Source organism: Eurosta solidaginis, chromosome 1 (genome assembly GCF_040869045.1).
Source record: "Eurosta solidaginis isolate ZX-2024a chromosome 1, ASM4086904v1, whole genome shotgun sequence".
In the NCBI taxonomy this organism is placed as follows: domain Eukaryota; kingdom Metazoa; phylum Arthropoda; class Insecta; order Diptera; family Tephritidae; genus Eurosta; species Eurosta solidaginis.
Window position 1 is genome coordinate 299835333 of NC_090319.1, and position 72089 is coordinate 299907421.

General features: G+C 37.5%; 1 protein-coding gene across 1 annotated transcript; it reads right to left on the bottom strand.

Annotated features, from left to right (window-relative positions):
* Positions 1-12674: 12674 nt before the first annotated feature.
* Positions 12675-55582, bottom strand: LOC137237514 (NFX1-type zinc finger-containing protein 1-like). Its single transcript, XM_067761222.1, has 8 exons — positions 55366-55582; positions 53721-54295; positions 45028-45489; positions 44794-44961; positions 38860-39538; positions 38433-38788; positions 13144-13287; positions 12675-13071 (listed from the first exon to the last, which is right to left on the bottom strand). Exons 1-8 carry the CDS (start codon positions 55508-55510, stop codon positions 12772-12774), a joined length of 2829 nt encoding a protein of 942 aa, XP_067617323.1. The 5' UTR covers positions 55511-55582; the 3' UTR covers positions 12675-12771.
* Between the last annotated feature and the right edge of the window lie 16507 nt (positions 55583-72089).

The following is a 72089-nucleotide window of genomic DNA, read 5'->3' on the forward strand; positions in this document are numbered from 1 at the left end:
AGTTACATTGAAACATACAGGTAGAGCTAATAAAAGCGTGCTAATAAAAACAATTGAAGGAGGGCGGATGGCGGGAGTAGAAGGAGAGGACCACTGATCGTTCCCCCAAAATTGTCTAGATCTCGATCTTTATGTGCCAGATACCAAAAACTATTGATTTAGGAGAAAATTTATATTGATTTATAACAATTTATAGATTTTACACCAGAGGGGTGATAAAGGGGGGTGTCAGAGGGTGTCATTGCTTACTTTGTAAGCCCTCGACTTATTTGACCCCTTGAGTCTGTGATATTGGTGAAGGCCAGTATACGTAAAGTTATAATGTGTAAAAATTATTAAAAAGTAATTGCTCGTGGGTCGTGGGACCCCACCCCTCTTTCCATGTTCGGAAAAAATTTCGCTAGTAGGCTATTGTCTGTGTCGCAAATTTATCAAAATCCGTGTAGCCATTCTGGCGTGATTCAGTCGCAAAGACGAAAAAATATAATAATTAAATTATAACTGTTCCTAGGGGGCGGGGACCACGCCCCTTTTGAAAAATATATAGCTAGTAGATCCTTCTAGACTATTGGCTATATGTGTGCAAAATTTCATCCAAATCGGTCCAGCCGTTCTTGCGTGATTGAGTCACAAAGACAAACGTCTGGACAAACATCCAAACATCCAAACATCCAAACATCCAAACATCTTCACATCCAAACTTTGCCATTTATAATATATATTAGATTAGATTAGATATTAGAAATTAGATGCATATGCATTTTTTTTTTGTCTACCGTCCTTTACCTACCAATCCATTTTTTCACTAATGGAGTCTCATGCGTATATGCCAAAGGAGTTGTCAATAATGATTTTGTTAAAAAAAATAAATAATAATTTTGTTATTTCTACTGAAGCCAAGGCGAATTCAGTATCAGGTGATGTTACCCATGAGCTGATTGCTTCTTCTTGATAATTTCCGCCTTGGTACAACAATCTGTCAGTTAATCGAAATCAAGGCGAATTCAATACCAGGTGTTGTTATCCCAACAGCTGACTGCTTCTTCTTGATAATTTTCCATACAACGCCTTGTACTACAACATGTTAGTTAATCGGAATCAATGAAAATTTTCTTTTGACTTGACATTCTTCTGCACGGCGAATTGGTTGGATTCGCTTTGCCACCACCTGGTATGAATTCGCCTTGCTCAAAAGCAATTAAAATTTAATTATGATTTAACATTGTTCTGCACTTTGACTTGGGTTTAATTCGCTTTGCCATCACCTTGTATATATTCGCCTGGAGTCAATTGACATATTGTTGTGAGGAAAACAATCAAAAAGAAGCAATCAGCTATTGGGATGACAGCACCTGGTACTGAATTCGCTTTGACCTTGACTGAAGCGCACATTTTACTTGAAGCCAATTTCAACTCCAAAAGTATAAAACAAGTAAAAGTAAGGGCATTCGCCAAATTGAAATGTTTACGCTACACGGTTATAGAAATATCTACATACATAACAGTTGCACATCCATTTTTCGCTTCGTATTAGAACAAACCATATTTTATTTAAAGAGACTGAGCCTAAAGCCAAGGGAAACCGACCAAGTATTTTTTTTTTTCCTTTTTTTCTTTTAAATTTCAATTATAGCGATAACCCAGCCAGCATTTTTTGAAAATTTTGATCAAACAATATTTAAATATCATACCCCAAGATGATTAAAAACGTTCAAATTTAAAAGCATTTTCTGTTCGAAAATTAACGTATCATCGGGAGAAAAATGTACCATAAATGTGATTATTCTTGAATAATCATTTATGATTCCTATTTCGAAACGCTTTTTATTCATATTTGATATCATTGTAAAATTGGGCTTTAATAGATTTAGAGCAATATTTGACTGCTTTTCACAGTCATTTTCTGATCATATTCGTGAATATATTTCAACCATTTTGGTTGAGATTTTTGAATCATTTTTGAATGCCATTATAATGCATTTATTCTTCATATCTCATTCAAAATAGGATACTACATAATAATCTTCTTTCATCAGGGGAAGAAAGCATGCGAAAGTGAGCTATTTGAAGCACAGCTAACTCGCAAACAAACTTGACCGATATACACCTGCGACTACAACATCCATCATCAGCATTATCGTCTGAATCTTAAAATACGGATACGATAAGGGATGTTGAAGCCGTATCCATGTATGTCAAGATAGTTTCACTTACCTGGGGTTCAAATAGCTCACAACCTATGTATTGACCAATCATTATGTATTTTCTGGGAAGCTGAAGGGGAGAAATGGTTGGGGAAATCTTCGTTCACGAGCCGCATTACATTTTTTTTGTCTTGAAGAATATCTTTTGCATAAATAATAAAATTTTTATATATTTTTTCTTAGCTTCATGATTGAAAAAATATGTATATGTGAAAAAAATAAAATTTTTAATAAAAAGTAAAATTTCAACAAGTATAAAATTCATTATTCAGTCAACAAATATATTCATAAAAGATTCAGAAAGCTGAATGAAAAATGATTATACATTTTTGATCACCTAAAGTAAACACATTTGATTCAAATATGATTCCAAAATGTGATTGAAAACTATATTCAGTTTTTGCTCATCAAAGGTAAGCATATTTGATTATTGTTTTTGTTGGTTTTTATGAAATATTAAAATTTAGTCATTAAAGGACTTCAAAAATGATTCCAAAAAGTGAATGAAAAATGCTTTTTAGTTTTTCATCAACAAAAGTATTCATATTTGATTATTTCTTTTGTTCAATTGTATGATAACTCATTACTTAGTCAGAAAGAGTAATCAAATTGTACTGATATGTAGGGAAATTCAAAATTGAATCACCTATAAATGCTGAGTGGGAAGCTGTTGTCAATTTTGACGACCCAGTCAAAGACACCCTACTGCTGGTAATGTGGGTAGAAGCGATATACGGTGTATACGTGTGATGGAATAAAACTAATGGAACCAGAATGGTCTATGGTATACTTTGTCGATCTGGCAGTGTCTTTAAGACAGAAGTGGAAGCCGCGACCAAGGTCGTTGCGGTTCGGTTCAACCTAACTTCAGGAAATCCGGACTCGTTACTTTTTATTTACATAAAAGTGATACTAAGTAGTGAGCTTTTTATACCTGAAATATCACAAGCTCTTCTTAAACTTTAGTACATATTTGTCTAACCCAAAACTGATTCATTCATAGGGACCCCCTATTTTTAATTTGGCATTCATATGTACGCAACCAATAATATGTTCTTCAAACATATACATAAATTGATATACATTAGGGTGGGTCGATATGTATGGACGAAAGTTAACCGATATCGCGCCATCGATTTTTCGATAGGATTTGGGCTCATGAAAAAAAGTTCCACTACGCATACCCAAAAAAATAATTTTCGAGCCTGCGAAATTTCATTTTTATTGGCTTTTTTTCGACTTTGATTTTTAAGTTTTTTTCATGACCTACTAAAAAAATTTTCATATGTATACCCTGTCCGACCCAAAAATATCCGCTAAAAACATTGGCGATACTAGTTTTTTGAAAATAAAAATATTTTTTTTATTAAAAATATATATGTATATATATATGTATATATATTTTTTTTTTTTCAAAAAACTGTTATCGACAACGTTTTTAGCGGACATTTTTGGGTCGGACCGGGTATACATGAAAATTTTACAATCAAATGAAAATTTTTTTAGTGAAATGAAAAAACCTTAAAAATCAAAGTCGAAAAAAGTGAAAAAAATTAAATTTCGCAGGCTCGAAAATTATTTTTTTTGGGTATGTGTAGTGGAGCTTTTTTCCTGAGCCCAAATCCTATCGAAAAATCGATGGCGTGATATCTGTTAATAAATCGGCCCAGTCGAATATACATATATGCTCATACTTTGGAGGAGTTCGCGTCAGTCCAAGCGGAGTTCTTGATTGTTTTGTTATGAAAACAAATAACTGTCCGCATCCGGCCTAACGGAAGGCAATTTGTTCTAAAAATTGTCACTAAAACTTGGTACATAAAAAACTTCTTGGCCAAGGGAGGCGTCCGTTATCGAAGTTAGCCTTCGTAACAAACGTATGGGTTTTCGAAGTTGAACGATTCGTAACATTATTTTTTTAAGGATATTTTGTGTACGAAATGAAGTATGTATAATGGAGTAAAACAGTAAAAAAAAAATTTTGGACATTTTGTAATGGGTCCTCGATTCGAAAGCTGTCAAAACACATACATTTTTTTTTTTTCAAATCCGAATGAAATTTTTTTGTAATGGAAATACATAATAAGGCCCCTGAAATTACTAACGAATTGCGACAGCATTATTTTTAATTATTTCAATTAAAAACGAAAAATGTTAATATGTGGGCGTAGTCGGCTTTATTTGCTTATTTGAATGGCATAATTTTTTTCCTTGTTAAGCTGTTAAATAAACAGATATTGGACTATGTTTTTTAATATCAGGCTTTTAATTTTTTCGAAGACCTGCTTTTTGACTCTCTATAACCTCTGTTGGGAAAAAAAGAAGGCCGACCACGCCTACATACTTACTTTTGTATTTCTTTTATATATACAATAATTAAAACATGTATATCACGAAAGTTCCATTTTCGAACTTCGAAAGCGAATACCCATGTTTTGCAGGCTATCTTCAAAAACGAAGATGGTACTTGTTTGCCGAATTCAGTACCAGGTGTTGTTATCTCAACAGCTGATGCTTCTTCTTGAATATTTTCCATACAGCGCCTTGTACTTTAATATTTCAGTTAATCGAAATCAATTAAAATTTTCTTTTGATAGACCAATGCGGATTCAGTACCGGGTGTTGTTATCCCAACAGCTGATTGCTTCTTCTTGATTATTTTCCATACAACGCCTTGTACTTTAATATGTCAATTAATCGAAATCAATTAAAATTTCCTTTTGACTTGACATTCTTCTGTACGGCGAATTGGTTAATTCGCTTTGCCACTACCTGGTATGGATTCGCCATGGATCGGTTCGTCACAAAACAATTTAGAGTTAAAAAATTATAAATAAATAAAAAAAAAATCTATTCAATTTTTTTTTATTATTTTAGTTCTCAAATATGCATGTAAATTAACGAAAAATTATCAATTTTTCTTTTTTCTTATTTTAAAGCTCGTGTTCGCAACTATTTTGTCGCGAATACGCTCGCACAACCCTCCAAAAGCATGCGGCGAATACAGTAATAGGTATATATACCTCACACTACGTTGACCAAGACTTCCGTATTAAGGGCCAATTAATGGTGACTTATCCATAACCAGATAAAACAGCTGATCGAAATATGGAAATCAATGTAATCGATTAATGGTGCCATACCATAACGCTAAAGCCCAATGGGTTTTTGGTTTCTCGCCATATCCATAACCTCAAAATATTTGAGTTGGTGAATTTAATAACTTTTTGTAGATTTTATTCATTGTTTTGGATACGTTATGACTAAGAGACTTATTTTTTGTGGAATATATTTGTAATTTTTTGAATTTTCTTGATTTTTATGAAATTGTCACGATTTTTAGGTTAAGACACCATTAATCGATCACATTGGAGATGGGTATGTATATGGATATGGTTACGACTATGGCGTTATGGTTAAGGAAGTTTAATTGGCCCTTTAATACGGATATGTCCGTATTTTAAGCTACGTGCCCGTATGTCCGTATTTTTTGTAGAAACTCCATTTTTTCAGTGCTTTTGTTGAATAAAAGGTTCTAAAAAATTACTTTCAAGATGTCGATGCTTAAAGGCGCTCGCGCGGACAGCTGGTCACGCGCGCACATAAGGACGCACCACATACCATACATGCAAACACGCGTTAAGTCCAGCTCGCATCAGCTGAGGCAGATTTATGCGGATGCGTTAAGGACTGAACACAATGAGTATTTTTCACATCGGTCATCTGGTCACCCTACCTTACACTATATTAACATTTGCGTAATTTCGGCCTCAGTTGCAGTTTGTCCGTAGGATTAATGCTGAAATTAAAATGCAATATTTAGAATTTTCGAACATAGGTTTTCAAAAAGCATTCGAATTCTAAAGATACACTCTCACAAAGCGAGCGGAAGTACCTCTGGCTTTCAATTAAAATTATTTCTCAAAAAAAAAAAAAAAATCACTTTCTAAAAAAACTTTAGTACTAACTGTTCACATAGAAAATTGCAATTCTTCGTTAAAAAAATAAGTATGAAAAGTGCTATGAACTGCTAAGTGCGACCAAACCCTCACATAATAAGAATTATGCCTAAATGTGGGCAACATTATTTTTCATTTTCTGCACACAAAATATGTACATAATTCTTTTAGAATATTTTAGAGTTTGATTTAAGCCTATGCGTTGACGCATTTTTTGTTGGGATTGACACCATGACGGCAACGCCTAGGCCGTTGTGAAGTCAGTCAGCAAAAGGCCCGTCACATAAGCATATATAGATGCGTTCAACTCAATCTTATGCATTATGAGTAGATGGCACGTATTTTTATGGAGAACGGCAAGTTGAGCGACACTGGCGCCATCTGACATAAAATAGTAGCCAACTTCCAACTTTTGTTGCAAGCAAAGCATAAGAAGAATTTAACATTTGCTTTGGCTAAGGGTGCTTTCACACTTCACAAGTTAAACTGTTTTTCTCACTCGCTGGTAACTTTTCTAACATTTATAGAGAGCATGTTTATAACAGTGTTTCGCGAAATTTTGTATGTGGATGGGCAAGGCGAAATAAACTTCAATTGCGTGATTGTGGGGCGTGTGTGTGTGATTGTGGTGATGCTACTGGCATGCATGTGTATCAGATTCGAGTTTGACGTAACTGGCACTGACACTTAGTTGATGGTGTTAAAGCCCCGTAACATAAGCAGTTTTTCATATAGACCCGTTAAGCACAATCCTCTGCATGATGAGTAGATTGTACGTTCTCCATAACAACTGGCGCCATCTGACATGAAAAAGTAGCCAACTTGCAACTTTTGTTGCAAGCAAAGTATAAGAAGGGGAATTCGACATTTTCTTTGGCTAAGGGGGCTTTCACACGTTGCAAGTGAAATAATTTTTCCTACTCGTTGGTACTTTTCTTACATTTTTAACAGTTAAAAACTGCAATTTAACAAATAAATACGACACAAAATATGTTAGCAAGTACTTTTCCTGTAAAGTGGGAATGATGGTAATAGTGCTTTGCGAAATTTTGTATATGAATGGGCAAGGCGAAATAAACGCATGAAAGTAGAAAAAATGCAACAATGATGCGATCGCACGCGTTTTCGGACTTAACTCGAATTTTCATGCGTAGCGTGCATACAAGTACGTGCGTGCCTATAGAGTCCATCCCGTAGGAATATATGTACATTAGGGTGGGCCAAATTTATTGTTGAAAAGGCACATCCAGTTTCTGAATCTATGGGTGATACCGAGTAATATTGTCCATGGGACCATAGGTCTGAAATGAATTTTGAGCCTCCCTAATTTTGTTAGAAAATTTTATATCCCACTCCGAATAGCGGCTATCACAAATAAAATACATGCAAATAAATGTAAAATTTGGATTCGGATTGGGATATAAAATTTTCTAACAAAATTAGGGAGGCTCAAAATTCATTTCAGACCTATAGTCCCATGGACAATATTACTCAGTATGACCCATAGATTCAGAAACTGGATGTGCACCTGACGTTTTTTCCCCGTACAATTTGACCCGCCCTAGTGTACATATATTATATAACTGTCAAACGCAAGCATACGTCTTGCTATGGAGTTTCACTTTTATTGGTGAATGAGTACAAAACGTACAAGGCGAATTCAGTAGAGGTGGTGTTATCCCAACAGCTGATTGCTTCTTCTTGATAATTTTCCATACAAATCCTTGTACAACAAAATGTCAGTTAATCGAAAACAATGAAAATTTTCTTTTGACTTGACATTATTCTGAACGGCGAATTGGTTGAATTCGCTTTGCCACCACCTGGTATGGACTCGCCTTGAAAACGTAGTATATGCTGTCAACGAGCAAAGAGTCAGCGCATTTGTGTCTTGGTAACGACGTTACCGTTGGCAGCCATAATTTCGAAATAGTACAGGACTTCGTTTATTTGAGAACCAGCATCAACACAATCAAACAACGTTCATCCAGAAATGTAGCGTTGAATAACTCTTGTCAACAAATGGTACTATGAACTGAGTAGGCAATTGAAAAGTAAAGTTTTCCCGCGACAAACGAAAATCGCGCTATACAAGTCACTTGTAACAAACGGCCTGCTTTATGATGCAGAAGCATTCACGCTGATGACATCAGATGAGGCAGCTCAGGGAGTGTTCGGTTCGTTTTTTTTTATTACAGCCCTCATAAGAAAGCACAGAAATAGGGCGGCGCAAACTTCGCTGAAAGTATGAGATGGAAAAAGTTTTTCGGATTGAAAAAAAATTTCCTTGGTTTACTAATTGGCCCCAGTTAGCACTGCGAAGAAGCGACTCACAATTTGTTGAACGGCCAAAACCATTGTAACCGTAAAGTGCCAATTGAGTAAGATTTTGTAATGCTTTGATGCAAAATTACGAAAGCTCCAATTTCGTATCTGTCAGGGCAAGCTAATTCGAAAAGCGCAGAAATGCATTTTTAGCTTATGTGTGCTAAGTTAAGAAAAAAAAATTGTTCGGCTCAATTATTTTGCCGTATAAAGGTATTATTTAGAAATATGCTGCTTAGCCTCTACCGAAGTTGACTTAAGTTTGGTTAGGTCCGGTTAAGCCTCAAACATCGTTACTCGCTCGTTCTCTTCTATGCTTACATACTATGTACATTAACCTAGGTCGATTTGTATGGATGAAAGTTAACCGATATCGCGCCATCGATTTTTCGATAGGATTTGGGGTCAGGAAAAAAAGTTCCACTACGCATACCCAAAAAAATAATTTTCGAGCCTGCGAAAAAAAAATCGCGAAAGAGTCAATTTTTCGACCAAAACACTCCCCTAAACCCAAAAAATATTTTGTTTTTCAAACTGTTATCGCCAACGTTTTTACAAAAGTTTTTCTGAGCCCATCGAAAAATCGATAGCACGATATCGGTTAATAAATCGATCCAGTCAAGTAACAGTTTTTGAAAAAAAAAATTTTTTATCGCCAACGTTTTGAGCGGACATTCTTGGGTCGGACAGGGTATACATATGAGCATTTTTTTAGTAGGTCATGAGAAAAACCTTAAAAATCGAAGTCGAAAAAAAGGCTAAGAAATGAAATTTCGCAGGTTCGAAATTTATTTTTTTGAGTATGCGTAGTGAACTTTTTGTCCTGAGCCCAAATCCTATCGAAAAATCGATGGCGCGATATGGTTAACTTTCGTCCATACAAATCGACCCACGCTAATGTACATACATGCATATTACAAATTCAGTTCTTTTTTACACGTAATGCAAGCGAACACACAAAACAACAAACAAAAAATACGTATAAATGCTAAACAAGAATTGTTATACAAAAAAACTTAACGAAAAAACGAATAATAACATTAATTAAAAAAAAGAAAATAAATAACTAATATAAATAAATGAACATTGCAAAAGTGTGTCGCAAATAAACAAGTATACATACATACATACATACAAAATGTATTTTTATATAGCAGCACATAAGAATAAAATATGTAACAAAAAGTCGTAATGAAACATGAAAGTAAATATGTTTAGATGAGTGACAAAAAAAACGAAAAAAGGCAAAACATTAAATAAAAACCAAAATTGTTATATAATAGCGTGGCTTTTAATAATTTTAGTTTAACTAAATTTAATGCATGTAATAACAAAATTAAATGATCATTAAAATACAGAGTACATCTGAACATTTTCAAAAATCTATTAAATTTGTAGAAAACTATTATTTATGCATGAATCAGCTTAATAATTCTAAAATATGTTGTCTCATATTGTTTGTTCAAATGTTTTCTCAACATCAAATATTAAAGCGTTCGTTTAAACAAAAAAAAAAATGTTGTTTTATCGCGTGAAAATAGATGCAATTTGATGTGGCAAAATGATATCGAACTTTCGGATCAACTCTCCTTGCTTATCTGTTCTTCAAAAGTGTTAACAGTGCCATCGAAAAGTGAGAGAAGTATTACAACACCCAAACAACATCAGTTCTGAAATCGAGCGAAGAATAACTCTTGCCAATAAATGCTACTTTGGACTAGGTAGGCAATTGAAAAGTAAAGTCCTGTCTCGGCAAACGAAAATCATGCTCTACAAGTCATTTATAGTTCCCGTACTTCTATATGATACATAAGCATGGACCATGACAACATTAGATGAAGCGGCTCTGAGTGCTCGAGAGAAAAGTTCTTTGAAAGATTTACGGCCTTCCACGCGTTGGCGACGGCGAGCACCAATGAAGATAAAATGATCAGCTGTACCAGCGCTAGACAGACATCAGCATAGTCCAGCGAATTAAAAAGTAGCAGCTGCGCTGGCTAGGCTAGGTTATTGCAGATCAAAGATTATGCTTCGGCGAAAAAAGTATTTTTTATCGGAACTTGCATATGGAAGCAGAGGAAGGGAGCCACCCCCACAGGATCCTCCTCGCGTAGATAAGGTTGCCAATTGTGTTGCGGAAGCTTTGAAGCTATAAAGCTTTGTATTGCGTTTATCAACTCCTGGTGCGGCTTGTTGGACTGCCATAATCGCTTAAACGGTTAGCGCCAATTAAGTTAGTACTACCACACCGTTGTTGTTGTTGTATCTATAAAAAAAATCTTCCGTGCATATAAGAAATAAAATAATTTTAAAAAAATTTTATGTTAACCGGTTTTATTGAAAACAATACTTACATGAAGTAATGATAATGTTAAAAGCTAAAAAATAATTATGTAGGGACTAGTACTTGTCATCACACTCATCATCAATCTAGGGTGTTGATCAGACTATAAAATAAAAGCTTTGGGCGCGTGAAATTTCTAAAAATATGAAGCGTAGCATAACCTGATTAACGTTCAGTTGGTCTTAGACATGACTATCAATAGAAATTTGACGCGTCCAACGCTTTTGTTTAATTGTCTGATTAACGCCATCGATTGATGAGGAGTGATGACTAGTACCTAGAACCTACCTAATTATTTTCTAGCTTTTAGTATTATTAATACGTCATGTAAGTATTGTTTTCAATAAAACCGTTTAACTTAAAATTTTTTTTAAATTATTTTATTTTCAAGTTTTTAGTCTTTATTTAATTGCCTATTATTTCTCATTCTATTTAGTTCATTTAGTGATTCATTAGTACAAGGACTCTTTCCTGACAATTTTTTACAATCTAATACTAAGTTCACACAGACGGCTTATTAAATAATAAAGGCAGTTTTCTACATTAAGACGCTTATTGAGCTCAATCTTCCCTACAAAATTCGAATCTATAATTATTTCATTAGTAGCTAATCGAATGCCTAATGAAGTCAAAAGCACAATGCAACTCTGTTGGCCGCGTTCCGCTTCTTAGTTTTTGGTGTGTTCAGTGCTTAGTAAATGTCAAAGTAAATGTCATTGTCTGCATGGCGGAACTATACAAGGTGGCCGCATCGAACAGCTGATTATAACCTTTTTTATTTGATTTGATACATCAACTACCGGCGCAGTACGATTTTGACATTTGTCCATCGAATTTACAAGTACATGGAATTTTTTTTGTTTGTAGGTATGTCACCATGCTGCCACCTTGTATCGTTCCGCCATGATTGTCTGTCATATAGCATTGTCATTTTATTCGCTTGACATTTCATCCTTCATACTAATCGAGCAGTTACTTCTGTGTGAAAGCAAAAAAATTACGATTTCATTAGAAGGTGAAATGAGATCATTAAGTTTCTGTGTGAAAACAGTATAAGTCCCCAAATACATAATTCTTCCAAAGACTTTACTCGACTCTGTGCCACGTATGCTTGTCCCTCCTCCAACTCCAAAATATTTTGATGTCACTTCTACCGGACTGTATGTAATATTTGTTCCAAATATGAGCCAATCGGACATCATAGGTCGCTTTCTATTCATGTACATATTATGTGTTCCAAATATGGACCAAATCGGACCACAAATACTATTTTTTTGAATATCTCGATCTTTGCGCCACCTAGCGGCGATTTTTTTTTTGTAGGTCGCTTTCTATTCTTGTATGTATTGTGTTTGAAGTATGAGTCAAATCGGGCCACAAATACGAGTTTTGTGAATATCTCGATCCGTGCGCCACCTAGCGGCGATTTTTTCCATAGGTCACTTTTTATTATGTATGTATTCTGTGTTCCAAATATGAGCCAATTCGGACCACAAATACGATTTTTGTGAATATCTCGATCCTTGCGCCACCTAGCGGCGATTTTTTCATAGGTCGCTTTCTATTATTGTATGTATTATGTGTTCCAAATATGAGCCAAATCGGACCACAAATACGATTTTTGTGAATATCTCGATCCTTGCGCCACCTAGCAGCGATTTTTTCTTATTATTGCATTGTCATCGGGTTCTGAACTATATTCCAAGTTTCAAGCTTGTAGCTTATCGGGAAGTTACTTAAGTTTCAATTACAAAATTCTTTCACAACGGCCGTGCATGCGGCCGTGCGGCCCGCCTGTCAAGTCAAGCTAAATAAAACCGTTTAAAAAAGTATTCGTTCGCAAATTTTTTACAATAAAATTCTCCGTATAAATAGGAAAATTCATTATTTTATTTAAAAGCTTCGTCTTTTTTTTTAAATCTAAAATCCAAAATTTATTTCATTCTTCATAATTAAACGGAAAATGATTGCCAATAGCACATTGAGCTCTTAATTTCAATTCAATTGTTCGCCATATTTCGCTGCATTTCGTCAAGGTCGACATATCTCCAATAATATACATGCCATGCTTAGCGCGCGAAAGAGCAACACAAATTCGATTTTTGTTCCGTAGAAAACCGATTTGTCCTTCGGTATTACTGCGCACTAAGGACAACAGCACTATGTTGGCCTCTAGGCCCTGAAAACTATCCACCGTCGCAATATTTACGTGTTGAAGTGATTCATGACTGATTCGTGCCTGAAATATGAATGAATTTAAATTATTTTGCATTTAAAATTGAAGATGGAACAAAAATATTTAAAATCATACGCATTGCTTGAGGTGTTCGACTTGCTTTGCATATGGACTTAGAATTACAATATCATCGGAAGTGTATGCAGCTGTCGTAAGTAAATGTGTTGCCAAATGAATAATTTCTTCTGCTTCGAAAATGTTAAATACTGAGCATTCACCCTGAAAATAAGAAAAAAAATTGCATTTTCAGTACAAATTGTCTAGTATTTTTGTGTTCTTTTTTTAATGTATTTTTTTTCATTTCGTATACCCCGTATACGTGAAGTTTTCTATGTGATTATAGAAAAGTCATGTTTTTAAATTAAAAAGGTTTGCAAATTAACGACAATTGTCTCTATCCAATATGCAAACAAGGACACTCAGCCATGTAACAATTTTTGAATTGGAAAATTTTTCGAATTCGATCTAAAAATTGTTCTTATGCCAATTTCACACAGAGGCTTAATGAAATAATTAGCAAAGTTTTCTACATTAAAGCCCTAATTGAACTCAATCTTCCATACAAAATACAATTAAATTAATTATCTCATTAGTGCTTTATTGAATGCCTAATCGAGTGAAAAATCCAGTCGTTTTGGTTGTTGCTTCGAATTTTATTTTCAATGTAACAAATGACAATCAAAAATAAATTATTTTCAATAATTTACAAAAAATAGAAAACACGAAAAAATTGAAAATTTAATTTTCGCTGCATTTGCTGCAAAAGATAATATGGCTTTTTCGAAAATAGGTACATATTTGGTTAGGCGCAACATCTATGGATAGTTGCGCATGTATTTATTATACTCAGCTGAGCAGAGTTCACAGTGTATATTAATTTTGTTCGCATAAGGGTAATCTGCAAGGGCATAAACTAATTGAGATAGATATAGACTTCTATATATCAAAATGATCTGGGCGAAAACAGAAATCATTTAACCATGTCCATCCGTCCGTCTGTCCGTAAACACGATAACTTGAGTAAATTTTAAAGTATCTTAATGAAATTTGGTATGTAAGTTCCTGGGCACTCATCTCAGATCGCTATTTAAAATGGACGAAATCGGACTATAACCACGCCCACTTTTTCGATATCGAAAATTTCGAAAAACCTAAAAAGTACGATAATTCATTACCAAAGACAGATAAAGGGATGAAGTAAAAGAATGTAATTTAAAAGTTTTACAAGCTGTAATTTGGCAGTCGTTGAAGATTTCATGATGAAATTTGGCAGGAACGTTACTTCTATTACTATGTGTGTGCTAAATAAAAATTAGCAAAATCGAATGACGAACACGCCCACTTTTTAAAAAAAATTTAAAAAAAATTTTATATCTTTACAGTATATAAGTAAATTATGTCAACATTCAACTCCAGTAATGATATGGTGCAACAAAATACAAAAATAAAAGAAAATTTCAAAATGGGCGTGGCTCCGCCCTTTTTCATTTAATTTGTCTAGGATACCTTTAATGCCATAAGTCGAACAAAAATTTACCAATCCTTTTGAAATTTGGTAGTGGCATAGATTATATGACGATAGCTGTTTTCTGTCAAAATGGGCGAAGTCGGTTGAAGTCACGCCCAGTTTTTATACACAGTCGACCGTCTGTCCTTTTGCTCGGCCGTTAACACGATAACTTGACCAAAAATCGATATATCTTTACTAAACTTAGTTCACGTACTTATCTGAACTCACTTTACCTTGGTATTAAAAATGGGCGAAATCCGACTATGACCACGCCCACTTTTTCGATATCGAATATTTCGAAAAATGGAAAAAATGCCATAATTCTATACCTAATACGAAAAAAGGGATGAAACATGATGATTGGATTGGTTTTTTGACGCAAAATATAACTAGAAAAAACTTTGTAAAATAGGTGTGACACGTACCATATTAAGTAGAAGAAAATAAAAAGTTCTGCAGGACGAAATCAAAAGCCCTTGGAATCTTGGCAGGAATATTGTTCGTGGTATTACATATATAAATAAATTAGAGGTACCCGACAGATGATGTTCTGGATCACCCTGGTCCACATTTTGGTCGATATCTCGAAAACGCCTTCACATATACAAATAAGGCCCACTCCCTTATAAAACCCTCATTAATAGTTTTAATTTGATACCCATATCGTACAAACACATTCTAGAGTCACCCCTGGTCCACCTTTATAGCGATATCTCGAAAAGGCGTCCACCTATGGAACTTTTAAAATACTCTTTAATACCTTCCATTTTATACCCATGTCATACAAACATATTCCGGGGTTACCCTAGGTTCATTTTCCTCCATGGTGATTTTGCCTTATTTTGTCTCCAAAGCTCTCAGCTGAGTATGTAATGTTCGGTTACACCCGAACTTTGCCTTCCTTACTTGTTTTTATTGTATTTATAGTTAAAAAGGAAACGGCTGCTTTCCATGTTAACTATTTTTTGTAAAACGAAATATGTATTTTTTTGGGGCTGCGAACATATGTCGCTTAATGAAGCAATAGGCCCTGTATGAAAAGGAAAACTTAATTATTTCATTAAATATTACTTTCTAGAACAGATAAAATTTTTCGATAAAAGCAAATGGCAAGTGGAAATTTTTTGTCGAAATTTTAGCACCCACGGCAACCTACATCATTTTCGGCTCCAGTTTCAGTTTCAAAATTTTTAGCTTTTAAATTTTGTTATAAAATAAATGTTTTGCCTTGAAGGGTTAATGATGGAACTTTATATAAAATTGTGGATTAATCTACGAGTAGTTACCTATGTATCATTACCCAGGCAGCATTTTTTGAAAATTTCGATTACAAATGTTCAGCCCTATTCTGCACTTCGAACTGAACTGAAATTTTCTCAGTTTGGTAACTTTGCTATCCTGCGTTCCGTTTTCATTCAGTCCAACTTCGAAAGCCTCGATTTGACGTATTCTACACTTCGAGCGGAGTTCCGTTTTGACGGAGATTGTTTTGATTTTTATTTTAGCGGGCTTTAAAGCGCAATTTTTAAAAAAATACGTAAGTGAAATATACATTAATGTTTACACAAATTATTTTAAAACAAACTTTTTATTTTTTTGTAGTTTTGCAACGCAACAAGTACAACACCAGAGCAATACGCAAAATTGTTGGAAATGCTGTCAACAAAAAGAGACATTGCACAAGATTTCTCAAAAAGGCCTAAAGAAGAAGTACAGGCGTTTTGGATAGAGGTTGCATCGGCATTGAATGTAATTCCTTCCCCATCGAAAGAAGCGAATTTATGGAGAAAGGTAAGTTATCCTGAAAATAACTTATGTTTTCCTAATACTTGTAATGATTATTTCAGGCGTGGGTTGATTGCAAGTGCTATGTAAAGAAGAAGATGTAGTCCAACAAAAAGGAAATGTTGTGCACTGGATAATGCCGTTTGAGGAGAATCAGTCCCATTGAGGAGAGGGTCATTGGGCTGACGGGTTTAGAAACATCCACAAGTTATTTTAACCCATTTGCGCTCTCTGTACTATATAAACGACACCAATACAAGCCATGCCTAAAACTTTGATACGACTTTTATAACAAAACTATTTAGATGTGCAGCCACCTTGTAATATTATCTTCGTTTTGCCTAAGATTACAGATAAATTCGTATAACAGATGACTCCAGATTTTGACATTTGCACATGCAGTTTTCACATCGGAGTTAGTCAGAAGAAAAATTAGCGATTTTTCATTAAAATATTGGTATTACCATTTAAATATTCATAATTTTAAAGTGTAAAAAGACACAGATAATCTTATTTAGTGCCGTGCGTGTAAATTTTTGTGATTTGCAGGATTTAGGAAATCATTTTGTCAACTGTCGCTTTTTTAGTACACATGGGTACGGAGATTTTTGGGTATCCTAATACTATCTGGCTATCATAAACTACCACGTGAGCGCCAATATTAGAGTCACGAAACGAAACTTTCACTTAGTTGATAATAGCCTTGCATATACTTCCAATGATAAGATGTTCAAAATTAGACCCCTGCGTGACCTATTGATTCAAAAGTTTTGTCAGAACGGGATATTTCATGAGAACATTTCGATCGTCGAATCAATGATAAAATATTATGGCCACCATCCCTCTAAGCAATTCATTCGAGGTAAGTCAATTAGATTCGGTTACAAAAACTGGGTAGCAGCCAGTTCTGATGGTTACTCCTATGTTTTTGATGTATATTGCGGAAAAACATCTGTCACCTCAAAAGGTCATAGAGTTGTCAAATCGTTGTTACTAAAAACGCCTTCGATACCTGAGGAACATACAATTTGTTTTGACAATTTTTTTACTAATTGTGATTTACTGCGAGACTTGAAAGAAACTGGATATAAAGCAACTGGAACAATGCGTGAAAATCGCATTGGTATTCGTGGTAAAAATGGTGGTGGGTTATCTTCACATACATGCTTGATATGAGCATATCTAACACTTGGCGTCTACATACTTTATCTAGCGAAAATAGGTTCGACCAATTGGCTTTCAGAAGGCACATTGCTCGGAGCTACCTTAAGAGCCGTAACGTCAACAAAGCTCGTCCATCCGGCTGTATCGTAGCAGGTCCAAACAGGAACAACGGAAATAACCCTGGAACGCTTCCCAAACAGCTACGATATGTTTTGTGTCATACGCGAATAAAATGTCAATGTACAGGATGCCAAAAAACGTTATACATTGACAAAGAATGTTTTAAAATATATCACTCATAAGTGCCCGCTGTACTAAATAAAGTACACCCCCAAAAGTCAACCTTTATCACTTTTTCGTAAATTTGTAATACTAAACTTAATTAATGTGATTTGTAAGATGACAAAACTGCAAATAAATATAAAAAAATACTAACGGTCTTTGTTTGGGCGTACATGGGTTAATATATGCTCCATCTACGCACATTACTACACCTGTAAAGGCAGCCTTAATATAAAACTCTTGGTCCCTTGCAGTTTTTCCTCCTCACTGTTTCGAAATTTTATCCACTCTGGACAAAGCCGTCCCTCAATAACATCCAGAAAATAGGACAGTGACTTGGAAACGGTTGACTGACCCATCGCCACATTGTAGTGTGTACCAACACATGCTGGTAGCTGCCTTCAGCAAAAAACCTCAAAGCAGCCATTACGTGATTATTTGCTGTTAAGGAAGTCAAGTCGGAATTTCTGCATCAAATATATCCAAGACTTAATTAAATGCGTCTTTATTTAACCTAAGCTTCTTTTTTGAATCTAAAAATATTTGACATGTATGAAGGAATATTTAACAATTCATCGCTGATCCTGAATGGATCACTGATGTCCCTCAATCTCCGCCTTTCCACTATCACGTCTACATTGTGGGACGCATTGTCCTCCTCGTCAATTAAAGCTGCAACGGCTAATGTTTCCATAATTTATTTATGTTAAATAAATGTTACATAACGAAATATTCACTAATTTATAAATTTTTCACAAATATTTCTTTATTTGTTGTGTTCTAATTTCATTCTTCCTCTTCTTCTTTCAATTCAAGCGGAACTCAAGATACCTACTTTCAGTTCAAGCGGCGCAGAGAACTGAAACGGACTTGTAATGCAGAATAGGGGCGATTTAAAGATGATTAAAAATGTTGAAATTTAAGAGCATTTTCTGTTCGAAAATTAATGTATCTTCGGGCGAAAAATATACCCTAAATGTGATTATTCTTGAATAATCATTTATGATTATATTTCGAAACGCTTTTTATTCATATTTGATATCATATCTCATTCAAAATAAGATACCACATAATAATCTTATTTCATCAGGGGAAGAAAGCATGCGGAAGTGAGCTATTTGACCCAAAGGTTATTCGCAAACAAACTTGACCGATATACACCTGCGACTACAACATCCAACATCAGCCCTGATCGTCAACATCTTAAAATAGGATACGATACGGTATGTTGAAGTCGTATCCAGGTATGTCAAGAAGGTTTCACTTAACTGGCGTTCAAATAGTTCACAACCTTTGTATTGTCCAACCATTATGTATTTTCTGGGAAGCCGAAGGTGGAGAAATGGTTGGGGAAATTTACATTATTTCTTGTCTTGAAGAATATCTTTTGTATCACTACATGTGATCCGACCTATGAAAAGGTGGCTTATGACTAAAAAAAACAGCTGCTACCAGCTTTTTCTCGCATTTTCTTTTTTGAGTCATAAGCCACCTTTTCATAGGCCGGGTCACACATAGTAAAAAACAAAGTCGCTTTTTCTGTACCTATGCCCCTTTGAATGCTTAAACCTTTAAAACTACTCAATGGATTTTGATGCGGTTTTTTTAATAGATAGAGTAATTGAAGAGGAAGGTTTATGTGTTTAATAACATCCATTGAATAGTGGAGAAATACTGTTATTTTTGAAGTTTGTAATGTGATGTTTATATGTATATAAAAGAAAGTGGTGTTAGTTGCACTATTTATAACTCAAGAACGGATGCACCGATTTGGGTGAAAATTGGTGGAGATGTAGATTAGAATAGGATACTTTTTATCCCGTTCTGGCTAGTGGCTTGAGATCAAAACGGGGGCCTGGGTAATCCTGGGATTGGTTGTACAATATGGGTATGAAATGAAAGCTGTTTATGAGTACTTTAATACGGGGTATTTTTCGTACCCTGGGTGACTAAGAGTCTCGAGATAAAGGCCAAAACGTAGAATGTGTTTATAGAATATGGATAACAAACGAAATTTGTTGATCAGTGCTTTAGTAGAGGGTAATTTTTATACCTCTGGGTGACTAGGGTCTCGAAATATAGGCCAAAACGTGTGCCCGTGTACGCCTAGACAGTGTTTATACAATATGGATATCAAATGAAAGCTGTTAATGAGTGTTTAGTACAGGGTAGTTTTCATACCTATTGGTGACTAGGGTCTCGAGATATAGGCCAAAACGTGGACCCGGGTACCCCTAGAATGTGTTTATACAATATGGATAACAAGTGAAAGCTGTTGATGATTGCCTCAGTACAGGGTGGTTTTCATACCTATTGGTGACTAGGGTCTCGAGATGTAGGCCAAAATGTGGATCAGGGTAACACACTAGGAATATGTTTTTGCATTGCTCAGAGTTTAAAAGTAATTTTCATTGTGATATTCGCATCAACCTGGAAAAACTGATAAATATGCATGCGAAACCGAAATAAAGTCATGAATTAATAATACCCACATACCTATTTACATACGTCCTATTCGATTTGCCTGAAATGTGGTATATAAATTTGCCTATATTAGTATTTGCGATCCTTTTTTCCGGGAAGTAGACCAGAGACGGGCTGGGACTGGGATTAGGACTATGACTGGGACTGGAATAAAATATATACCACCCTCTGGGACTGGCAATAAGGGATGAAGAAGAACTAGAAAGAAGAGAAAAGAGGGAAGGAGACTGAGAAAGATATAGAGACGAAGAGAGAGATAGATGAAGCGAAAATGAGGGAGGGAGTGAATAAAATAAATTAACAAAAATTGAAGAGGAGAGAGGGCAGAGTTAGACGGAAAAAGCTTATTAAAAGGTATGCAGATAGACCAAATTTTAGGGCAGAACAAGGTATGACGGGTCTGCTAGTAAATAATAAAATGTTTATATATTTTTTTCTGAACTTCATGATTGAACAAATGTGTGTATGTCGATTTGTGTAACCGCTCTGCTTAATTCAGAATTTCACCGCCAGTTTTGGCCGTAGTTTCGGTCCTGGTTGCAGTCCGGGGGAGGTTGCGATTTAGATTCCTTACCTTTAGCTTTCGCTGCTCTCCTTTTTTCTTTTTATTTTCTTAGCTTTTATATCCATTTTCATTTCCCTTTACTTTGCCTTATTTTCCTTTTCTTGTTTGTCTTCTTTTCTCTTCTGCCCTTTCCTGCAGCAACCTTAACGTTAACCATAAGCATCATAATCATCATCCACCATCATTACAATTACAGTGCTTTCTGGATGGAGTGACATAAGTTCAATTGATGTTATGACCACTTCAAACAGCTATTAGATTAGATGGCGACTTTTTATTCCAAATTGTCTCTAAACTTTTAGTTAAATCATTTCTTATCTCAGAGAGGACTTCATTGGACCAGTTTTACTAGAATGGGACCAAAACATAGAAAAGGGAGCACCGTATCCAAAAATATTAAAAACAAAATATTCAATCGACTGAACAAAGATATAAGGAAAACCATGATGCAATAAACCAGACAGGTGAAGTCAATATTACAAAATGCAGTCGCATTTGACAAAACTCGCCCTCAATAATTTAAGTGTTGCTTCTTGACCTATCTGCTGCATTGATTTTTTCAGTATAATAAAAAAAATACTACATTCAGGCCTTTCTGAAGCAACGTGCCTTAAAATGACGCCTGCGGTCTATTTTTCCTTTTCCTGAGAGGAATCGGAATAGTTTTAGACAACGGAACGGACCGGCTGGATCTTCAGAGAATCTTATTGTCCACAACTAAGGAATATAGAAACATACTGCTGACATCAATGATCTGGAACAGTATCATGAAGATGCGTATGAGTATCTGGGAGGCTTGTAATACGAAAATCCGGGATTGACGGTATAAGGTCCCAAGACGAAAACATTTATCAATGTAAGCAATGTGTTGAGGAAGGCTCTTTGACCAGAAGAGGTGGCTGGTGTAACAGCAACAATGCTTCAGCAAATCAGAACTTATAGATCTACTTGATAATTAAAAAAAATTACTTCCTATCAGAACTTTATTTTAAGGTTGGGTGCTAGTTTGCCTAAATTGCTACCTAAATTATAATATTTTATTTTTATTTGTATAATAAATTGAGTGGGTAATGGCAGGTGCTAGGCTTGTATGGCGATTCTTTGTAGAATACGGTGGCGATAAACACATATGGTTCCGCTGATGGTAGCAGTACAATTCGCGGTTCCTTGTGAAACACAAGTCTTATTAGCTGAACTAACTAATATGTAGTATCACAATGGACCTTCATGTTGTCCAAGTGAGCTTCCCCTATCATACCACCCAACCTAACCTATTAGCTGAACTGCAACATGTTATATTGTTGCCGAAGGAAGTATCCCTTCGATCGTATGAGGCCCCTTTTGTTATTAAAACATGTGAAAACATCGCAAATTTTGAGATTATGTAATTTTTCCTAAAACCAAATAAATTAGACTGTCAAACAAACTCGCACACTTTCGAGAGATTATTTCCTATCGCATATTACATTAATAACGTAGTAAAAAAATAGAAAAATAGTACCAAAAATTTTCCCTCCCAGTACTTTAAAATTTTTGTTGTTGTACTACTGACTTCCCCTGTCTGGTTTTATTGCGTTATGAAGAAAAACAAAGAAATGTAACTTTAATGCAACAGTTGTTGAAATTTTACTAACTGGGTTAGGTTAGGTTGAGCTACGTGGAGATGCTAGCAAAATAACTGAACTTATGAGAAACAAGTAAGGAAGGCTAAGGTCGGGTGTAACCGAACATTACATACTCAGCTGAGAGCTTTTGAGAGAAAATAAGAGAAGATCACCATGTAGACAAATTAACCTAGGGTAACCCTGGAATGTGTTTGTATGACATTGGTATCAAATGGAAGGAAATAAAGAGTATTTTAAAAGGGAATTCTACAGGTGGACGCCTTTTCGATAAATCGCCATAAAGGTGGACCAGGGGTGACTCTAGAATGTATTTGTACGATATGGGTAACAAACTTGGTATGTAATTATGGCATTTTTTCCATTTTTCGAAATTTTCGATATCGAAAAAGTGGGCGTGGTCATAGTCGGATTTCGCCCATTTTTAATACCAAGATAAAGTGAGTTCAGATAAGTGCGTGAACTAAATTTAGTAAAGATATATAGATTTTTGGTCAAGTTATCGTGTTAACGGTCGAGCGACTGTGTATAAAAACTGGGCGTTGCTTCAACATTTTGAAATTTTCTTTTATTTTTGTGTTCTGTTGCTCCATATCATTGCTGGAGTTGAATGTTGACATAATTTACTTACATATATACTGGCGGCCACCGTGGTGTGATGGTAGCGTGCTCCGCCTACCACACCGTATGCCCTGGGTTCGCACCCCGGGCAAAGCAACATCAAAATTTTAGAAATAAGGTTTTTAAATTAGAAGACAATTTTTCTAAGCGGAGTCGCCCCTCGGCAGTGTTTGGCAAGCGCTCCGGGTGTATTTCTGCCATGAAAAGCTCTCAGTGAAAACTCATCTGCCTTGCAGATGCCGTTCGGAGTCGGCATAAAACATGTAGGTCCCGTCCGGCCAATTTGTAGGGAAAATCAAGGGGAGCACAACGCAAATTGGAAGAGAAGATCGGCCTTAGATCTATACGGAGGTTATCGCGCTTTACATTCATTTTTTTTTTAGTACTGTAAAGATATTAAATTTTTTTTAAAATTTAACTTTAAATTTTTTTTTAAGTGGGCGTGTTCGTCATTTGCTGATTTTTATTTAGCACATATGTATATAGTAATAGGAGCAACGTCCCTGTCAAATTTCATCATGATATCTTCAACGACTGTCAAATTACAGCTTGCAAAACTTGTACATTACTTTCTTTTAAAAGTAGGCGGTGCGACGCCCATTGTCCAAGATTTTACTAATTTTCTATTCTGCGTCATACAGTCAACCCACCTACCAAGTTTCATCACTTTATAAGTCCTTGATAATGAATTATCGCAGTTTTTCGGTTTTTCGAAATTTTCGATATCGAAAAAGTGGGCGTGGTTATAGTCCGATTTCGTTCATTTTAAATAGCGATCTGAGATGAGTGCCCAGGAACTTACATACCAAATTTCATCAAGATACCTCAAAATTTACTTAAGTTATCGTGTTTACTTACGGACGGACGGACGGACGTGGCTAAATGAATTTCTTTTTTCGCCCAGATCATTTTGATATATAGAAGTCTTTATCTATCTCGATTAGTTTATGCCGTTACAGGTGTAAGATGACCATCGTGGTCATCTTTATTCTTGCGTCGTAGTTGACGCAGGTTATCGCCCAAAAAAGCTTTAACGCAACTTGAGTGAAGCACACAATATTAATTGCGTAGACTTCTCGCACATACACTGCTTCTAATACCAAAACAAGAAACTGACGAACTTTACTTTTTAAATATAGTCTTTTTAAAATATTTTATTTGTTGAATATAAAGATGTTCACAAACTTAGAAAATTTAATATATATGTATATATATATATATATGAGCTGCTGAAAACTTTTGCTTCTTGACGAGTTGAATGCGCGAAATTAATTGGCGTCATTCAAAGTGACGTTTATGAAGGTAACCCTCATTGTGAGTGATTGGTGTGGTCAAAAAATTGACGTGGTTAATATTTAATGATTGATGTTATGGTCACTCAACACTTATCATAAGGGTTGCCTTACATCATCCCCCTTTGGAAAAGAAGAATTGGCCAAATTCTTCTGTCCCAAACGTGATGTATTTTATCTTAATAAAAGTTTAAGACTGTTAAACTAAATTTAAATCTACATCTATGTTTAGATCTAAATTAAAAATGAAATTCTAAAGTCTAATTCTAAAGTAGGACTTAAATTTAATTTTTATAATTAAAAACAATTTTTTTTGTGTTTTAATTTTACTGTATGAATTAAGTTCTTAATTTTTAATGATTGTTTAAATTTATTTGATTTCATTGTCTTTTTTTTTCAGGTTTGGAAGAAAAACATTTTATTTCTAATTTAACAATAGAGATTAACTTTAAATAATCTTGAATTTAAAATTTAATTTAATTAGTTTTTCTTATTCTATTTTTATGTACTATTTTTTTCTTTTTCGTTTCGTCATCAATTAACGTGACGTTTACGCCGTCAATACCTATTACGGTATACGGACCAATATAGATACTACTATGCTTGTCGCGGGGTTCTTTTTCAAGCAATACCTTGTCAAATACCTTGACAGATATTGGTTGTGAACTTTTGTTATATCCGGTTTGATTTTTTAATTTGTGTTCTGTAACTGTTTTATTCGCTAATTCGTGAGTTTTTTGAAAACGAAATTTAACTTCTTTCGAATAGTTTTCTATGTTATAAATCGGGTCTATTTTATCGGTTTGCAGTTCTTTTGGTAAATTAGCTGCTTTGCCAAATACTAATTCATATGGTGAGAATTTATTATCGAATACTGTGTTTGTTGTTGTGTTATGAAGAAAAGTGAAATATTTCAAGTAAACATCCCAGTCGGAAAAATTGGGATTTAGAAAAGATCTTAAATATTCATTGAAAACTCTGTGATTTCGCTCTACTGTGCCAAGAGTTTCATGATGGTACGCTGTGGAAAATTTATGTTCTATTTTTAATAGTTTTGTTAACTCTGAAAAAATTTCATTTTTGTATTCGGTACCTAAATCAGTTTTAATCGTCTTCATAATGCCATATATTAGTATGAAATTTTCAAAAATAGCTGATGCGACCGTTTTTGCACTTTTGTCAGGTATCGCAATCGTTACTAAGTATTTGCTGAGATCGCATATAATGGTGACAGCGAACTTGTTACCATTATCGGATTGAGGTAGAGGTCCTATAGTGTCAATGACAACAATGTCGAATGGCTTACATGGTGTTTCGGTTAGGATTAAATTTTCTTTTGTTTTTGGCTTAACCTTATTCAAAAGACATTTTTCGCAGTTTTTAACAAATTTCGCTATATCGCGCGTCATGCCTTTCCAATAATATTTGGTTCTGAGTTTTGCATAAACTTTTTTGCTACCGAAATGTCCTCCTAAAATTGGGTCGGTATGGTAAATTGTTATTAATTGTTGTTTTTTGTCTTCGTCTGTCACAGTTTCTACGGGTTCGGTTAGGACGATTTCTAAATGTTTTAAAATTTTATTCCCAGTGGTTTTCAGATCTGATATCGAAAAATATTTAAAAAGATTATCATTTTTTTGCAATTCAATTATATTAATATTGCGCTTGCCAGCTTCTTTTTGTAGCTTCAAAAGTAATTCATCTAAATGTATTATTTTGTTAGCACACGCAACCTTAATTAACTCAATCTTTTTGTGTTTTAAATGCGCATTTAATTCAAAATTCGTAATTTTACCACTTTTATCATAATTTATTTGGGATTTTACTCTGGGTATTTTCTTTGAAAATTTGTTTGAAAAATTATCATAAACTTGTAATTTTATGTTTTCTTTTACTTTTTCTTCTTTGAGTATTTCTTGTTGCATTAATTGTTCTTGTTTTGTCTGTGATCTTGTCTGTACTGCTAAAATTGATGTTCCTGAATTTTTTATTTCTTCTATTGTGATGCGAGAGAGTGCATCTGCTCCTACGTTCGTTTTACCTTTTATGTATTCAATAGTGAAGTTGTACTCTGCCAGTTCAAGTCTGATACGTGAAAGTTTTGAAGAGGGATCTTTCATATTGAACAAGTAAACTAATGGACGATGATCGGACTTGACTGTAAAGTGTGTGCCATATATGTATGGTCTGAACTGTTTTATTGCAAAAAATATAGCTAAAAGCTCTAACTCAATTATTGATTTCTTTTGTTCTGAATTATTAAATGATTTGGACGCGAAACAAATTGGTAAGTCAATGCCATCTTTATTTTGACTTAAAATGGCACCACAACCAATTTTTGAAGCGTCGACAGTAATTATAAATTCCTTTTTGAAGTCTGGGTATTGGAGAATTTGAGGAGAAATTAAAGATTTTCGAAGTTTTTCAAATGCTATATCACATGATTGATCCCATTTAAATTCCACTCTTTTCCTGCTAAGTTTATTTAAAGGTGCTGCTATGGAAGCAAAATTTGGTATAAACCTTCTGTAATAATTGGCGAATGCCACGAATCGTCTTACTGCATCTTTATCGGAAGGTTTCGGATATTTCTTTATTGCAATTATTTTGGAATCGTCTGGAAGTAGACCTTTTGACGAACATTTGTGTCCTAGGAAAGTGACTTCTGAACGCATGAAGTTGCATTTTTCGGGATTGAGACGCAAATTAAATTTTTTGCATGTTTGAAAGACTTGTTCTAAATTTTTAAGATGGTGAGCTTCGCTGCACCCAATGACTATAAGATCATCGACATATAAAAAGGCTTGGTTTGGAGAAATTCCTGAAAAGGCAATTGACATCATTCTTGAGAATGAATTCGGAGCTACGTTTAAACCAAATGGTAAAACTTTCCATCGAAAAGCACCACGATCAGTGCTGAATGAAGTGATGTCTCTAGAATCTTTATTTAATGGGATTTGGTGGAAACCTGAATACAGATCCAATGTAGAAAAATATTTGGCTCTGCCTAGATTATCAAGAATATCGTCTATTCGTGCAAGTGGGAATTTGTCTGCTATCAATTTTTTGTTTACGGCTCTAAAGTCAACACACATCCTGTAGGATTTCTGTCCATTTGGATTTTTCTTTGGCACAAGTATCAATGGACTATTATAGTTGGAATAGCTGTGTTCTATAAGATCGTTTTGCAATAAATTATCAACTTGTTTATTAATTTCCTCTCTCTGACAATATGGTAAACGGTAGTTTTTTATGTAAACAGGATTTGTATCTGTCAATCGTAATTTCTGTTCATAAAAGTTGTTAAGTGTCATACGATCGGTCTTTAGTGCAAACACGTCATTATATTTTAGACATAAATCGAGAAGTTTTGGTTTGGCATAATTTGGCATTTGTTTTTCTAAAATTGATTTTAATTCCTCTGACCTTTTCGAATCTTTTGAAAGATCATTGATTTTATACACGTTATAGTTGGTGATTTCATCCGTAACTATGTTACAATTTCTTACGTATTTTACCTCGTCAGTGACGTTTAATACCTTTATTATTGGATTGTTAGTGTCAACAATACACTTTGCGGTGAACACACCACTACAAATTTCCTGTGCGTCTATAAAAACTGGATGTTTAGATTTTTTCAGCTTAAATAAGCGATAAACTTCGCATCTAGGAGGAATTATCAATGTATTATCGGTTGTATTATGTAAAATTGAAATTTTATGGATATTTTTGCCAATGCCAATAGTTATGCTCTCGTTTGCATAGTCTATGATGCAATTGTATTTTTTCAAAAAGTCTTTGCCTAAAATACCATCTGACGGTATATTGAATTTGTCATCTACTACATTTAAAGTATGTGGAATTGAAAAATTTGAATAAAAAAGTTCTGTTTTAATGGTACCCAATGTTGAAACTGTATCTGTCGTAACACCCGTTATATTTATAATATTGTTGTTATTTATAGAAACATTTTGTTTTAAACTTGAAAGTTTTATAATTGATATATCAGCCTGTGTATCTACTAAGAAAGTGCATGTTTTAAAAGAGTCAATACAATTCAGTTCGATAAAATCTGAGTAGTTCAGGTTTAAACAATAAATTGATTTATTTTGAAAAACGTTATTTAATTCAGATTCTGGTCCCCCAGTGTTCGCTCCTGAGGGCCGTTGGCGTTTAAAGTGCGTACACTAGCGTTATTTGTAGTATTTGAACGTCGATTGTTGTTGTTACTGTTGTTATTGCTGTTGTTTCTGTTTACGGGCCTGCTATTGTTATTTCGAAAATTACCATTATTTCGCGAGCCATAATTATTGTTGTTATTATGCCTATAATTGCTATTGTTGTTTCTGTTAAAATTGTTGTTGTACCTCGAAAAGTTGTTCCTATTATATTGATTTGACCTGAAGTTACCTCGAAAACTATTATTTTGCCTGTTATAACGTGATCTAAACGCTAGTACCTGCCTTTCACTTGTTTGGTTATTTTGTTCTACGATCATTTTCGCAACTACATCCTTAGAGTCAGTAAACGTAGTTGACGCTAAAATTGATTTTACTAGGTCTGAGCGAGTGTTAAGCCGACAAACGTTGACGGTTTGTTCGACTGCCATTTCGTGCGCTTTTTCCTGAGTCATTCCTTCTATAACTAATGATCGTTCTAAAGCATCGGAGAGTTCCTCAACACGTTTAGCGAATTCAGTATGATTATTATTAAAAACTTTTAACGATGCAATTTTTCCTGCAACAACTTTTGAGTTGTCAGGTTTTATTCTACTTTTTAATGCATCTTTTATTTGTTGAATTGTTGTTACTTCATTTGGAATTGCCTCACGCGCTTTCCCTTCTAACTTGGATTTTATAAACGAAATGAAAGTATTTGTCAAATTTTCTTCCATCAAATCTTCTATCAAAACTATTTTATCTATAAAGGATGCAAGTGAAAGCGGATCGCCGCTGTAGTTTTCTCTAATTATGGATGCACACATAGTAATAAAAGTTTTCTTTTGCTCTGAAGTCGCCATTGTTGGTTGTTCTTCGCTAATTGTGTCTAAATTATTATTGTGGAGTGAATTGGAAAATCCAGGGAAATCCTCAAGAAAAGATACGTGACTTTTTTTAATAATACTAGCTTTGTAAGCTGAAGTTGTCGATGCGTCAGATAATTCTTCCTCAGTGTCAAAATCCGAACTTGATTCGCTTTCTTGTATTAATTCAGAAAGATCTTTGGGTATTTTTATATTGCAGTTAATTCTAGAAAAACATTTAGTGAGTTGTTCTCTGCACTTTGACAAACTTTCGATTATTGAACTAGGCTTATCTCGATTTTCAAAATATGAGTTTACTTGTATTATTATTTGGTTATAGCTTTTAATTAAAGCATCTTCATATTCTATTGATTTTTTCGCTGAGATAGATCGGTTATTTAAAACTCGTTTAGTAACTTTAGTGAAATTAGAGCGTAAATTTTTGAAATTGGAATCAAAATCTGACATTTGACAACTGACATCTGAAAACTTTATTACATTTATTGAAAATGTTTACCTCCGTGGCAGAAAAAAAATGTTTCATAAAAAAAAATTCGGAAAAATGTTAAAACTAACGCTGTAGGCACTGTTTATATAAGAATGAATTTGAAACTATTCATTCGCTCAGTAATTGTGGTTTGTAATTTAAAAAAAATTTTTTTTTTTGTTTAAAAATCAGAGAATATTCGAAATATTCAAAATCGATGAGTTAATTGGTAAATGGTAAAGATTCGCATATTCGAAAGGCACTGTATTTAAGACTTATTTTGTAAATGCAAGTGAATGTTGAAATATTTTAACCGCACTGTATTCGTTTAATAATGCAAAGAGGAAAAAACTGTTGGGATATTTGAAAGACACTGTATATAATACACAGTTTGAAAAGAGTCGCAAATGTAAGATATGTTGAAATATTTGGAATACACTGTATTCGTGTGATGCTTCGAAGGAATTGTTAACTATTTGAATGGCACTGTATTTGTTGCAAAAAAAAATATGTAAATGTTTAGACATCTATGATGCTTAATTTCCGAAGAAATAATTGGAAAAAGAGAAAAGTAAGCTTTCACCGATAAAATAAATTTTCACCATTACTCTGATTGACTGTAACCCGTCTATGTTGATATTTAAAGTCAATGAGAATTTTTCAAAATTGATTAGGTTTGAATAACTATCGCAAAATTTTGGCGAAAAGATTTGATATTTTTGGTATTATACATATAAAATTGATGTATAATTTGCGTTCCAAAAAATGTTTTTAAAAAAAATGTATGAATTTGAAAAAAATATTTTTTTTCGATTGTATTTATTACGAAGCAATGTTCGCATTTAAAATAAAAAAAAATAAAAAATTCCAGTTCCATATTAATGTTCGAAAAAGAAAGAATATAGTAATATATGCGTGATAATATGCATGTGATGGCCGTATATTTGAAATTATATTTAATGTGCATTCGAATTTTTGGCGATATTTAAATGTTTATATGTTTATATTTCAATATAATTGTTTTATGTATGTAAGTAATTTGAAAAATTCAATTTCTTAATTTAATTAGTTTAACATGTTATTGTCTTTAAAGTAGAAAAAGTATGTTGCTACATGCGTAGTAAACAAATGTTTAAGAAAAGTACGTTTATAATCAAAAGTGTCAAATTGTGTTGCTACATGCGTAGTAAACAAATGTTTAAGAAAAGTATGTTTATAATCAAAAGTGTCAAATTGTGTTGCTACATGCGAAGGCTACATGTGTATTACGAAAAATTGTTGCTAAGTTTATAGTATACATGTATTTATACTGAGAAAGCCAAACTACCTACGTATGTACAAAGTTAAAATTTTATATACGTATATTTTAAGGTACTGTACCGCCCTTTTTTCTGCTTTGCTTGCTGCCTTTGCTTGTATACTGCTGAAATTTGTTGTTGTTGTCTTCCTTTGCTGCCGTTACCCACTGATGCTTTTTCTGCTTCTCTGCCTCTCATTCTTGCTTCTGTCTTTTTGCTTCTTTTGCTTTCTCGAATTTTTGTGGATGAGTAAATGGCTTGGGGTTATATTTAACCGCTATTAACGGTGCTCTGTAAAGGCGTCACTGGTGGTTGTGTTTTTAATATCACCGTTATGGCATAGTACAGCCGATTAAAAATTAAATTTTTGTTCATATATACATATGTATATGTATGTATGTTCCAGCCCATCACAACTTTCTAACACTTCTTTATATTTTCAAAAATGTATATATGTATATTTTCTTTTATATGTATTTTAAATGTAAATTTTTGGGTAAAAGTCCACTTTTCGTTGTAGTTTTGGTTTTTTTTTTGAAATTTTATAATTTTTGTAGTTTTTCTTTTGATATATATATTTGTTTGTACTTTTTAGAAATTTTGTAATTTTTGTAGAGTTTGAAATTTTAAGATGATTTTTTTTTTGTAGTCTTTTTGTAATTTATAATGTTTTTGTAGTCTTTTTATGATTCTATGCTACTTCATGTAATTTTTGCAAAGTTTTTCTTTGTCTTTTATATTATTTTACGTATTTTTGCATTAGCACAACCACCACGCACTTTTTTCGTCCATAACCCCACGCACATATATATATATTTTTTTTTTTAAACCTTAAATTGATTTTGTACTGCAGGGAATTTTCTTCTTCCCCGGAGCCATCTTTTGCCGCAGGCATGGCCACGGTCGCCATGTAAGACGACCATCGTCACGGTCGCCATGTAAGATGACCATCGTGGTCATCTTTATTCTTGCGTCGTAGTTGACGCAGGTTATCGCCCAAAAAAGCTTTAACGCAACTTGAGTGAAGCACACAATATTAATTGCGTAGACTTCTCGCACATACACTGCTTCTAATACCAAAACAAGAAACTGACGAACTTTACTTTTTAAATATAGTCTTTTTAAAATATTTTATTTGTTGAATATAAAGATGTTCACAAACTTAGAAAATTTAATATATATGTATATATATATATATATGAGCTGCTGAAAACTTTTGCTTCTTGACGAGTTGAATGCGCGAAATTAATTGGCGTCATTCAAAGTGACGTTTATGAAGGTAACCCTCATTGTGAGTGATTGGTGTGGTCAAAAAATTGACGTGGTTAATATTTAATGATTGATGTTATGGTCACTCAACACTTATCATAAGGGTTGCCTTACACAGGGTACTGTTATGCGAACAAAATTAATATACTCTGTGAGCTCTGCTCAGCTGAGTATAAAGTGTTGACTTCATGACCATTTCGGAAAATCGGAATGATCATTGTGTCAATATACTTGACATATGCTTCCCCTCCGCAGTTTATTCCTTATCTTCCTTTTCATATTTTTACATTTGCTTTTCCCTTCTCTTTTTTCGCTTTCGTTTACATTAACTGAATTCTGCTCATTTTTCAGAAAGTACAATTACAATTACATTCTTTTCATTTCGTTCATTAACAATATACATATATTAGTACAATAAGATCCTGTATGATATTTTATAGTACAATTAAGATTACATAAAAGGATAATAATTAATTTGTTATTGGCCGTTAATGAATAAATATATATATTATTCTGTTTTATGAGCTTTAGGCCTGTTTTAGATAAAACAACTACGTTTGTTGCTTATATGTATTTAATTTCGATATTTCGATCTCATTATTGTTTTTTATTACAGTCCTGATGATGATCTCAGATTGAGATCGAAATATCGAAATTAAATACATATAAGCAACAAACGGAGTTGTTTTATTTAAAACAGGCCTAGAGTTCATAAAACAGAATAATATATATATAAAAGGATAATAATATAATATTCAAAGCGTGAGCGAAGATGTTTAAGCATCCAAACAATTTCTGGATAATATTCCTCTATTCCGGCAAGAAAATTTGGTTGCAGAGTCGCATCTTTGAAAATGTAAGGTGGATTTCGAAAAAAACCTTGAGAGTTTGGCTTGTTGTTGTTGTATTAACGATAAAGACACTCCCAAAGATTTTTGAGAGTATTATCGATGTTGATGCTCCTAGGTACTAGCCCGATCATCTCGGGAACGATTAATATGACCACATTAAACCTTCTACCCCTAACCCCTCCCACCCTCAAACCATCATGGCCAGACGTTCGCCTGCTAAATATGTGTAAGATACATTCATATTTGTAACAGGATTCCCCTCGTATAGGCGAGGTTGACAATTGGGTTTCGGACTCACTCAATGCGCACGACCACTCACAATTTGTCATCAAGATCCTCTAACGGGAGTCCAAGGAAACTGCCTGTTTCAACAGAGGGGGGGGGGGGGGGGGCATAGGGAGATGGGTGTTAGAGGCGTAGGTTCCACATTACAATTGAAAATATGGTTAGCGTCATGTGGGGACACATCGCATGCAGGACATACGTTACGTATGTCGGGGTTAATTCTGGACAAGTAAGAGTTTAACCTGTTACAGTATCCAGAACGAAGTTGGGCCAGGCTGACTCGTGTTTCCCTTGGTAGTGTACTTTCTTCTTCTGCAAGGGTGGGATATTGCATATTAATAACGGGGTTCACCGGGCGCGTCCTGACAAAGGCGTTTACCGATTCTGTGTGGATTTGGCTAAGGGCCTGCTTATGCTTGCCTGGATCAAACGGCAGTGTTGGCAGGGGCCGGATCTCGTCATAGTGCTTTAGGAGATGTTCCTTTAATCCCCGTGGAGGCGGTGCTAAATCAAGCAGTTCTTTGCTAGGATGCCCTGGTTTGTGACAATTAAGCAAGAACTGCTTGTTCAGCATTTCTTTGTGCTCTTTAATATTGAGCTCTTTGCCCTCACTATGTAGATGGTGTTCGGGCGTCATAAGGAGACAGCCGGTGACAGTTCTGATTGCAGCATTTTGGCAGGCCTGTAGCCTTTTGCAGTGTGTATTTTCAAGACCAGGCGACCAGACTGGTGACGCGTAGCTCATGAGCGGCTGGCCAATTGCTTTGTACGTGGTTAGTAACGTTTATTTATCTTTTCCCCATGTGCTGCCGGCAAGCGACTTGAGGATTTTGTTGCGACTTTGTACTTTAGAGACAATCTCGGTGGCATGAGCCTTGAAGGTTAGAGTATTATCGAACGTTACCCCTAAGATCTTTGGGTGACTGACAGTCGGTAGTGTGACACCATCGACGCGTACGTTCAATATTTGCAACATCTGTCCCTTCCACGTCGCAAAGATTGTGGCTGTGGATTTTGTCGGTGATAATGCCAAGTTGCGCGAGGTGAAAAAACCGGAAAGATCGGGGAGATAGCTGCTTATTTTAGAAACTAATTCATCAACGGAAGGGCCAGGTCCTGTAGCTATAATCGTGCAGTCGTCAGCATAGGAAATGATTGTGACTCCTTCTGGTGGGGAAGGGAGTTTTGATATGTAAAAATTAAACAGAAGTGGGGATAGGACACCACCCTGTGGTACCCCCTGTTTAATTTTTCTAGGTTTAGAAATTTCGTTCCTAAATTCAACTGACGCCTGCCGACCACTCAGGTAATTAGCGGTCTATCTTTTTAGACAAGCAGGAAGGTGTCAGCTTTCAATGTCCTGGAGTAGCGTGCCATGGTTGACGGTGTAAAAAACTTTTGACAGGTCAAGTGCCACGAGCACCGTCCTATGATGGCGTTTTTGCTGATTTAACCCGTATTTAATCTGAGTGTAATGGCATTGAACGCGGTGGTGGTGCTGTGCATTTTACGGAAGCCATTTGACGCGTGGCTAGGCGGAGATTTGCCGTGAAATGAGGGAACAAAACGGTTTCCAATGTCTTTGCTACTGGCGAAAGGAGGAAATGTCGATACGACTCGCCTTCATTGGCAGATTTGCCAGGCTTTAGTAGCGGGATTATTCTTCCCATTTTCCATTTTTTGGGAATGACGAAGGATTCCAGTGACAGGTTGAAAACGTGTTAGGTATTTTATTCTCTCATCGCCAGAATGTTTAGGCATTGGCATGGCTATTCCGTCGGGGCCTATCGACTTGGAACGCCTGGCCTTACGGATGGCTCTGAACCTCTGTGGGGTGATGGTAATTGGTGGGACATCGTGTTTATGTTTATGGGCTCGTCTCTTTGCACGACGTCTGGCTTTGTCTACAGAAGAATGTATTTTAAATTTTCGGCAAAAGCCGCTCGCGCATTTCTTCGAATCAGATAAAGTTTTATCACCGAAGGCTATAGAAACTTTATCATTGTTTGGTAGGATTAGACAGGGATTTAACGGTCGACCACAATTTGCCAACACCCGCAGAGAGGTTGCAGTTCCTTATATGCTCCTCCCATTTGGTACGTTTATTTTCATTTACCAGCCGCATGATATCCAAATTAAGACTCCTAATAAGGGGGTCTCTAGGGTTGATGTGTCCCGCAAGGTCACGTTCTCTTGCTAAATTTGCGGCTTCGACCGGGAAATGTGGTATGATGTCAGGTATTCTACGGGCCGGTATGAAGCGTGCAGAAGCTGAAGCGATGACCTTGCGGAACGCAAGTTCGCCCTGCCGGACATCGCTCGGAACGGGAAGAGCAGCAAATGATTGGTTTGTAAAGAATGTGTAATCTTCCCAATTGGCTTTTTTAGAATTAATGAAAGTCAATGAAAGAATGGAATTCGACTTGTCGTTCTTTAGTGTTTTCAACTGACGTGTTTAGTAAGGTGACAGCAAAAATTGCTTTTAAAATAAATCCGATTGTTCTAAATAATTTTATAATTTTTGATTTTGTATGGCCTTGTTTATTAAAAATGTAGGATTTTGTGAGCTCGAGGCCCTGCTTTGAATAAAACACTATGTTAATATTCATACATTTATTTGGTCGATATTTCGACTTTAATCTGAAGTCATTTTCAAGACACAACATGAAAAGATAATAAACAGAAATATATTAATTATATCACATACATACATACATTTATAACACTGTTCGACTTATGTACTTGCATGGAAATGCATGATCGACTAATCAGGTGTTCGACCAAAATAATAGGACGAAGGTGAAAAAAAGGAAAGTAAACCATTAGAGTACCGCAAGTATAAACAAATTTTAAGGAACCGTATAAGTAAACAAAATTACACAACAACAATCATACACAGAGAATTTTTAAGAGTAACAAGACAAAATGTAACAAAGCAAAATGTGCATAATATCATTCCCCTCCTCCCCTTCATTAGTTGTTGTCCCAATCACGTTCGTAGCGGGATATTTGCTGGGCTGTGGCGCTCTCGCTGAACTTTATGTGATTTGCCCTGTGTGTTGTTGCTGCTTTGAAACTAAATTGCGATACGTGTAGGAACATTGGTCTAGGTCTGACTTTTAATTCATTCTATTAGGGGTGTTCATAATATGGAGCATGTCTAAAATATATCGTTTATTGTAATGTTTTTCTTTATCGAAAATTGTAACATTTTCAAAATTGGGGTAATGTCCAGTATGAACACAATGAGATGACAAGGCAGTCTTGTTGTCCGACGAATTGTTTCTTAGCTTGATATTGGACCTGTAACCGGAAACCCTTGTCTTCAGTTTTTGTTTTGTTGTCCCCACATATACCCTCCCGCATACGTGGGACCCGTCGCCATTACATGGAATTTCATATATTAAATTAGATTTCCCTGACTTTGGAATGGGGTCCTTCATATTGTTAAATACTTGTCGGAGTGAATTGTTGTATGTGAACGCTATTGTGTATTTTTCCCTGTCAAACAGATTCGAACTTTTCATTCTTTCTGCCAATCCGGTAATATACGATACTGACTTATATAATTTATTGCCTTTTCACGTCAGCTTTCATTTTTGGCTCCTGCGTAAAAGTTGTGAATAAGTTTATTTATCAATTCTCTGGGGAATTCGTTCTGTTCTAACGTCTTCTTTATTATGGCAATATTCTTTTTGTGAAATATTTTCTCACTTATCGTGACAACTCTACTTATGAAATTCTTCGCGGTATTTCTAATAATTTTTGTTTCATGTTTAGAATTGTAGTTAATTAAGCTACCCGATGAGGTTGGTTTCATATACCAATCAATCCACAATCTGTTGTTTTTATTTATTATCAAAGTGTCAAGATAGGGTAGCTCTCCATCTTTCTCCACCTCTACTGTAAATTTGATAGTGCTGTGGTATCCATTTAGCAATTTCAACATGCTTTCTATTTCTGTAGTTTTTACAACCGCAAAAATATCATCCGCATATTTTGTCAACAATCGGGGTTTGTTCTTTGCGTCTGCTTCAAACTTCATAAGCAACTCTTCCATAACGATGTCAGCTATTACTGGGGAAGCTGGAGAACCCATGGGCATTCCTGTACGTTGCTCGTAAATCTTTTTGTTGTATTTGAAGCAACGGTTATCCTTGATGCAGAATTTAACCATGTTAAGAAATAGTTCCTTTGTCATTGATGTATGTTCTTTTATGTCATTCCATCTTGAAGATATATGTAAGTCAAATGGCCACATCCACAGGGATGCTAGGGAACAAGGAGACCACATCAAACGACACTACACTTTCATCATAATAAATATATGTGCCTTTAATCTTATCTTTGAATGTGGACGAATCTTTGACATTAGATTTGGACGACGTATTTAAATTTTTGAGGATTTGGACTACATATTTACATAAGTTGCAAGACGGAGCGTCAATGGACGAACAAATGGGTCGGAGCTGTATGCCATCTTTATGTATTTTCGGCAGACCATATATTCTAGGAGGGTTTGCGTTTTTGCATGTAAGGAAATTATTTTCTTTCAAATCGATAGAACCAATATTAAACATCTTTTGGACATTTCGTTGTTCCTTTCTTGTAATTTATTCGTTGGATCCCGTTTCAGTACCCTGTACGTTGAAATGTCGTTAACTAACATTTGCATCTTTTGGTCGTATTCTGGTTTGTCCATGACGAAATATTGACCAAATAAATGTATGAATATTAATATTAACATAGTGTTTTATTCAAAGCAAGGCCACGAGCTCACAAAATCCTACATTTTCTAAATAATTTAACTTAGCTTATTTACTTACCAAAGACCTATCTTCATTATTCGTGTGGGTATAGAAGAATAAATTGGCCGTCATATAGCGAACTTTTGGATAACTCTCCACAATCACATCATCCTTCAGTACTTCATAGAACGTAGGATGCATCAAATCAGCAATACAAGGACGCATACGATATTGTATATGAAGTGTAGATCCTTTCAAATTGTTAACAAATAAGCGTTCGAATAATGAAATGTTTAAATCGTAACTGTAGTAGAAGCTTGAGGTATATGGCTGCAACTGCATATGATCGCCGATCATTATTACATGTTCCGTATATGGTGTTAAACAAGCCAAAGCATGTGGTTCCGAAATTTCGGCAGCCTCTTCGAAAATCACTGAAATCATTTTAAAATTTGGTTTAAAAAACATTGTTAATAGCATTTTTGCGGATCTATAGATAACATACCAATTTTACTTTGTAGTAAACGAAACAAAAAATTCGATTTAGCAGCACAAGTTGTGGTCATAGCAATAACATCAGCTTCTCTTGCTGTATAAAATTGAAACATCAAGCGTATACTTTTTAATTTTTCAGCAACATCGCTAACGTCCTTCTGTGCATTTATCAAAAGTTGATATGAATCTTCGCTGCCATCGAAATTGGCATGCATTGATTGTACTGTTTGAAATTTTATTTTAAATTCTTCTTTAATAATATAGTATAAACGTTTAAGATGAGGATTAACAGTTGCTTTATGCGTGGTGTCAAAATTTACATTGAATTTGGAAATTTCCGGTAAGCGAGTTTGGCTACCAAAACGTAGAATATTTCTGGTGTATGCAGAGAGCTTCAATAAAAACTTATCTAATGAATCATTTGTATAAGTGATCAAGACTATTGGCGTCCTAGCATTTTCAATAAGAGTACGCACTAAATGTACGGAAAGATGAGTTTTACCGGTACCAGGTGGTCCTTGTATTAAACAAAATTCTTTTGTCAAGGCTTCTAGATATGCAGCCCATTGCGATTGGTTAAGCAATAATCTTCGCGGCTTGCATTTATAAGAGTTTTTCAACTTGAATGAATCGCCGTCAAAAGTATAAGACATATCTTGCTTTAAGTAGTTGGGTTGACGTACATCTTTCTAAAAATTATATATTTATTAAAAAACGTATTAAGAAATAAAATACTATAAAATAAATATTTATGTTAAAACTTCCGAAGTAACACCACTGTTTTTGTTGTTGTAGCGATAGACACTACCCGAAAGTATTGGGGAATGTTAGCGTTGTTGACGGTCCTTTGCCGGATATACATCGCTCCATCTTTTATCGATTTAATATGATCACATTGATCCCTCTAGGCCACCACATACCTCACTCCCCAATTCCATGAGAAACTTGCGGCCGCCAGAGCCTCACCTGCCAAAGAAGCAGGTTTCGCCACGAGTAGGTGAGGTTAAAAATTGGGTTAGAGAAGCTAATTATTGCGTTGGGTATTTTAGTCGCCTCTTACGACAGCCATACTTGTCGCGGGTATATTCTAAGCCCCTAACCCTCTGGGCTCTTAAATGCTCAAGTTTTTCTCTAAAAATATGATATATGGTTGGCATTCGAAAGCCTGTGCACCGTTTAATTATACGTTTAACAAAATATAGGATATGTTAAGTACGTCTATAATCCCCTTTTTTTAACTGTAATTATTACGTGATTGGCGGTCGCCGTTGTGCGGTGGATACCACACCGACGGTCCTAGGTTAACGTGCTGGGAAACGAAACATCAAATAATTTAGAAAAAGTTTCTCGGCGAAAATTCGTTTACCTTGCGGATGCCGCTCGGAGTCAGCATCCCGGTCCCGCCCCACCAATTCCTCAGAGGTATATCGCGCCAACTGTTTTTATGTAATACTGATAAACACTGCTAGTTAGGGCACAAAACATACTAATTTTTTTTGGTCTTAGTTTGGTCCCAACCTGGAACCGAGCTGGAACTGACTAGACCCATCCGGAAAGGGGATTCGAACACATGTAACGCATCGTCGGATCAGCGTTTTTCAACGTGATCATATCAAAGTTTTCTCGAGATGGTCGTGCTAGAACCGTATTTACCGGAACGTCTCGAATCGATATCCGGCAAAGGATCGATAAAGCTTCGCAAAACCTTTCGGAAGTGCGTTTATGATTAAAGCAACTACAACAACAAAATTGTTTTAAGTATATTAATTGATTCCACTATGCGACAAAATCGACTTTTTTTCTGGGTATTGGACCAAGTCTACTTTTTTGTAGAGATTGAGGCTTAAGTAGACAAATTCCTTCCTTTCATACAGACATAATCTTGTTAAATTTTGACCGAAAAACTTTAACAATAATATATAATAATAGTTTAAGGCAAACCATGTACTTGGGATTAACTAATTGATTATTTAAAATATAAGCACGCGCTCTACCTTTATAATTTTAAATCCCAAAATTATTTTACAAGAGCTATTGTTAAAGTTTTTTAGTCAAAATTCAACAAGATTATGTCTATATTAAAGGAAAAATTGCCTTCTATTTTTTGGTCCATTTATATAAAGGTAGTCCTTAAAATTGTTTTATCATATTTTTATTTTCACTTTAGTGCTGCCTACAAAAAGACATTTGGAATTTTGGGTTCTGACTCACGGCCCAAGTTTCAAGTCTCTAGCTCACCGCGAAGTTACTTCAAAATCGATTGCAAGATTCCCCTCGTTTTTAAAGGATTTGCAGTTATCTTGACTAGCGCACCACTTAGCGGAAATTTGTTTTCTATAAGTTGTATTGTCACTAGGCCTCTAACTAAGTGCCAAGTTTCAAGTCTCTAGGTAACCGGGAAGTTAGTTAAATTGGATTGAAAGATTCCCAAATCAAAACTAATTCTCTTAATATCTCGATCCATGCACCTCCTAGCGAAATTTTTCTTACCAAATAATGCATTGCCACCGGGTTCTGACTCACGGCCCAAGTTTCAGGTCTGTAGCTCACCGTAAAATTACTTAAAAATCGATCGCAAGATTCCTTCCGTTTTTAAAGGATTTGCAGTTATCTTGACTAGCGCGTCACTTAGCGGAAATTTGTTTTCTATAAGTTGTATTGTCACAAGGCTTCTAACTAAGTGCCAAGTTTCAAGTCTGTAGGTAACCGGGAAGTTAGTTAACTATGGATTGAAAGATTCCAAAATTAAAATTTGTTTTCTTAGCATCTCGATACACGTGCGCCACCTAGCAATTTTTATTTATTTTTTTTTTTGATCAAATGTTGCATTGTCACCAGGTTCTGACTCACGGCTCAAGTTTCAAGTCTCTAGCTCACCGGCAAGTTACTCAAAAATCGATCGCAAGATTCTCCTCGTTTTTCAGGGATCTGTAGTTATCTCAATTAGCACGCCAACCAGCGGAACATTGTTTTCTATAAATTGTATTGTCACCGGGGCTCGAACTATGTGCTAAATTTCAAGGTCTCTAGCTCACCGGGAAGTTACTTAAAAATCGATCGCAAAATTCCCTGCGTTTTTTTCAGGGATTTTCGGATTTTCGACTCGCAAACTATATGCTAAGTTACAAGTTTCTAGGTAGCCGGGAAGTTAGTTAAAAATGGATTGAAAGATTCCCAAATCAAAACTAATTTTCTTAATATCTCGATCCATGCGCCACCTAGCGAAATTCTTTCGATCAAATATTGCATTGTCACCGGGTTGTGACTCACGGCCCAAGTTTCAAGTCTCTAGCTCACCGGGAAGTTACTTAAAAATCGATCGCAAGATTCCCTGCGTTTTTTCAGGGATTTTCAGGGATTTTTGTTTATCTCGATTCGTCTGCCCCGAATTGTAATTTTTTTGATAAAATATTGCATTGTCACCGGGTTCTGACCCACGGCTCAAGTTTCATATCTCCAGCTCACCTGGAAGTTACTAAAAAAAATGTTCAAGCTTTTGTAGTCATCTCACTTAGCGCGCCACTTAGCGGAAGTTTGTTTTCTGTAGATTGTATTGTCACCAAGCCTCGAACTGTGTGCCAAGTTTCAAGTCTCTAGGTCACCGGGAAGTTAGTTAAAAATGGATTGAAAGATTCCCAAATCAAAACTCATTTTCTTAGTATATCGATCCATGCGCCACCTAGCGAAATTTTTTTGATCAAATATGGCATTGTCACCGGGTTGTGACTCACGGCCCAAGTTTCAGGTCTCTAGCCCACCGGGAAGTTACTTAAAAATCGATCGCAAGATTCCCTGCATTTTTTCAAGGATTTTCAGGGATTTTCGTTTATCTCGATTCGTCTGCCACGAATTGTAGCGCCATCGACTCGCAAACTATGTGCTCAGTTTCAAGTCTCTGGATCACCGAGAAGTTAGTTAAAAGTCGATCGCAAAATTTCCATTTTAAAATAAATTTTCTGTATATCTCTATCCGTGCGCCACCTAGCGGATTTTTTTTTCACTTGCGTTGTAATGTCTCCCATATCTGAACTATACTCTAAGTATCAAGTGTCTAGCTCAACGGGAAGTTACCGAAAAAGACTTTTCCGTGGGTCAAAAATTCGTATGGAAATGAGGGGACAAACATGAAAGCGACTTAATATAAAGGTATAAATAATATAAAAATGTGGTCGTGGTCCGCTCTTTTCGCTTATTTGAAGGGTTGAATTCTTTTTTTGAGAAATTTAGTATAACAGCTGTTACACGAGGTGAAAATTCAGATAGTCCCATGATAGTGGCTATTACTTTCAAACAAAAAGAATTTAGCCATTCAAATAAAAGAAAAAGTCGCACCACGACCACATTTTTACTTTTTTAATTTGCTAAACGCGTTAACAAAAAAATTAAATTTCGAAATGTAGAATTTCGAACTTTGAAAGCCGATATCTATTTTTGGAGGTTAACTTCGAAAAACGGAGATAGTGCTTTGTCTACACCTTTTCCAGTTTAAGTTCAGAAAATTACAATTCAAGCTCAGAATTTCCAATTTAAATTCAGAAATTTATAATTCAAGTTCAGAAATTTACAAGTCAAGTTCAGAATTTTCAATTCAGGTTCAGAAAATTACACTTCAAGTTCAGAAATTCTAATTTAAATTCAGAAATTTACAATTCAAGTTCAGAAATTCCAATTTAAATTCAGGAATTTCCAATTCAAATTCAGAAATGTCCAATTCAAGTTCAGAAAATTACAATTTAAATTCAGAAAATTGCAACTCAAGTTCAAAAAATTACAATTCAAGTTCAGAATTTTCAATTCAAGTTCAGAAAATTTGTGGGTTTTTTTTCATCCAATGGAAAAAATGTATGTAAGATGGTATCAATGTGTTAAGGAAGCATTGGACATCTTAACTCGTTTAAATCAATTTTGCGAGATAGCGAAGAAAAAAACACTCTCCCAAGGAGCAATTGCAATGCCATCCAGCTATATTCTTAGAGTCACAACCATTGATCTGCACTGAGTATGACAGCAGTGATGACGAAGATATGACCACTTAAGTCAACGGAGCGTCCACACTCCCGGAAGTAACGTATATGTACTGTCTGCATAGATCTTGGCGCCATATGTCAAAATATCTCAAGTTATCCGCCATCATCATCATTCATCTGGAATTGGCACTTAATCGCGATTTTGGCAGTTTCGCGGTAACTGACGGCGATTGAGGCACCGTAAGAGGTCAAGTCTTCCTCCACCTTCGCAACTCTGTGGAGGTCTCTCCCTTCCACTGCTTCCAAACTGCTGTTTCGACTGAAGTACTTTCTTCACCGTAGCGTCATGATGCACTTGTTGGAAAGAATTATCCTCCATTTGAGTTCAAGGTTCGGGATGTACACACCTTGAAGAAAACTTGGGGTACACTATACCCAAGCCACCATTTTGGCAACATGGTTAACGAAGCATCAACACTTCCGCAAGTAACATATAAGTATAAAACTAATTAATTAAAATAACTTTTGAAAATTAACACCCTACTTATAAATTTCTGAATTCGAACTGCAATTTTCTGAACTGGATATGTAATTTTCTGAACTTGAATTGTAATTTTCTGAACTTCAATTGTAGTTTTCTTAATTTAAATTGGAATTTCTGAAATTTAGTTATAATTTTCTGAACTTGAGTTGGAAAATCTGAACTTGAATTGTAAATTTCTGAACTTGAATTGCAATTTTCTGAACTTGAATTGTAAATTTCTGAACTCGAACTGGAAACGGTGTACATAAGCCTCAATGTCTACAAAAAAGTGAGTTTGGTCCAATACCCAGTCGGCTGTTGCACAGTGTTATTTATATGGATGGATTTACCTTTTCGCTCTTTGTCGACGTTTTGTGGGAAACACCCATTAGAATATTATACTTATGTATGTATATTACCAATAACTATATAATTAATATCGAATCAGATTTACCTCACCATCTACTATATAGCGTTTCATAGGCAGCTCTCCGTCACCATAAGTGTAAAAATAGTTGAATACATTATTATATGCTTCAAAAAAGGCTGGTGATTCAAACATGTAAAATTTCTTGTCATACACACATCCAATATTATGTTGGCGTACAATTTGAATACCAATCTTTAAGAAGACATTAATTAGGTTTGATTAAAAGTTTATGTAAATGAATGGCAAATTTAAACCTACACATCCTTTATAACGTAGTTCCACGTCAGTATAAGTAACCGTAGCCAAAACAAGATTTTCAAAGTTTTTTGCTGTTGACAAAACAAGTAATGATCCCGTTTTTATTTCCTTTATATTGTCTTTCAGTTTTTGTCTCGATTTTTTATCGTAACTGGTAGAATGGCGAAACATATCTATGAAAAGCATTTCATGACGTTTGGCATTAATAAAATCTTTGTTAACCACTATGCCTACGTTCTCGTACAATTGTGGAACATTTTCAAATGAAAACGCAGACTGAGATTCTTTAATTTTCGAAAGAGCGTCACGCAATGGCATTATAAAATCATCGCGTAGAATTTTTTTCTGTTTTTCAATATATTTTGTATTATCATCATCAGTTATTTTGATATTTTGGAAGCTATTAGCTGCTTTGGAAGTCAAGCTAAGACATGTAATAAGCTCATCAAGCGATGGATATACCTGCAAGAAAATTAATTGTAAAATTTATAAAATTGTGTGATCGATATCACTTTTTAAGACAACGTTGCTGATTAATCGGCTTAAAATGTAGGAATTAATCGAAATTTATTATTGTGATGCAAATACATAAATGATGATTCCCCAATATTTCTTCAACCCTTGAAAAATGTACATTAAACTGGGTCGAAAAAAAAAAGTTGCTAATGTCCGCCCCTAAATTTAAAGATTATGTTCAGAGGGTTTCGGAAAATTTTTTTTTTTTTTTTGATCCTTCGAAATACAGCCGAAAAGGTTTTTTGTTGTAACTTGGTTATTTGACGTCCGATTTTTAAAATTGATGTGTCATTATTTTGGCCTTGAGAAGCTTCACATTTCCGTTTAATGTCCTTTTAAGTTGTGAAGTCGTGTTCACATGATTAGGTCAGCTAACCAAGTATCCTAAAGTATCCTTTTTTCCTTACCAAACGAAAGTACTTAAAAATTCAATAAAATGTTGCTTTTAAACCATATTACTAAAATAATAAACAAAGAAGTTATAGAACTTTCAATATTTATTGCAAATGTTATTTTACCTGATTCTTATTATACTTAGACCTGAAACTCATGCAGACCAATTCTAAATATTCTCGCGGAATTTTGTTCTCGCGGATTTTTTTATTCCCGCGGAAAAATTCCTCCAATTCCGTTCTCCTAGGGAGAACAATAATTGGGGAATAGGAATTTCGAATTTTCAGCTGTTTTGTCAATTAAAATTTCGTTGCACATTTCTTCTTTTGTTTAAAAAATTGAAAAGTTTAATTATTGTTGCAAATTTGTTGGAAATTAAGAAATAAAATATAAACAATGCACAGTATTTATAGCATTTCATGTGGTATTCACTGAAATGAGTAATGAATTGGTGCCACAGCAACATCAACAGCGGAACATAAGAAGAAGACGGCCGCATAACACAAATCTGCTTTCATTCAGCAAAGCAATTTTCTGGCGGCCAAGTTGAGTTGAATTCATCCTTCATCATATGCCAAAATCTATTTAAGCCTTATTAAAAAATCCTTGCGCAATTTCTGGATGGCTGCATCAAATTTGTATACCAAGAGCTCTACCGTTGCTTATGATATACTTTTCGACTTAAAATAAAGAATATTGTGGTTGTAGTTGTTGTTGTATTAACAGTGAGAATATTGTGGTAGAATATAAATACATCTTTTAGCACAAATTTGTACAAATAAGTGTTCTTTCTTAAAATAACCAATTTCTTTTAACTATTTTGATGCATTCCCTTTAATTTAACTAGTGAAAAAACTCCTATGAAATGGTAGAGAAATCTCCCTCTCCCTCACATTCATAATACCTACTTTTCTCCCATAACCGGTTTCCGCTTTTTCGAACATTGTTCAGAATAGGAGGAAAGGGAGAAGTGAAAAAACTCACAAGGAATTTTTACTTAGAATACGAGGAATGGGAGAAGGGAGAAAACTCGCACGGAATTTTCGTTTAGAATTGGGCTGATAGAAAATAGTTATGTAGGTCCTAGCTACCAGTCATCACACGCCTCATCAATATTGGGCGTTGATCAGACAATTAAATAAAAGCGTTGGTCGCGTCAAATTTCTATTGGTAGTCAATCGCTCATATCTTTACAAATTATATATTTTTACATACGTATAAGTAAGACCAACTCAAGCTTAATCAGGTTATGCTACGCCTCACATTTTTAAAAATTTCACGTGCCCAATTCTTTTATTTTTTTGTCTGATCAACGCCCTAGATTGGTGAGGAATGTGATGACTAGTACCTAGGACCTACCTAAGTTAAACGGTTTATTGCCTATTATTTCTGCTGTTGTTGTTGTTATAGCGATAAGAACACTCCCGAAAGTCTTGGGGAGTGTTATCGATGTTGATGGTCCTTCGCCGGATGCCGATCCGGTACGTCCCGGTACCAAGCCCGACCATCTCGGGAACGATTTGTTATGACCAAATGCGACCTTCTAGGTCATACCGCCCTCCCACCACCTAGATCCATGAGGAGTTCGGGGTCGCCAGAGCCTCGGTTGTTAATGTAACAGGATTCGCCACGGATAGGTGAGGTTGACAATTGAGTTTAGAGAAGCTATATATTGCGCTGGCAACCTGAAAGGGTTGCGCTACACAACCCCTTGAATCTATTTGGTATTTTATTCGCCTCTTACGACAGCCATACATACCTACCGCGGGTATATTCTAACCCTCTTACCCGCTGGGTGCCTATTATTTCTCATTCTATTTAGTTCATTTAGTGACTCATTATTACAAGGAATGTTGTTGTTGTTGTTGTTTTTGTAGCGATAAGGTTGCTCCCCGAAGGCTTTGGGGAGTGTTATCGATGTGATGGTCCTTTGCCGGATACAGATCCGGTACGCTCCGGTACCACAGCTCCAATAAGGTGCTAGCCCGACCATCTCGGGAACGATTTATGTGGCCACATTAAACCTTCAGGCCATTCCCTCCCTCCCCACCCCCAAGTTCCATGAGGAGCTTGGGGTCGCCAGAGCCTCGTCTGTTAGTGAAACAGGATTCGCCGCGGATAGGTGAGGTTGACAATTGGGTTTGGAGAAGCTATATATTGCGCTGGCAACCTGAAGGGTTGCGCTACACAGCCCCTTGAATCTGGTATTTTAGTCGCCTGTTACGACAGGCACACCTATCGCGGGTATATTCTGATCCCCTAACCCGCTGGGGTATTACAAGGACCCTTTCCTGACAATTTTTTACAATCTAAGTCCTCAATACATAATCCTTCCAAAGACTTTACTCGACTCCGTGCCATGTATGCTTGTCCCTCCTCGAACTCCAAAGTGTTTTGGTGTAACTTCTACCAACACTTTTGTATTATATAAAGCCCTCTAAAAAACGCATGCTGAACTTGTTAGAATAAGGGAAAACGTCAACGGGATGAGAACACGTGGATATTCACTTCATCATGATGCTTTCCATCTTTTGCAACAGATATTATAAGGGACCAAAAAGCAATCCTCGAAATCACTTAAAGCAACAAATTACACAAATATACAAAAAAGTACAGTAATGTATTCAAATGTATTTTGAGCCGCGGAAAAAATTGATCGAACAGAAATCACTGGCGATTTCGCATTTTTTTTATGTAATGGACAATTCTGATATCGTATTCGGCGCAGCGAAATACATTTGCAAACAAGTTTTGCATTAACATTACCATTTTTTTATAGGTGGGTGTGTAATTTATTAAATTTTTTTTTTTCGTCTTTGCCTCTTTTGTCCTCAGTTACATAAACAATATATGAATAGGTCCAGTTTTATACCCACACCAAACTGACTTCATGACATCGCAAAATTTTAAGCACTGTGCAAGTTTTTCGCTTTGTTTAAAAAAATAAGGTACACTCCCATGCAGTGCAATTTTCAAATATCATTTTTGCACGCAACTCCTCAATTAAAATATGATAGGAAAGCAGCCCTACTTAACATTCTTACTTTTTAAACTTTCCAAATCCAAAATATAAATAAATTATATTAATAAGTGTCCAGTTTCTATCATCAAAACCCAATGTTTGCGGTACATAAAAAAATTTTTAAAATCAATAAGCCAACAAAAAATTTATAAAGAGGGGTCTAATTTCAAGCTCTGAAAGTCATCATCTAACTTCAAAAAGCGCAGAAATCACCTCTCTGCTTGTGGATCTAGCTCTTCAAAAATTTGATTTGTTTCAATATCTACCAAGAAAAAAGTTATTAATTTGTATAGTTCAATTGAAAATAAACAACACATACGCTTCCCAAGGCAGTCGGTTCTATGTACCGGAGCGACTCGGGATTTTTCCCGACCAAGGACTGTCATTTCAGTGTGACCCCATTTAATTTGTTTCGTCCGTCCCACAAATTGTCATCCTCCCAGCAGCTCCTTGCAGCAGGACTGCTACATATTCTCTTACTCCGGGAAGGTATCGAACCCAATCCGGGTCCGTCTCCTGACCCCGGTCATGAGAAATGGTTTTGCTGCATTTGCCAGAAAAGAATCTTTTTAGGACGGTCATACTCTGTTCAGTGTGTCTCGTGCAAGGGATGGTTGCATCGGACAGGTTGTTCTGGGCTTGATCCCAAAACCCGACGTCCACGTAACTTTTATAAATCTTTTGTGGCTCCTTGCTGCTCACGCCCAAGGGCGTCCCGTAGTCTACGCCTAAGCGTATCCCCACTACCTTCCAGCAGCTTCGCTGCTCAGCAAGCCACAACAAGTACCCGCTGCTGCTCGCGCCCCACGGCGCCAACAACTCAAACAGCTGATACCACTCATGACTACTACCTTCGTAGTAGAGCTGGTAGCAATGCTGAGCATCAGCCCCTGCCCCCGTGTTCTTCTCCCCCCCTCTTTTCTGGCAGCAATCGTGCAGGTCAGGGAAACAGACTCTTAGTCCCTGCCTCCGTTTGCACCGTCTGCCAGCACAGAATATATAGGTTTGCGACATCCGCTCAATGCAGCTCCTGCCTTGGGTGGTGCCACTTTCCTAGATGTTCTGCTCTCCGCGACGGCAACCCCCCGACGGGTTTCATCGCGCCATGTTGCCAGGTCGCAAACCCAAATCATCCGGGTACCCCAATGCTTGCCCAAGGGCGCCCAGTCCCAAGGCCACAACAGCAATTGCGTCCTGGCCTTCCACAACCTAGGCGTAGTCACCCCTCACTTACCCCTAGAGTGGCGGCGTCACCCCTCATGCACTTCAGAATTCTGCAGTTCAACTGTAATGGACTAACTGGGAAGATTACGGAGATAGTCGATTTCATGAAGCGGCACAACATCCGCATTGCTGCGCTTCAAGAGACTAAACTCACAGCAAGATCTGCATTGCAGACCTGCTCTGGTTATAATGTCCACAGGAAAGACCGCGAGAGCGGAAATGGAGGCGGCCTCGCGTTTATTATACACCACTCTGTGCAATATCATATATTTGATCCTGGCATCGACCGCAGTGACAATGTCTTAGAACGTCAAGGCCTATCTGTCCGGTCAGGCGATGCAAATCTAGAAATCATCAACATCTACATCCCTCCTGTCACCTGTTGCCCCAGTGGATACCGCCCTAATATCGAGGCCTTACTCACTGGCAACAATCGCATTATCTTAGGCGATTTCAATGCCCATCACGACCTATGGCATTCAAACTTGCGGGCGGACAGTAGGGGTGAGATGTTGGCGGATCAAATAGACGAAACGACGTTCTGCACAATAAACGGAGACGCCCCCACACGTATGGTAGGAAGCTGTCATAGCTCGCCAGATATCTCAATCGTGAGCGCAGAACTCGTAAACTGCGTCAACTGGCAGCCGATGGTAACATTGGCATCCGACCACCTGCCCATACTTATTTCGTTCGAGCGTACTGCCGACTTCATCGTCACCGAAAAACGCACTTTCATAAACTTCAAAAAAGGAAAGTGGGAAGAATATAAATCTGCAACAGACAGCAGCTTTGCTGCCCTCCCTATCCCGACTGATGCCCGCCAAGGGGAGCGTGCCTTCCGTAAGGTCATTGAATCCGCCTCGGCACATTTCATTCCCGCCGGGAGAATTCCCGAAATCCGGCCCCACTTCCCGGCGGAGGCCGCGAGCTTAGCGAGGGAACGCGACCTTATAAGACAGCTTGATCCAGGCGACCCCCCAAATAAGGGATATAAACCAACGCATCAGATTGCTTGTGGACGAACACAAGCGGGCGAAATGGGAAGAGCACCTAAGAGGTTGTAACCTCTCTACCGGTGTAGGTAAACTTTGGTCCACCGTAAAGTCCCTATCGAATCCGACTAAGCACAAAGACAAAGTTTCCATCGCCTTTGGCGATAAGGTGCTGTCGGATGCGAAAAAATGCGCGAGCGCTTTCTGCCGACAATATATAATGCATCCTACGGTCGACAAAGATAGACGGAGAGCCAATAGACACGCACATAAACACAAACTCAGCGCGTCACCAATTACCATCACCGCTAGAGAGGTTGAGGACGCCATTGGTCGCGCTAAACCATCCAAAGCAGTGGGCCCAGACGGCATAGCCATGCCGATGCTTAAAAACCTAGGGAAAGAGGGTTTCAAATACTTAGCGCATGTCTTCAACCTGTCTCTTTCCACCTTTGTCATACCCGAGAAATGGAAAATGGCCAAGGTGGTCCCGCTACTAAAGCCTGGGAAACCAGCTAACGTAGGTGAGTCATATCGTCCGATATCTCTCCTATCGCCAGTGGCAAAGACGCTTGAAGCCATTTTGCTCCCTTATTTCCAAGCACATTTGCAGCTAGCCCCTCATCAGCATGGCTTCAGAAAACTCCATAGCACTACCTCCGCGCTAAATGTCATTAGCACCCAGATAAATTGCGGTTTGAATCAATATCCCCACCATAGAACAGTACTCGTAGCGTTAGACCTATCAAAAGCTTTTGATACGGTCAACCATGGCTCGTTACTGCAAGACCTGGAAGGGTCCACCCTTCCCCCATGTCTTAAAAGGTGGACCGCAAATTATCTGGGTGGTCGGCAGGCATCGGTGCAATTCAGAAACGAAACATCAAAACAAAGGAGAATTAAACAAGGGGTGCCACAGGGTGGTGTCCTATCCCCGCTTTTGTTTAATTTCTACATATCTAAGCTACCTTCACCACCGGAAGGAGTCACAATCGTTTCCTACGCCGATGACTGCACAATAATGGCCACAGGCCCAGGCCCAAAGATCGATGAGCTATGCAATAAAATAAACGGGTATCTCCCTGATCTCTCCAGTTTTTTCGCCTCGCGAAACCTGGCATTGTCACCGACTAAATCTTCCGCGACCTTATTTACAACATGGACGCCCCAAATGTCGACCATATTGAACATCCACGTCGATGGCACTACGCTACCGACTGTCCTACACCCCAAAATCTTGGGTGTGACGTTTGATCAGGATCTACATTTTGGTGCGCACGCAACCGCAATTGTTCCAAGAATTCAGAGCCGTAATAAAATCCTCAAATCCCTTGCTGGCAGTACCTGGGGAAAAGATAAAGAAACGCTCTTGACCACATACAAAGCAATTAGCCAGCCGATTACGTGCTACGCGTCACCCATATGGTCGCCAAGCCTAAAAACCACCCACTGGAAGAAACTACAGGCCTGCCAAAATACTGCTCTCAGAATCGCCACGGGCTGTCTTCTTATGTCCCCAGAACACCATCTGCATAATGAGGCGAGAATACTCCCCATCAGGGAGAGAAATGAGATGCTGACTAAACAGTTTCTGTTGAATACCCAGAAACCTGGGCATCCCAACAGACATCTGATTGACGAACCAGCACCGCCTAGGGGCCTAAAGAGTCATCTCCGTAAGCATTTTGAGGAAATACGGCACCTGAGAACCCAGCCGTATGAAACGGAAAAACACAAGCAGGTCCTTGGTGAACTCCATAGACAGGCGTCGGACCTTTATGTCGGGAATTGCCCGGTGAATCCAGTACTTGAAGAAAAATATCCAGAACTCGCAGAAGAGGAACGCATACTCCCCAGGGAAACGCGTGTCACTCTTGCTCAACTTCGTTCTGGATACTGTAACAGGTTAAACTCTTACCTATCCAGAATCAACCCCGACATACAAAATGTATGCCCTGCTTGCAATGTGTCCCCACATGACACCAACCATCTCTTTAATTGTAATGTGGAACCAACGCCTCTAACACCCCTTTCCTTATGGTCCACCCCTGTTGAAACGGCAAGTTTCCTTGGACTCCCGTTAGAGGATATTGATGACAATTTGTGATCGGTCGCGCCTATTGGGTGGGGCGAGCATTGCTACAACAACAACAACAACACATACCAGAAATTTTCAAAAGGCATCTATAAAAAGGACATTCACATGAAATAAAATGTGGAAGAACAAATAGAAGCGATATTTATCAAGGCGACAAAGAAAGCAATAGATGATGCCCGTTAATCTGTAGATCCACAATATAGTCATTTACAAATGTTACATACATATAATTTCCTTAATGCACCAAATCCCCAACACTTTCCTCTAAACTGCATAACTGCATTTTTTTGTCTTGTATGATGTATTGAAATACACCACCAGTACTTTTAGTACCAAAACATTGGAGTTAGGCCACTTTTTATTATACAGAAAAATTTTAAACTTTTTGTTATGACCTTTATAAATAAAGGTAATGATACATACTAACTGCATAGTATATACTCACATCAAGTTTTTCGCTAAGTTGCGCTTTGCTACCATTCAATACTGCATCTAATTCAACTACTAAGTGTTTACATGAATTGCGGTTTACAATATCCGGATAATCACTATCTTTTATATATTTTCGTATATCCGTCATTACATCCAATGCCTTATATGTTAAGAGCTGTGCTCTGTGTAAGCGTAAAATAAGGGATTTTATATCAATTAAAATTTGGTCGATATCTTCCTCACTCTTCCACAATCTTTTAAAGCTTTTTCGAAATAGTTTTACAGCCACAGCCCGTATTTGTTCTAAGAAGTCTTCATTTTGTGAGAAATTCTCCAAAAATTCCTTTTGGAAACCATGTAGCTCCAGTTCAAATAGACGAGACCATATACGAAGATACAATAAAATTCTCTCCAATCCATCACTTGCCCTTATTTGATTAACAAAGAAATTAGATTCACATGTTGTAACAAATAGAAAAAGGTCCAATGAGCTCATATTTTTTACTTTACGCAGTACTTCTGTTGTAAGCCGTTTGGCATGGTCAACTTTGTTAGCTGCTGTAAGTCTTTTATGCTGAAGATATTCATCTGTAATGCAAGGATAGTAAAGAACTTCATGAGCCGAGTATAAAAGCGAACTAAATTTCAACCCTCTTGTTTATGATTCAATGATTAAATAATGCCTATTGTACATAAAAAAATAGGTTTATGAAGGTCTTATAATTGGAAGTTTTTTAAACATTTAAAAATATCGAGAGGTGTCAAACGACGCGTAATGACCTCGACAACAATAATCAGACGGCGGAAAAGAAAAATGTTATCTCTGTCCTGAGTTGGCAATTTTAAATACGCGTCTTTTGGCACCTCGCTCGATATTTTTGGACGCGTATTAGCAGGCGACCCCTGTTCTAGACTATTACCTTTTTATATACGTTTTATGAAAATGACTTCTCGGTTCAAAATAATAACCAAAACAGTTGCTAGGAGCATCATTATGCCATGGTACCCATATAATTTTTATCAAAGAGAATTTTTTCCAATGCGAGTGAGGGAACGCAATCTCCCCTAGCGCGTTAGGAGGTCAGAATATATCCGCGGTAGGTATGCCTGTCGTAAGAGGCGACTAAAATACAAGATTCAAGGGGTTGTGTCTGCATCAGGCATGCTTAACGAACGAAACGATATCATTTCGTTACGATAATCAACGTTAATAAACGAAACGAAGTCACTTCGTTTCGTTTATTAACGTTAAGATCGTCAAATTAACGTTAACGTGACTTCGTTTCGTTTATTAACGTTGATTATCGTAACGAAATGATATCGTTTCGTTCGTTAAGCATGCCTGGTCTGCATCCGGCAAAGGACCATAAACGCTACAACAACAACAACAAGGCTTTACCTCACTGTGGCAGACCTTTGCTCTACGACTATTGTCTATCTATCGGAGAAAATTATAATTTGGGTAATAGTTAAAGTGGCGTATGGCATACCATGAAAAACGCTGCAGTGACCACGTTTTCCACAAAAAAAATGAATATGTTTCCCTTGAAGAACGTTGTGTTAAGTTGCATTATGGTTGCCTTAATTTGTCCGACATGTACACTTACACATTTTGGGCTCAATAACAGTGCGATACACTGTACATTGTAAGTACCCACCTGCTGCCGATGGTCCATGAATATACTCAACTGCATGGTTCTCGTTTTCAGTTTCAGTGTTACTTTCTTTTGCTCGAAAGTTTTGTAATATTTCATTTTCATCTTTATCAAACCAATCTTGGTCATCTGAATCAGGATCGGCCATTTTTATTCAATTTTCATTTTGATTTTTTGGCTAGAAATGGATGAAAGAAATCCATCGATTTTGTTCTATGAAATGACGAATGTAGTCGATCAACGCACATTCCTAGAACACCAACAGTCGGCTATCACGACCATAGTGTACCTATACCAAGTGTGTTCACTAACCGATAAACGTCAAAAATACAAACAGCCTCGCTCACCTGATGGAAATCTCAGGTCTAGAGTCGCATTTTTGGTCTCAACGACAACATTTTTGACTACCAATCGTATCGACTTTTTCAATTTTTCAATCATTCGGCGCACTCGGTAATGGTATCCATTTTGAATTCGCTGTCATTCCGAATCCAGCGAGTGCCTGTCAGAATGCTTGACAGATAAGTCAACACACTTGTACTTGTACACTATGATCACGACTGGAGTTAGCTAAAATATTGAATATGATATTGAACCTGGATTAAGCCGGAGTCATTGGTGCCGTATGTCGTATCGCTGTATCCGTATCCCTAACGTAATCAGCTGTTTATCGTTACGACGGTAAACCAAACCCCAATTGGTTGGCTACGATACGGTTACGACCTTAGCGGCACCAATAATCGATTACATTGATTCTCATAAAAGGCTTCCGCGATTTACAACCAGATTGACTGAATTTTGTGTGTGTTAGTGCAGTCGGGTGGCTTCGTGACACACGTATTTGTTGTCGGCTACACGTTGATGAAAATCAAAAATTTTTGATTTTTTCATTTGACGCTAGCTTATTTGATAGTCGCGGGGTGTGATTGACAAAACGCAGTGTTGTATTTAGTTTGTGTCGACATTCAAAATGAACAAGTGCGCGGAAGAACAGCAATTCATATTAAAATTTATTGAAAATTATCAATGTTTAGCAGCTTTATGGAATGTAAAGCTTTTATTATTATTTAATAAAATTTTTATTAATTTTTTTATTATTTAATAAAACTGCTGCAGTTGCAAGTAAAAAAAAGTCATCATCCGATGACGGCATATTCACGTCCGAACGCTACGGTTTCTCAATGCAAATGTTGATTGATGGCTTTTTATTTGATAGTCGCGGGGCAAGCGTCAAATACCCGACACGCACACATACAAAAACTCAGTCAATCTGGTTGTAAATCGCGGAAGGCTTTAAGGTTGGTCGAATCAGCTGTTAAAAGGTTACCGATACGGTGACCGATAAAGCACCAATGTCTCCAGCTTTAAGCCGGAGTCATTGGTACCGTATGTCGTATCACTGTATCCGTATCCCTAACGTAATCAGCTGTTTATCGTTCCGACGGTAAACCAAAACCCAATTGGTTGGCTACGATACGGTTACGACCTTAGCGGCACCAATAATCGATTGCATTGATTCTCATAAGGTTGGTCGAATCAGCTGTTATAAGGGTACCGATACGGTTACCGATAAAGCACCAATGTCTCTAGCTTTAAGCCGGAGTCATTGGTGCCGTATGTCGTATCGCTGTATCCGTATCCCTAACGTAATCAGCTTTTTATCGTTACGACGGTAAACCAAAAACCAATTGGTTGGCTACGATACGGTTACGACCTTAGCGGCACCAATAATCGATTGCATTGATTCCCATAAGGTTGGTCGAATCAGCTGTTATAAGGATACCGATACGGTTACCGATAAAGCACCAATGTCTGCAGCTTTAAGCCGGAGTCATTGGTGCCGTATGTCGTATCGCTGTATCCGTATCCTAACGTAATCAGCTGTTTATCGTTACGACGGTAAACCAAAAACCAATTGGTTGGCTACGATACGGTTACGATCTTAGCGGCACCAATAATCGATTGCATTGATTCCCATAAGGTTGGTCGAATCAGCTGTTATAAGGATACCGATACGGTTACCGATAAAGCACCAATGTCATCATCCGATGACATATTCACGTCTGAACGCTACGGTTTCTCAATGCAAATGTTGATTGATGGCTTTTTATTTGATAGTCGCGGGGAAAGCGTCAAATACCCGACACGCACACATATACAAATTCAGTCAATCTCGTTGTAAATCGCAGGAGGCCTTAATGAGAGACGTCACTAGTTACTTTGTCAAAGAGGATAAATATAATTAATTATTTAATTCTCTTTCCAAAAAACACGTTTGCATTAAGTGACAACACCACATGGATAAATGGGAGCTAATTCAAAAATGTCCCTCATAAAACAAAAGTAGCGACTACCTCATAGTTTACATCGAGTAAATGCCTAAAAAATAACGAGTGACGGCTCTTATTATATTTATCCTCTTTGACTACACTGCATGGATAAATGCGGGACAATTATAAGTGTCTCTCTTAGAACACATTAGGCATCAATTTTTTTGATTTTCAGCGAGTTACTTGCCACTCATACCAGACTGGTTGCTCTTATTATATTTATCCTCTTTGCCTGGGTTAATAGGTCCTTGGAGTGCCTTGTTACAAAGCGATCAAAATCGCCTAGGCGACTAACAAGCCAACCTAATAAAACCGCACTGCGTTTTTTTAGCGCACGCAAACAACCGGCGTTTTTTGCCCTAACCCAAATAAGCATGCGATGCTACAATGTAAAGCATGTGTGCAAACGTCAAATCTAAATGTCACGCAGAACAAATATTGGAAACCGAATTAGGCTTTCACGCAGCAAATTCAATTTGGGTTGCTCTCATACAAGTTGTATGTGTATGGGACATTTTTGAAAATAGAATACAGAAAATAAAAGGGTTGCCATCTTTGTTTCGACAATGGATAATTCCAATACTCCCACTCATTGATGTAAACAAAATCGGCGACGTTCTCTTATGATGTCATCGCCATCAAATTGCACAAGTATTTATAACGATTCCTATTCAATGCTTTCGTAAATACATCCGCGATCTGCTCTTCAGGATTTATATATTCTAAGTTGAATTGACCATCTTGACATTTTTTCCTTACTGATGCCCAGCTTACGACACCAGATCCAATATGAAAACATACCCACTCGTCGATCGTCTTGTTTCGCTTTCGCCAGCATAATCGGCATCACTGTAGCCGACCAAATCAAGAACACAATCATTTTTATAAACAATGTTAGGGTCTGCTGCTACGGTCTACGGTTACGGTCCACTTGGGAGCGTATTCGCGCGAACACACCTAGTGATGGGGCGAAAGTTGCGATAAAAAGTATCGAAAAACAAGGAAAAAAAAGACTGGCGACCACTAGCGAAAAAAGCCACGAGTTTCCGGCAAGATAAAAAAGTGGAAGGGTGAAAAAATTTGGTGATCACAAAACATCCTCGCCGGCTGTGCACATACGCTGGTAATTGTCCAGAAACTAGGAAAGAGTCGATAGCGCAAAGCACCGAAACCGTTCTTTCCGACAAATCTCGTTTCTACGCGTCTATTTTGGGTGGTAATAAACTCTGCACCGGTTGTGTTGTATGGACACAAGGGCCAGTTGAAGTAGGTCGGCGTTCGCAGTCACACTTAGTGAGATAAACCTCTACGTTTACGAAGAACACTACCACCTGCGGAAAAGCGTGCGACACCACCTCCGCCTCCAGGGCCAGCAGTACGCTGCCGCGTAATACAATCAACGTCAAAGAGCCAAGTCATCCGGCTCGTACAGGGTAGCGCGAAGCTTTATCGCCACCCGGTTCACTCTGTTACCTCGACCCAAAGCGCCCACCACCACCAACGGCGCCTACTATTATCACGGGCATCACCATCAGTAGTACCTCCCCCAACCCTTCCATTACCGCCAACCACGAGCGCAACAACCACCAGACGTACCGCCACCACCAGCTGCAACGCACACAGCGGGGCCGCGAGCATAGGCCTGCGGCCACTAATGTTAACACCTACAACAGGCGGTACCACCGACAACAATACTAGCCGCATCTTTATCAGCTACGACCATAACGGCTACAACAATACTAGCCGCATCTTTATCAGCTACGACCATACGGGCTACAATATACCAGCTACAATGACAACCACAGGGCAGCGAACATAGGCCTGCGGCCAAGCCAATTGCGACAACGAATATCAGCGGGTAAAGCGGTGAGTTCGTTCCAATACTGAACTAAATATACGTATGTGTAGCCTCAACCTTGTTCTTTAGCAAGCTGCATCCACTTGTAGTAAAGTTAACTTATTATACCATGCACAAAAAAAAAGTAGACATAACGTAAAGTGAAGTAAGGAGGTTTAATTAACTTAGAAGCATAAAAAAAAAAAAACATATCTTAATGGTCATAGGTAGGCAATTTGTACTGCCTGTGAAACAAAAAAAAAAGGTTTCAGGTATTAAAAGTTGCTTTGCGTTACAGTAAAATGTTACTATTACTTTTTAATTAATGCAATTGTTGCGGATATGTTTTTGGAATGAGCAAAAGGTATTGATATTTCTGTAAGGAATAAAGTTTTAATGGTAATTCAAGTTCAATTGCATTATCAGTTAAACGCATTAAATTTATATTAAGGGACGCAAATAACGAGTAATGCAAATTAACTTACATTATCAACAAAAGAAAATATATATTTCTATAATCTTTATCAGTAAACTGTTAAATTTAGTGATAATGTAAGTTACAGTACATGCAAATTTTTATTGCTTACTGCCATCTTACTAACTGCAGCATGCCCGTGTAAATTGTGAATAATTAATATGGCATCTACTTTATTGTTTTTTTCATTATCAACCTCAACTCAAGAAGTGAATGCATTGTCGAGTTTAACTTACAAATCATAAAATTTGCAGTGGAAGTTAAATTGCTCCATTCTACATGAATATATGTCAAAAATAAATTTATACATATTAAAGTAATATTATTATATACATACATGAAACCTTTCAAATCTGAATTATTTTCTTTGTTCTTTCATTTTATTATTTTAATTTTGTTTTTTTTGACTGAGTTGAAATAAACACAAAACAATACCAGCATTGACTGGTACATGCAAAACAGTTTACGTTTCACCTGAACAAGTAAAACGATTTCATTAATTTCACTATAAATTTAAAAGTTCACGTTTTACCTGAACATGTAAAACGATTTCGTTAATTTTACCATAAATTTAAAAGTTTACGTTCTACCTGAACAGGTAAATGATTTCGTTAATTTTTCTATGAATCTAAAAGTTCACGTTTTACTTGAACATGTAAATGATTTCGTTAATTTTTCTGTGAATTTAAAAGTTCACGTTTTACTTGAACATGTGAAACAATTTCTTCGAGGAGTATGATTTACCCCAAATTTAGTCTTAGTTGCGTTTATAACAATTTTCCTAGTACATAGTACATATTAGTGTCATTATACTATGTATTATACCGAATTGATGTTTTGTTAAACTCAAAATAAGTCTACTACAACAACATATTAATTTTGTAAGGGGGCCCCAATTATCGGAAGTTGTATCCAAACTGTACAGCCCTAAGATAGGTTTGTGAATGAAAAGAGAAAGGGCATTTAACCAAATTTCTACTTTGTATGTAATCTATCTACTATTCATAAGCACATTTATTTACAATTTTTTGTGCACCAAGTGCTTATAACCCCTGTCAAAAAAAAGGAGGTGACATAAATATAGGTATAGCTTTAATTATTTCTTTCATAGCATACATACTTTAGTAATAATGATATCTGAATAAACTTGTAATTAGAATGGGAATGCTGGCGTCTACGTTCTTTTAGAAGGGACTTAGGTAAAACAGGTAAGGGGCCACCGAAATTCAGGTGCGTCGGTAGCCATGGTTTTTGAGGGTGAGACAAAAGCACCGGGCGTCGCAACACCGCCCGCGGCGCCCCCTATGTATATTCGGCCCTTTTCTGTTTTCATTTTAATTTTCAGCTTTTTTTTTGCTATTCTAGTTTTCAGCAGTTCTTTTTGATTTTCAGCGTTAGTTTTTTTTGCGTCAGTTTTTTTTTGAATTTGAATTTAAATTTTAAATGTTGAACGGTCTATCCGTGGCATCCGGTTCTGCCGGATGTCGTTTCTTTTGAATTTATAAGCATTTTGAGTCATCTCTGCGCTTTTTGACAGTTGAGTTTTGAATAGGCATGATGGGAACTTTTTCTGTTTATGGCGCAGGAACAGTAAGGTTGGCAAGGACCCGCCCCAGCCGAAAATGACTAGCCACTGTGCACCACCACATCATGCCGACCGCCTTCCTTACTGCTTCCATCGAAAATGCGATACCATAACAGATGGCGCCCAACGGGATTTGGTGCCCGAGGCGCTGTCGCGCTGGTCATTCCGGGTCAACTTGTGAAGTTGACCATCTCACCAGTCCGAGGTGAGCAGCCGCAGGAGCAGCCACCTGCGTTGCGGTGGGATGGTTAGATGGATCAAGTTGTCCTGAGTGATCATCGTTGACAGTTGCTGAGGGCGCCATAACAGATGGCGCCCAACGAGATTTGGTGCCCGAGGCGCTGTCGCGCTGGTCATTCTGGGTCAACTTGTGAAGTTGACCATCCCACCAGTCCGAGGTGAGCAGCCACCTGCGTTGCGGTGGGATGGTTAGATGGATCAAGTTGTCCGGAGTGATCATCGTTGACAGTTGCTGAGGGCGCCATAACAGATGGCGCCCAACGTGGCACCTGAGGCGCTGGCCGCGAGGGTCAGTTGTTGTTGTTGTTGTTGTAACAGTGCTTCGCCCCACCTAACAGACGCGACCGATCACAAACTGTCGTCAATATCCTCTACCGGGAGTCCAAGGAAACTTGCTGTTTCAACAGGGGTGGACCATAGGGAAAGGGGTGTTAGAGGCGTTGGTTCCACTTTACAATTAAAGAGATGGTTGGTGTCATGTGGGGACACATTGCAAGCGGGGCATACATTTTGTATGTCGGGGTTGATTCTGGATATGTAAGAGTTTAACCTGTTACAGTATCCAGAACGAAGTTGAGCCAGAGTGACACGCGTTTCCCTGGGGAGTATGCGTTCCTCTTCCGCAAGTTTTGGATACTTTACTTTGAGTACTGGGTTCACCGGGCAATTCCCGGCATAAAGGTCCGACGCCTGTTTGTGGAGTTCACCAAGGACCTGCTTGTGTTTTTTCGCTTCATACGGCTGTGTTCTCAGATGCCGTATTTCCTCAAAATGCTTACGGAGATGACTCCTTAAGCCCCTAGGCGGTGCTGGCTCGTCAATCAGATGTCTGTTGGGATGCCCAGGTTTCTGGGTATTCAACAGGAACTGTTTGGTCAGCATCTCGTTTCTTTCCCTGATGGGGAGTATTCTCGCCTCATTATGTAGATGGTGTTCTGGGGACATAAGAAGACAGCCCGTGCCAATTCTGAGAGCAGTATTTTGGCAGGCCTGTAGCTTCTTCCAGTGGGTAATTTTTAGGCTTGGCGACCATATGGGTGACGCGTAGCACGTAATCGGCTGGCTAATTGCTTTGTATGTAGTCATGAGCGTTTCTTTATCTTTTCCCCAGGTACTGCCAGCAAGGGATTTGAGGATTTTGTTACGGCTCTGAATTCTCGGAACAATTGCGGCTGCGTGCTCACCAAAATGTAGATCCTGATCAAACGTCACACCCAAGATTTTGGGGTGTAGGACAGTCGGTAGCGTAGAACCATCGACGTGGATGTTCAAAATGGTCGACATTTGGGACGTCCATGTTGTAAATAAGGTCGCGGAAGATTTAGTCGGTGATAATGCCAGGTTTCGCGAGGCGAAAAAACTGGAGAGATCAGGGAGGTAGCCGTTTATTTTATTGCATAGCTCATCGATCTGTGGGCCTGGGCCTGTGGCCATTACTGTGCAGTCATCGGCGTAGGAAACGATTGTGACTCCTTCCGGTGGTGAAGGTAGCTTAGATATGTAGAAATTAAACAAAAGTGGGGATAGGACACCACCCTGTGGCACCCCTTGTTTAATTCTCCTTGGCTTTGATGTTTCGTTTCTAAATAGCACCGATGCCTGCCGACCACCCAGATAATTTGCGGTCCACCTTTTAAGACATGGGGGAAGGGTAGAACCTTCCAGGTCTTGCAGTAACGAGCCATGGTTGACCGTATCAAAAGCTTTGGATAGGTCTAGCGCTACGAGTACTGTTCTATGGTGGGGGTTTTGATTTAAACCGCAATTTATCTGGGTGCTAATGGCATTTAGCGCGGAGGTAGTGCTATGGAGTTTTCTGAAGCCATGCTGATGGGAGGCTAGTTGCAAATTTGCTTGGAAATAAGGGAGCAAAATGGCTTCGAGCGTCTTTGCTACTGGCGATAGGAGAGATATTGGACGATACGACTCTCCTATGTTAGCTGGTTTACCAGGCTTTAGTAGCGGGACCACCTTGGCCATTCTCCATTTCTCGGGTATGACAAAGGTGGAAAGAGACAGGTTGAAGACCTGCGCTAAATATTTGAAACCCTCTTTCCCTAGGCTTTTAAGCATCGGCATGGCTATGCCATCTGGGCCCACTGCTTTGGATGGTTTAGCGCGACCAATGGCGTCCTCAACCTCTTTAGCGGTGATGGTGATTGGTGACGCGCTGAATTTGTGTTTATGTGCGTGTCTGTTGGCCCTCCGTCTATCTTTGTCGACCGTAGAATGCATTATATATTGTCGGCAGAAAGCGCTCGCGCATTTTTTCGCATCCGACAGCACTTTGTCGCCAAAGGCGATGGAATGGTCTTTGTGCTTAGTCGGATTCGATAGGGACTTTACGGTGGACCAAAGTTTACCCACACCGGTAGAGAGGTTACAACCTCTTAGGTGCTCCTCCCATTTCGCTCGCTTGTGTTCATCCACAAGCAATCTGATGCGTTGGTTTATATCCCTTATTTGGGGGTCGCCTGGATCAAGCTGCCTTATAAGGTCACGTTCTCTCGCTAAGTTTGCGGCCTCCGCCGGGAAGTGGGGCCGGATTTCGGGAATTCTCCCGGCGGGAATGAAACGTGGCGAGGCGGATTCAATGACCTTGCGGAAGGCACGCTCCCGTTGGCGGGCATCAGTCGCGATAGGGAGGGCAGCAAAGAGGTTGTCTGTAAAGGATTTATATTCTTCCCACTTTCCTTTTTTAAAGTTTATGAAAGTGCGTTTTTCGGTGACGATGAAGTCGGCGGTACGCTCGAGCGAAACAAGTATAGGCAGGTGGTCGGATGCCAATGATACCATCGGCTGCCAGTTGACGCAGTTTACGAGTTCTGCGCTCACGATTGAGATATCTGGCGAACTGTGACAGCTTCCTACCATACGTGTGGGGGCGTCTCCGTTTATTGTGCAGAACGTCGTTTCTTCTATTTGATCCGCCAACATCTCGCCCCTACTGTCCGCCCGCAAATTTGAATGCCATAGATCATGATGGGCATTGAAGTCGCCTAAAATAATGCGATTGTTTCCAGTGAGTAAGGCTCTGATATTAGGGCGGTATCCACCGGGGCAACAGGTGGCAGGGGGGATGTAGATGTTGATGATTTCTAGGTTTGCATCGCCTGACCGGACAGATAGGCCTTGACGTTCTAAGACATTGTCCCTGCGGTCGATGCCAGGATCAAATATGTGATATTGCACAGAGTGGTGTATTATAAACGCGAGGCCGCCTCCATTTCCGCTCTCGCGGGTCGGGTCAACCTGTGAAGTTGACCATCCCACCAGTCCGAGTGAGCAGCCACAGGAGCGGCCACCTACGTTGCGGTGGGATGGTTGGACGGATCATGTTGTCCGGGCTGGTCATCGGGGGCAGTAGTCGAAGGCGCCATGTGACTAGACGTCAAGTCTCCGGATTTTTATATTCACCCAGTGAGGCAGTGCTGAACGCATTTAGTTTTTTTTGTAAGTGGGATTTTAGTTTACCGGAAGTTGTCCGTTAGTCGGCTTAGGTAAAAATGTGTCCGCTAATTGGGATTTTGAGTTTTTTTGTAATGTTTAAATTTTTTTTATATATAACTTTTTCTTTTCCAGTTGTCTGGTGTGAGTGTGTGAGCGAATGGTAGGACCCCAGCTCAGCCCACGTCTCAGGTGGTACCGCAGAATACCACCTGGATTGTGACGGGTTGAGCTGGAATTCAAAGTGGCACCTCTTTCTGTCCCACCAGTCTGGGGAGCGGGCATTGAAGCCGCTCCACCCATTGCGGCGGAGGCAGGAGGGGTGTCCCGGGTGAATGAACGGGAGGCCTCAGCACCCCAGCCAGTCCCACTAGCGCGTCCTCAGAGACCGCCTCTGCGTTGCGGCTGGGTGTGTTGGGACCAACCTGAGTGTGTAGGAAATTGACCCTAGTGGCCCAACCAGTCCCAGAGGCCGGTCCTTAAGACCCCCTTATGCCTTCGGGGAACAGGAGATGTCAGCGTTCCCATTGAGTATCCAAATTTTTGTTTTGGCCTTCTGTGGGGGCGATGACCACTAGCCTTTCGGAGTTTGGACGAGTTCTCTTTTATCAAAATGTCTACCCAAATTTTTTTTTTGTCCTCTGTGGGGGCGATAACCACTAGCCTTTCGGAGTTTAGACGAGTTCTCCTTTATCAAAATGTCTACCCAAATTTTTTTTTGCCTTCTGTGGGGGCGATAACCACTAGCCTTTCGGAGTTTGGACGAGTTCTCCATATCAAAATGTCTACACCTTTTTTTTTGTTTTGCCTTTCTGTGGGGGCGATAACCACTAGAAATCATCTTTCGGAATTTTGACGAGTTCTCCATAACAAATGTCTAATTGCCGCAAAGCCCTTTTAAACTAGGAAACAGAATTAATTCCCAACCTGACTTAACCTTTTTTTTTGATAGACTATGTTGCCCGGCTAGCTTCGTAGTAGGACTTTGAGACTCTTATCTCAGGGGTGAGTCGTGCCCCACGTTGATTGACATCGGAGGCCCCTGGCAGTGGCTTCCCACAGCGGATCCGGTTTCCTGTTCGCTTCATCGCCAGGTCTTCAAAGCGAAGCAGGTTTGTTAGGGTCTGCTGCTACGGTCTACGGTTACGGTCCACTTGGGAGCATATTCGCGCGAATACACCTAGTGATGGGGCGAAAGTTGCGATAAAAAGTATCGAAAAACAAGGAAAAAAAAAGACTGGCGATCACTAGCGAAAAAAGCCACGAGTTTCCGGCAAGATAAAAAAGTGGAAGGGTGGAAAAATTTGGTGATCACAAAACATCCTCGCCGGCTGTGCACATACGCTGGTAATTGTCCAGAAACTAGGAAAGAGTCGATAGCGCAAAGCACCGAAACCGTTCTTTCCCAAAAATCTAGTTTCTACGCGTCTATCTTGGGTGGACCGGTTGTGTTGTGTGGACACAAGGGCCAGTTGAAGTAGGTCGGCGTTCGCAGTCACACTTAGTGAGTTAACCTCTTCCTCTACGTTTACGAAGAACACTACCACCTGCGGAAAAGCGTCTGACACCACCTCCGACTCCAGGGCCAGCAGTACGCTGCCGCGTAATACAATCAACGTCAAAGAGCCAAGTCATCCGGCTCGTACAGGGTAGCGCGAAGCTTTATCGCCACCCGGTTCACTCGGTTACCTCGACCCAAAGCGCCCACCAGCACCAACGGCGCCTACTATTATCACGGGCATCACCTTCAATAGTACCTCCCCCAACCCTTCCATTAGCGTCAACCACGAGCGCAACAACCACCAGACGTACCGCCACCACCAGCTGCAACGCACACAGCGGGGCCGCGAGCATAGGCCTGCGGCCACTAATGTTAACACCTACAACAGGCGGTACCACCAACAACAATACTAGCCGCATCTTTATCAGCTACGACCATACAGGCTACAATATACCAGCTACAATGACAACCACAGGGCAGCGAACATAGGCCTGCGGCCAGGCCAATTGCGACAACGAATATCAGCGGGTAAAGCGGTGATTTCGTTCCAATACTGAACTAAATATACGTATGTGTAGCCTCAACCTTGTTCTTTAGCAAGCTGCATCCACTTGTAGTAAAGTTATTATACCATGCACAAAAAAAAAGTAGACATAGCGTAAAGTGAAGTAAGGAGGTTTAATTAACTTAGAAGCATAAAAAAAAAGAAAACATATCTTAATGGTCATAGGTAGGCAATTTGTACTGCCTGTGAAACAAAAAAAAAAGTTTCAGGTATTAAAAGTTGCTTTGCGTTACAGTAAAATTTTACTATTACTTTTTAATTAATGCAATTGTTGCGGATATGTTTTTGGAATGGGCAAAAGGTATTGATATTGTTTCTGTAAGGAATAAAGTTTTATTGGTAATTCAAGTTCAATTGTATTATCAGTTAAAACGCATTAAATTTATATTAAGGGACGCAATTAACGAGTAATGTAAATTAACTTACATTATCAACAAAGGAAAATATATACTATTTCTATAATCTTTATCAGTAAACTGTTAAATTTAGTGATAATGTAAGTTACAGTACATGCAAATTTTTATTGCTTACTGCCATCTTACTAACTGAAACATGTCCGTGTAAATTGTGAATAATTAATATGGCATCTACTTTATTGTTTTTTTTCATTATCAACCTCAACTCAAGAAGTGAATGCATTGTCGAGTTTAACTTACAAATCATAAAATTTGCAGTGGAACTTAAATTGCTTCATTCTACATGAATATATGTCAAAAATAAATTTATACATATTAAAGTAATATTATTATATACATACATGAAACCTTTCAAATCTGAATTATTTTCTTTGTTCTTTCATTTTATTATTTTAATTTTATTTTTTTTGACTGAGTTGAACTAAACACAAAACAATACCAGCACTGACTGGTACATGCAAAACAGTTTACGTTTCACCTGAACAAGTAAAACGATTTCATTAATTTCACTATAAATTTAAAAGTTCACGTTTTACCTGAACATGTAAAACGATTTCGTTAATTTTACCATAAATTTAAAAGTTCACGTTCTACCTGAACAGGTAAATGATTTCGTTAATTTTTCTGTGAATTTAAAAGTTCACGTTTTACTTGAACATGTAAATGATTTCGTTAATTTTTCTGTGAATTTAAAAGTTCACGTTTTACTTGAACATGTGAAACAATTTCTTCGAGGAGTATGATTTACCCCAAATTTAGTCTTAGTTGCGTTTATAACAATTTTCCTAGTACATAGTACATATTAGTGTCATTATACTATGTATTATACCGAATTGATGTTTTGTTAAACTCAAAATAAGTATACTACAACAACATATTAATTTTGTAAGGGGGCCCCAATTATCGGAAGTTGTATCCAAACTGTACAGCCCTAAGATAGGTTTGTGAATGAAAAGAGAAAGGGCATTTAACCAAATTTCTACTTTGTATGTAATCTATCTACTATTCATAAGCACATTTATTTACAATTTTTTGTGCACCAAGTGCTTATAACCCCTGTCAAAAAAAAGGAGGTGACATAAATATAGGTATAGCTTTAATTATTTCTTTCATAGCATACATACTTTAGTAATAATGATATCTGAATAAACTTGTAATTAGAATGGGAATGCTGGCGTCTACGTTCTTTTAGAAGGCACTTAGGTAAAACTGGTAAGGGGCCACCGAAATTCAGGTGCGTCGGTAGCCATGGTTTTTGAGGGTGAGACAAAAGCACCGGGCGTCGCAACACCGCCCGCGGCGCCCCCTATGTATATTCGGCCCTTTTCTGTTTTCATTTTAATTTTCAGCTTTTTTTTTGCTATTCTAGTTTTCAGCAGTTCTTTTTGATTTTCAGCGTTAGTTTTTTTTGCGTCAGTTTTTTTTTGAATTTGAATTTAAATTTTAAATGTTGAACGGTCTATCCGTGGCATCCGGTTCTGCCGGATGTCGTTTCTTTTGAATTTATAAGCATTTTGAGTCATCTCTGCGCTTTTTGACAGTTGAGTTTTGAATAGGCATGATGGGAACTTTTTCTGTTTATGGCGCAGGAACAGTAAGGTTGGCAAGGACCCGCCCCAGCCGAAAATGACTAGCCGCTGTGCACCACCACATCATGCCGACCGCCTTCCTTACTGCTTCCATCGAAAATGCGATACCATAACAGATGGCGCCCAACGGGATTTGGTGCCCGAGGCGCTGTCGCGCTGGTCATTCCGGGTCAACTTGTGAAGTTGACCATCCCACCAGTCCGAGGTGAGCAGCCGCAGGAGCAGCCACCTGCGTTGCGGTGGGATGGTTAGATGGATCAAGTTGTCCTGAGTGATCATCGTTGACAGTTGCTGAGGGCGCCATAACAGATGGCGCCCAACGAGATTTGGTGCCCGAGGCGCTGTCGCGCTGGTCATTCTGGGTCAACTTGTGAAGTTGACCATCCCACCAGTCCGAGGTGAGCAGCCACCTGCGTTGCGGTGGGATGGTAAGATGGATCAAGTTGTCCGGAGTGATCATCGTTGACAGTTGCTGAGGGCGCCATAACAGATGGCGCCCAACGTGGCACCTGAGGCGCTGGCCGCGAGGGTCAGTTGTTGTTGTTGTTGTTGTAGCAGTGCTTCGCCCCACCTAACAGACGCGACCGATCACAAACTGTCGTCAATATCCTCTACCGGGAGTCCAAGGAAACTTGCTGTTTCAAAAGGGGTGGACCATAGGGAAAGGGGTGTTAGAGGCGTTGGTTCCACATTACAATTAAAGAGATGGTTGGTGTCATGTGGGGACACATTGCAAGCGGGGCATACATTTTGTATGTCGGGGTTGATTCTGGATAGGTAAGAGTTTAACCTGTTACAGTATCCAGAACGAAGTTGAGCCAGAGTGACACGCGTTTCCCTGGGGAGTATGCGTTCCTCTTCCGCAAGTTTTGGATACTTTACTTTGAGTACTGGGTTCACCGGGCAATTCCCGGCATAAAGGTCCGACGCCTGTTTGTGGAGTTCACCAAGGACCTGCTTGTGTTTTTTCGCTTCATACGGCTGTGTTCTCAGATGCCGTATTTCCTCAAAATGCTTACGGAGATGACTCCTTAAGCCCCTAGGCGGTGCTGGCTCGTCAATCAGATGTCTGTTGGGATGCCCAGGTTTCTGGGTATTCAACAGGAACTGTTTGGTCAGCATCTCGTTTCTTTCCCTGATGGGGAGTATAGTGTCAAACTATATATTTAAATAAATTTATTCTCACTTTTAAAAATTTTAAAAATAACTAATTAGAAAATTTTCATTTTGAAATAAGATAAAAAGTAATATAACATAAAAATAATTTAAAAAATTTAAGTATATTTTACAAAGTAGATATCCCTACATATACTCCCCCTCCAGTGAAACGAAAAAAATTGTATTTTAATGTTAATTTACAGTGTATTGATTACTCTAAGAATTTTGTGTTGTAGATATATGGTATTTTTTCTTTTTTTTTTTAATTGTCAGAATTTTGAGAAATGTATATTTATTTATTTTTTTATTTATTTTATATTGGTATTGATGTAAGTATTCAATCTTTTGATAATTGGATGTACTTGATAGTTTATTTTTAGATGTTGTTATTGTTTACTTATTGTATTAATATTTTATGTATATTAATATTTGGTTATGTTATTGCTATGATGTTGAGGCTAAAAATAATTTTAAAGCTGTTTGATAAATATTGTCAATTATAATCATGTGTTTTAAGACAATAGAGTGAGGTTGAATGATAGTAGATGGCAACTTTGTGTGCAAAATTACTCAAAAATTAAAAACTTGTATTATGCAGAATATATGTTCAATATATAATTGTACTCTGCATAATGTATGTCCAAGATGTTGATAAAGAATAAAAAGTTGATTCCTTAATTCGTTTGAGGGTGATATGAAATTGTGAATGATTCGTCTCATGTTAATGAGTTTAATATTGAGTTTTTATATGATTTTAATTTCAATATGAAATAATTGATATTTGCAAAATATGTCGATAAAAATTATTTTAAGAAATCTTTAGAGATTTGTTAAAATTGTAAAAATTTGTTTGATTTTATTTTAAAAATCAAAGTTATTGCTTTGTTTTGTAGTGTTTTGTGTTATTCCCGAATTGAAAATTAGGTTGTTATTTAAATATGAATCTCTTTGTATTGTGGAGTTTGTATGTCGTTGTTGTAGAATGATAATGATTGTGTATAAATATTTTTGAAAATAAACTGGAGAAGGAGTGTACATAATTAAAATGTACTTAACGAAACTATAATTTAGAAAAATTAATTACATTTTTGTATGTATTATGTTTATAAATTGGTTCAACGAAAGATTTAGACAACGAACTTTATTAAAAAAGAAAATATGTATTATTTTTCAAAAAAAATTTTAAATTTTGAACAAAATAGCTCACCAATGTTGAGGGCAGGTAGACGTTGGAGTTAAAATTATAAATTGATATTGAGATTGAATTTAAAATCCAAATATAACGTGACAATGTCGTTGTCCATACATTAGGAGATAAAATTGTAACAGCTTATATGATTAATGCGAAGTAAAGGATAAGATCTTCTTTAGCAATTTCAGTAGTTGTGAGCAATAAAGTACAACAAGCACACGTGAAACAAATAAGTATTCCAAAAAAGTTGATTAATTGATTTGAACGCAAGCGAGTCATATACATATATCTTATAATTTTCTTCGACATCAAATTCTTTATATTGTTCTCTTAGTCCAGAAATGTCCCAGTTTATTCTGTACAGACGTGTTACATCATCGAATATTGCATAG

What these genes read in the sequence shown, in the direction of transcription:
- LOC137237514 (XM_067761222.1), bottom strand. Translation starts at nt 55,510, where the DNA reads ATGGCCGATCCTGATTCAGATGACCAAGATTGGTTTGATAAAGATGAA. An exon ending in GCTATATAGTAGATGGTGAG is followed by an intron (nt 39,539 to 44,793) that starts GTAAATCTGATT and finishes TATAATTTTTAG; the next exon opens with AAAGATGTACGTCAACCCAA. An exon ending in TCGAACACCTCAAGCAATGC is followed by an intron (nt 13,072 to 13,143) that starts GTATGATTTTAA and finishes TTCATATTTCAG; the next exon opens with GCACGAATCAGTCATGAATC.